This window comes from Microcaecilia unicolor, chromosome 1 (genome assembly GCF_901765095.1).
Source record: "Microcaecilia unicolor chromosome 1, aMicUni1.1, whole genome shotgun sequence".
NCBI classification, from domain to species: Eukaryota; Metazoa; Chordata; class Amphibia; order Gymnophiona; family Siphonopidae; genus Microcaecilia; species Microcaecilia unicolor.
The window spans coordinates 486,991,470-487,063,558 of NC_044031.1; the positions used below are offsets into that span (position 1 = coordinate 486,991,470).

Genomic DNA, 72,089 nt, shown 5'->3' on the forward strand with positions numbered 1-72,089 from the left:
GAATGTATGGGGCCCTTTTACTAAGGTGCATTAAGCAGTTAACGTATGATGTAGCACACAGTCACTACTACTGCACATGCAAATTCACGTGTTAAAAGCATTTTAGTGTTAGGGGACGATAAGTAGGTGAGCAGAGAGTGGACACGAAGAGCTAACTGGCAATTGTATAGTTAGCATGGATCCACTTAGTTCCTCCTACATAGGATTACTATACACTAACGGACATTTTATTAATTATTTATTTATTGGGATTTATTAACAGCCTTTATGAAGAGATTCACCCAAGGCGGTGTACAGCAGGTACAGTTTAACCTAAAACTTACAATTTTGTTAACAGCATAACAATAATAAAAATTAACAAATATAAACATGAAAACAACAAATGAGGTAAAATTGAAAACAGCACATTAAAACCTAATAATAAGGCTACCATGAAACAGTATCACAATATACACATTTAACAGCACTGAAATTCAAATAACAGAGATATAGTACAATGTCAGTATAATACTAATGAAACATCTAATAAGCACGCTTAAGAACATTCAGAGATATGATGTTAATGCTTTCCTATAACACAGCTTACCATGTGGCCAAGGGGCTAAGTACAAATATATAAATGGGGAACAGATCGTAGAAGTCTACCTGTCACTGGCCTCACTTCGTAAATACTGGAGTTGTTGTTGAAACATTACTCTTGCCCATCACAACACATCAATAGCCAGAAGGTCATTTTTGTTTTGATTTCATCCTATTTGTAAATAGGGATTCTCTGTGTTTATCCCAAGCATTTTTAAATTCTGTCACCCTTTTTATCTCCACCACCTCCACTGGAAGTGTATTCCAGACATCCCCACCTTCTCCGTTAAAAAGTATTTTCTGACATTACTCCTAAATCTACCACCCTATAACTTGAATTCATGTTCTCTAGTTCTACCACTTCTCCATGTTGGAAAAAGATTTGTTTGTATATTAATATCTTTTACATATTTAAATATCTGTAACATATCTCCCCATCCCTCCTCTCCTCTAGGTTATACATATTCACAATAAGGTCCACGGTAAAAACAACTTCTTTATTCTCCTCAGTTCTATCAAAATCGTGATCCCAGTGTGTTTCTAGGATAGCAATTTTATAGTGTTAGTTCAGGCAAAACCCTGAGAAATCATCGTACTCTTTAAAACTTTCAAGCAAAACTGAAAGCGATGTCTGCGGCTCAGTCAGGAAATCCAATAAATTGCCCACAAATGCAGCAATTTTAAACATATGTAGTCTAGCTGTAAAATCCTTAATATCAGTATTTGCAAAACTTTCCCGAATAAAGGAGTCCACACTGTTAGCACAAAAGAGGAGACAAAGGACATCCCTGCCGAGTTCTCCTCCTAATCTCAAAGAAATCCAAACTTTTCCCATTTGCACATACCTGGGCCCGTGGATGGCAATATGACATCTCCACCACTTTAAGGAAAAATTGCCCCAGACAATAGGATCTGATGGTCGCATACAGAAACCTCACAGCACTCTATCAAAGACTTTTTCAGCATCAAAACTGATGAGCAGTGCAGGGATATTCTCCAAGCGCATCAACTTCAAAGCCACCAATATCTTCCCCATATTTTTAGATATGGCCCGCCCACTCACAAACCCCACCTGTGGTTCTGCAATTAAAGACAGCAATACCTGAGAAAACCGATTAGCAAGGATTTTAGCCAACAACTTAGTCTCATAGTTTAACAAGGAGATCGGTCGGTAGGATTCCGGCTGGTCCAGATCCTTCCCAGGTTTCAATAAAATTAACAATTTGGGCCATATTAAGCATATCCAGAAATGAACACTGTTCTATATAAACATTGAAAACAGTAGTCAAGATGAGCACTATTTCATCATTTAGAAATTTGTAGAATTCACCCATCTGGGTCTGGGGCTTTACAGGCTCTGCCAGATTACAAACGCCACCTCCTCAGGGCTAATAACAGAATTAAGCATCTGGGCCTCAGAGGGAGACACCCGCGGCACGTCAAGACAACCAGATAGGTGTCACCATCCAGGGGGGCATCTATTGGTTCAGAATATAAAGAGGCATAAAACGAATGTAGAGTCAAAAGAATCCCCTCATCCGAGTGTGTTCACTTCCCCCCAGTGTTTCACAAAGTAAGAATGCGGCTAGGTCCTGCACTTTGCTGAATGAGCCGGGCTAACAGATTACTACTTTTATTTGCAAACCTGTACAATTTGTATTTCTAGTACCCCACTGATTTTTGAGCATACTGATGTAATATGGTGTTGAGAGCCTGCTGAGCCTCCAGCAGCTGTGCCTTGAAGGATAAAGTAGGATGACTATCATAGTACTGTCTCAAGTAACTTCTCTCCAACTGCAAAACCTCATGGAACCGAGCCTTTTTCTGATGGCTAGAATAGGCAACCAATTCACCTTTCATGACTGCTTTGGTGGCCTCCCAAAAAAGGATGGGATTATCCCTATGAGCCTGATTGGTTTCCACATACATTTTCCATCCAGAGAGTAAAACAGGCAAATATTTTTCATCTTCATATAATCCAATTGGGAATCTCCACTGAGGAGCCCCCCCCCCCCCAACTAGATCCCCAAGACACAGTTGCAGCTCCACCCAAGCGTGGTCAGATATAACAATCAGCCCTATAGTGGCACCCATCATAAGCAGAAACAACTCTCTTGAAACAAATAGTCAATTCTGGACATGGTGGAATGGGCATGAGAAACATGGGTGAAGTCTCTGTCAGTCAGATGTAAAGTGTGCCACCCGTCCATCACGTGCAGGACTCCGATCCAGGGTATGGTGTACACTACAACAATAACATCCCCATCCATAGTTGGAAAACTAGAGATAAAAGTTCAACATCCAGCAGAACAGTTATCAAATGCCCGGTTGAGTCTAAAGGTTGAATTGCACCTCCAAAAATAAGCACCAGGCAGTAGACTGGGAGACTGGGCGGCTAAATGGCAGATGACGTTTAATGTGAGGAAGTGCAAGGTGATGCATGTGGGAAAAAAGAACCCGAATTATAGCTGCGTCATGCAAGGTTCCACGTTAGGAGTTACGGACCAAGAAAGGGATCTGGGTGTCGTCGTCGATAATACACTGAAACCTTCCGCTCAGTGTGCTGCTGCGGCTAGGAAAGCGAATAGAATGTTGGGTACTATTAGGAAAGGTATGGAAAACAGGTGTGAGAATGTTATAATGCCGTTGTATCGCTCCATGGTGCGACCGCACCTTGAGTATTATGTTCAATTCTGGTCGCCACATCTCAAGAAAGATATAGTAGAATTGGAAAAGGTGCAGCGAAGGGTGACTAAAATGATAGCAGGGATAGGATGACTTCCCTATGAAGAAAGACTAAGGAGGCTAGGGCTTTTCAGTTTGGAGACGGCTGAGGGGAAACATGATAGAAGCATATAAAATAATGAGTGGAATGGAACAGGTGGATGTGAAGCGTCTGTTCACCTTTCCAAAAATACTAGGACTAGGGGGCATGCGATGAAACTACAGTGTAGTAAATTTAAAACAAATCGGAGAAAACCTTTCTTCACCCAACGCATAATTAAACTCTGGAATTCGTTGCCGGAGAACGTGGTGAAGGTTGTTAGCTTGGCAGAGTTTAAAAAGGGGTTAGATGGTTTCCTAAAGGACAAGTCCATAAACCACTACTAAATGGACTTGGGAAAAATCCACAATTCCAGGAATAACATGTATAGAATGTTTTTACGTTTGGGAAGCTTGCCAGGTGCCCTTGGCCTGGATTGGCCGCTGTTGTGGACAGTATGCTGGGCTCGATGGAGCCTTGGTCTTTTTCCAGTGTGGCATTACTTATGCACTTAAGTAGAGCTGGAAATGTGAATGTAAGCATGTGCAGGACCCTGATCCCGGGTACAATACAACAAAAACAACCCCATCTGTGGTGAGTAAACTAGAGATAAAGTGCAACATTCAGCAGAACAGTTATCTAATGTCCGGTCGATTCAAAAGTTTGAATTGCACCTCCAAAAATAAGCACCAGGCAGTAGAGCTGAAAATGTAAATATGTACATATGCAGGACTCTGATCCAAACCATCTTTATTTCTAATATACTGCCCACAAGCCTGAAAGCTATTGAAACAGCATACATTCTGATACAGTATTTACTTTTTCTATCTCTTGTATATAGCCAATTATCTTGTTCTGTAATTATCAATCTCGCAACTTTTAGTTCACCTCGTCTTTAAACATTCTTATGTCAAGATTTGATCTACTGATGGTTTATTCAGTAAATCTTTTCATTTTCCATTGTCCCCTGGATGCTACTAAAAATGGTGCCCAAATTTGAGTCCAAAATTGCAAGCAATCCTGAGATCTGCTTGCAAATAAATTAGTTATCAATAATTAGCTGTTAACAATTATTGACATTAATTGGCTCTAATTTGGATTTGTGCATGGACCTGGCTATGCGTGATTCTACAAGGATCTATACCCAAATCCTCTCGTGCACCTAAACGGGAGCATGGCTATGGGAAGCACATGGGTGTTCCAAAAAAATTATTGAGTGTTACAGAATTTGGGGGCAGTATGCATGTTGTGTGCCAGGATTTACATGTTTCAGTTGGTTTAAGTCCTCGCGCCCAAAGCTGGGCACTGGAATGCACGTAAGCACTTCTATAAAGAGCACACTGAGCGCATATTTTTTCCACTGCCCAATTTTCAACACCATTTACTGAATAGGTCTTGTATCTTAGCCATTTGTTTTTGTGGTCTATTAGTTTAAAGAGACTTTTACATAGTTTGTTACTTTCCATCCTGTGATGGAGAATTCCTACTCGTTCTCTCTCCTCATCTTAACATTTGTCCGTGTTTCAAGACAGAGACTCACTCTGATTTTTTTCTTTACACTTTACCACTTTTTGAGTATTTGGGTCTGTTGATGATGTTAAGAATTTCTGATGTCTTATGATGGCAACTATAATCTACCATATTAAACACATTGTGGCATACATTGCTCTTATATATTACCTGATAGGCATGGAGTTTTCTTGTTCCCACATTTAATTTTTCAGTTTTCAATTTCAAAGCTGTATGAGAGCATCAGGATTGCAAGTTGACAGCATGAATCTTTTTTATTTATTCATTTTATCATTACATTTATGTCAAATACATAAATTGGAATAAAAGAAAATGACAATATTTATTGAAATAAACAATCAGGTAAAGTATAATTTTTGTTAGTCCACATTAAATGATCCAAGAACTAGGTACTTGAAAATAAGTAAGCAAGGCTGAAGTGGAATCCCACTTCAGCCAACAAAAGTTCAAGAAAACTTAATAAATAGGGAAGGGCAAGAATTCAAGTCGGAGCAGCCGATTTAGCGTTCCATCAAGGCTAACAACACGTTACTCTTTACTAACAATACATTCTGTAAGCTTTCCGGGTTCAAAGAAAATATAATTAGTGGATTCTAAAGAAATATAACATTTACAAGGAAACTTAAGTATAAAGGTCCCCCCTAATTGTAGGACCCTTGCTTTCAGTGATAAAAAAATCTTTCCTTCTTCTTTGTGTCTCTCGAGAGAGATCAGGAAAAACCTGAATTTTTGAGCCCAGAAAAGGTGTAGAGATATGGCGAAAAAAAAGCCTGAATATGTTATTATGGTCCAGTTCTAGGGCAAACGACACCAGCAATGTCGTCCTTTCCGTGATAACTTCCATTGAACTTTCCAAAAACTGTGTTAGATTTAAATCAGACTGAAGAGGTTGTAAGCACTCTAGTCAATGGGGGAAAAGCTTCCGGGGGGAAACCTAGGACTTCAATAAAGTACTTTTTCAACATTTCCTTGGCTGGAATCAAAGGAGACTTGGAGAAATTCAAAAATCGAAGGTTGTTCCTCCTCAGTTGATTCTCCATATAATCAATTCTCTTCCTTTGAATATTATTATCTTTAATAACTGCTAGCAAAGAAATTTTATTGGATTTTACCTCTGTTTCAAGAAGTCCATCCTGGACGTCTGCTCAGTAACCTTACCCGAAAGCTCAGAGTGAGCCTGAGACAGTTTCCCCACATCTCCTCGCAAAGATTCTGCTACTTGTAGCCTAATAATAGACCTTGAATCGCCTCCCAGCTGGAGTCCATTGTGACAATCCTTGGTCTCACAATCTCCCAGATACAAACGGAGGGCTCATCCCAGCGTCGCTCAGGCTGAGAGGCTCGTGGCATCAAGCCCATTTGCGAAGATGTTTCATGAGGGGACGAGGTAGCTATGGGGTCTCCATTACTAACTGCAAGGGCTACACTTCCGGAAGCCCCCGTCAGTTGTCTCTCCGTACCCAGCAATTCTCCTTCGGGTCTCAGGGGTGTTGCCATCAGAGGGGGACTTAAAGTCACTCCCTCAACGCTGAGGTCCGAAGTCTCCGTCAGACCCCTCGAAGCACCAACTTGAGTCCTCTGTAGCAGCAGTCCTGATTCCTCCAGTGTCGTCTGTTGGGTGGAAAGGGAGTTTGCCCGACCTGTGGAGCAAGGTACACCGGGTTTACCCTTTCTCTTCCCCATAGCTAGATAGGGAAGATTCTCACTCGCGACTTTGCCATAGTGGGTCAGGAGCTGTTCATGCGTCCTTCCCATTTTCATCTACTCCATGATACTTAACATAGCTTCCTACTCAAACACTTTAATACTACAGTCTTCCCTCAGAGAAATGTTTTCAGTTTTTGTTTCCATAAATAAAACTTGCCTTTGTACATTTGTCTTGACCAAAGGTCATCCTAATGTCATCTGAGAAATACTTTACTACTCAGCATTATTCCATCAAACAGTACTCACAGGAACAACACAGCTTCAAATCATCCATATGTAGAAGGTGTGATGTTTTGTGAGTCATCAATGCCTCTGGGATTAAGGCTAAATCCATACTATGAGCTAATGAGTACTCAAGGAGTTTGGTGCTAGACAAAACAAGAACAGTGACAGGGAACCTCCCTTAAATATTCTTTGCCGAACATTGATGTATTATTACAAACTGCCCTTTTTTGATAATTTGGTACATTTTCATGGTGAATTTAATGCACTGGGTCAATCCAGAATTTACTCTGTACATTTTAAGGCAATTTATTTGGTTTTCTAATTCAAATAGATTTTTTTGTCCTCTTTTGTAAAATTTATTATTTATTTATTTGTTACATTTTTATCCCACATTTTCCCACCTATTTGCAGGCTCAATGTGGCTTACATTGTCCTGTAGAGGCGTTCGCCATCTCCAGTAGTGAAACAAATACAAGGAGTTAATGTGGTCGGATAAGGTTCGTGTGTTATAGACACACTAGCCATTGAGCCCGTTAAAACGGGCTGGTGGGTCACCGCCCCCGCCTCCCCATGAGTTTGCCACCCTTCCACCCGGCCCGTCTCTCCGCTATTCAACTTACATCTCCGCAGCAGGCAGAGATCAGCTGAGCTCCCGTCGGCCATCCTTCTCTGCCTGTGTCCCACCCTCGTGTGACGTAACGTCAGCGAAGGTGGGACACAGGCAGGGAAGGAAGGCCAACGGCAGCTCAACTGATCTGCCTGCTGCGGAGATGTAAGTTGAATAGCAAAGAGACAGCCAGGTGGAGGGGTGGTGGCAGCGGCGACTCCGGGAGGGGGGGGGTACCAGTGGCAGCGACCTCGGGGGGGGGGGGTTATCGGTGCCGACCTTGGCGGTTCCCTCCCCTTCGCAGTTTCCCTCTGTCCCGCCTCCCCCATCATCACGGATTGACGCGGGGGCGGGACAGGGAAGTCTCTACTGCGCATTTGCGAGTGAGTACGGTCACTCCCCGTTTATATGTTTGATTGGGAATCATAGAGAGGAAGAGTTATGAATAGTTTATTGCAAACTTTGGTATCAATGAGTTATGAATAGTCTATTACAAGCTTTGGTATCGTTGTGTTGCAGGGTTTAGGCACTTAAGTTGGGTCGATGGGGTACGCCTTTTTGAACAGGTTGGTTTTTAGTGATTTCCGGAAGTTTAGGTGGTCTGAATAAAGATAAACAAAATCCCCAAAATATATTCCAAAATACAATCATCATACAAGACATGTCAAATTAGTAAGTGGATAGTTGGCAAGTCTCTCAGGGGCTCATACGTTTTCAAACCTACATAAAATGTTGCTTTTCTTTGTAGCTACTCATTCATATTTAGCTATAAGACACACAGAGCCTGATATTGAGACAGTGGGAGGGAGCCCACATAAATTTGTCTGGATATTCAATGCCGGGCCATTTCTAGTGCACGGTGTTGAATATCTGGGTGTCTTTTGGCCAGTATAAATTTAACCGGCCAAGCCGATATTCAATGCTAGCTGGTTAAGTTTAAATCGGCCAAAGATATTCCAGCTATTTCAGCAGCCTAATTTGGTCACCAGACATAGCTGGTGATGCACCGAATATCAGTGGATAGCTGGTTATATTGTGTGATATAACTGGCTATCCGAAAAACAATAAAAGGCAATATTCAGTAGAGATAACCAGCTATCTCCTGCTGAATAGCCAGTTAAGTGCCATTTAAACAGCCAAGAGCAGTTCCTGGCCAGATGAATGGTTTTAAATATCGGGGGGGGGGGGGGGGGGGGGGGAACGGGACTGTGTTTCACTACATGTCAATATTCAACTCTCATTACATCTTTCCAGCAATGTAGGATAACATTAATTGCCAAGAATAGCAGTTTTTAAAGTAATTTTGCCTGCGGCTCTGGAATTTCTGAGCCTAGTAGAGCCAAGGATCAGAACAGAGTATGTCAATGGTTCTAAAATATCATAGTTGACACGTGGAGGGGCATAATCGAAAGGGCCGCCCAAGTGTTGCTGAGGATGTCCTCGCAAAACGTCCTGATGGCGGGGCGGGGAAACCAGTATTATGGAAACAAGATGGATGTCCATCTTTCGTTTTGATAATACGGTCGGGGACGTCCAAATCCTGAAATTTAGGTCGTCCTTAGAGATGGTTCTCCTTAGACTTGGTAGTTTCTGATTTTCAGCGATAATGGAAACCCATCTCAGAAACGACCAAATGCAAACCAGCATTCGTAATGCACTGGTCCCCCTCACATGCCAGGACACCAACCAGGCACCCTAGGGGGCACTGCAGTGAACTTCATAAATTGCTCCCAGGTACATAGCTCCCTTACATTGTGTGCTGAGTCCCTTAAATTTCACTACCCACAACTGTGTACCACTACCATAGCCCTTACGGGTGAAGGGGGGGCACCTAGATGTGGGTACAGTGGGTTTTGGAGGGCTCACATTTACCACCACAAGTGTAACAGGCAGCAGGGGATGGGCCTGGGTCCACCAGCCTTTAGTGCACTGCACCTACTAAAACTGCTTCAGGGACCTGCATACTGTTGTCATGGATCTGAGTATGACATTTGAGGCTGGTACAAAATATTTTGAAAGATTTTTTTTGAGGGTGGGAGGGGGTTAGTGACCACTGGGGGAGTAAGGGGAGGTCATCCCCGATTCTCTCCGGTGGTCATCTGGTCAGTTCAGGCACCTTTTTGTGCCTTGGTCGTAAGAAAAACAGGACCAGGTAAAGTCGTCCAAGTGCTCGTCAGGGACGCCTTTTTTTTTTTTTCCCATTATGGGTCGAGGACATCCATGTGTTAGGCATGCCCAAGTCCCGCCTTCACTATGCCTCCAACACGCCCCCGTGAAGTTTGGGACGCCCAAATCGGCTTTCGATTATACCGATTTGGGCGACCCTGTGAGGACGCCCATCTTCCAATTTGTGTCCAAAGATGGGCGTCCTTCTCTTTCGAAAATGAGCCTGATAGTGTGCCAGACATTATCCCAACAACATTTTTAATTAAACACAGTAATAAAACATATGTGCAAGAGTCCCAACATCCTTCCCATAGGACCAACAGTTGTTACTCTTGATTTGTATGGCGTCCATATCACTCTGTGCATAAGAAAACGAACAGGTTGGGTGATAGACACAGAGCATGTTACCTTTGAAAGCCTCATCCAGCATTCAGACCACTGGGCAGGAGTTCAGGTATCCGTATAGCTCTTTGTCACCAACTCCCATTCAGGCTCTTAGGCTTCAGAGAGGTAATAGATAAGGAAGTTCTCAAGCAATGTTGTAACCGCAGCCATCTGTAACCTCGATGCGGTGGGCTGGGGTATTTAGAGCAAAGGTCAGAGGACAAACATTGCGACTCTTCTGTCAGTTGCTCAATGCACCAGCTCCCTGCTTTCTGCCAGTCTTTCCAGTCTATGACCATATCTTGTATTTTCAATAGGGTGTTCCGCCATACTGGCAATGTTGTGGTAGTGCACCATTTGACCTACATACAATTCTTCACTCTGCGAAAGACCCTCTGAGGCATATTTTCAAAGCACTTTGGGAGGCTAAGTTCCATAGGTTTCTATGGAACTTTGGGAGGCTAAGTGCTTTGAAAATAAGCCTCTCTGTGTGCATAAAAGTGTGTCACCAGGCAATGTAAAGTGGAACACCATGGCAGGTAGTAGTCAGAAAAGAATATGCAAACACCACTCTTGCTTGCATCATAGCCATAAAGGGGTATTGAGGTCTCACTTGTCTGTTGTCCATAAGACACCATGCCTCATTAGAAAAACCACGATATTCATAAAAACTAAGAAAGTTCACCCCTCCCCCCCCCCCCCCCCCCCCATTTTCTTTAAAACATTTCAGTCTCTTCAGAGCAATATGGGGTGTTTTCTTTTTTTTTTTTTTTTTTTAATTCTTTATTTATAATTTTCTAAATTTACAATCACATAACATGACTGCAATAGCAGTAATTGAATTTTACATAAAACTGAAAAAGAAATATAAATCTAGAAGGTATAACCTCCTCTAGTAAATACTTTCATTTATTTAGTCCACTATTAAATGAGGCACAACACAATGCAAAAATTCAAAATAAGAAATACTATAAACACGCAAGCAGGCGAACTACTAAGCCCACAATCGAATTTAACAGCATTAGCCTACTGGATTGTTCTGATTAGAACGATTCTCTTCCTCCTTAAAGGCAATAAAACTTTGTATTTTCTTCGGATTGGTAAACATATAGTTAACAGAGTTAAGAGAAAGAAAACATCTGCAGGGAAATTTCAATAGGAATGTTCCTTTCAAAGTAAGAGTCCTCTGTTTTAAACCCAAAAACTCACGCCTTCGTTTCAAAGTCTCTCTGTTTAAATCTGGAAATATTTGTATTCTGGAACCGAGGAACAATGCTTTCATATATTTAAAGTATAAACGGGTGTTTTGTTTTTCCAAAGGAACGAGCAGAGCAACTTTTCTATACACCTTTCGGTCTAAGAGTATAGGTAATATTCTAAGCATATTAAGTTTGGGAGTGACCTTCATTTTAATAGAGTCCAGGTGCCCCCACAAAGACAAATGTAGCAGGTACCACTTGGACATCACATCTTTCGTTCAGTTGTATAGTTTTCTCAATGGTGGGGGCAAAAAGCAAACCTAAATACTTCAGCTTCATCAGGGACCACTTAAACTGCTCTTTCATCTTCGGGATATTAAGAGGCAAAATCTTAGTCTTTGCTATGTTCATCTTATACCCAGAGAGAACAGAGTACTGGGATATGGTTTCCAAGGTGGTCAGTATGCAGTCTGGAGTGGTACATATTTAATAATATGTTGTCTGCATATGCTGAGACCTTAGCAGTGACTTCGCCAAGGCAGACTCCAATGATATCATGTCAGCTACAGGGTTCTAGAATGTATTCAGTTTTATATGTTGTTTTTAATGCCCTTCTATCTTACTCTCATGTTATTTGAATATGTGATCACATTGCTTCTATCTGCATTTATTGAACTGAACAACTTGTATGTTTCACTCCTGAGTGAATTTTCTTGTGGACTGTGAGATTTGACTTCTGACTGAAGCTCTTACCACATTCACTACAGGTAAATGGCTTCATACCTGTGTGGATTCTTTGATGTACTGTGAGCTTTACTTTCTGACTGAAGCTTTTACCACATTCAGTACACATAAATGGTTTGAAGCCTGTATGGATACTTTGATGGACTGTAAGTTCATAACTCTGCTTGAAGCTTTTACCACACTCAGTACATGTAAATGGTTTGAATCCTGTGTGAATTCTATTGTGAACTGTTAGATTTGCCTTCTGAGTGAAACTCTTACCACATTCGCTACATGTAAATGGTTTGACACCTGTGTGGATTCTCATGTGGCTTGTGAGTTTTCCCTTCTGAATGAAGCTTTTACCACATTCAGTACATGTAAATGGCTTGATACCTGTGTGAATTCTCATATGCACTGTGAGTTTTGTCTTCTGAGTAAAGAATTTACCACACTCAGAACATGAAAATGGTTTGACACCTGTGTGAGTTCTCTGGTGGATTGTGAGTTTTGCTTTCTGACTGAAGCATTTACCACACTCAACACAAGTAAATGGTTTGACACCTGTGTGAGTTCTCTGGTGGACGTCAAGTTCATACTTCTGCTTGAAACGTTTGTCACACTCACTACATGTAAATGGTTTTAATCCTGTGTGAATTCTCTTGTGGACTGTAAGTTTTACTTTCTGTCTGAAACATTTACCACATTCATCACACATAAATGGTTTGACATCTGTATGGATTTTCTGGTGGACAGTGAGTTCATAACGCTGCTTGAAGCTTTTACTGCAGCCAATACATTTAAATGGTTTCTCACCTGTGTGAATTCTCTTATGGATTGTAAGTCTTCCTTTCTGACTAAAGCTTTTACCACACTCTGCACATACAAATGGTCTTATACCTGCGTGATTTCTTTCATGGATGGTGAGTTTTCCTTTCTGATTGAAGCTTTTACCACACTTTGCACATGTAAATGGTTTCACACCAGTATGAATTCGTTCATGGACGGCAAGTTTTGCTTTCTGTGTAAAGCTTTTGCCACACTCAGCACATGTAAACAGTTTTACACCTGTGTGAATTCTTTCGTGGATAGTAAGCTGTCCCTTCTGGTTAAAACTTTTACCACACTCAGTACAAATAAATGGTTTTACACCTGTGTGAATTCTTTCGTGGACAGTAAGCTGTCCCTTCTGGTAAAAGGTTTTACCACACTCAGTACATATAAATGGTTTTACACCTGTGTGAATTCTTTCATGGATGCTAAGTTTCCCCTTCTGGCTGAAGCTTTTACCACACTCAGAACATGTAAATGGTTTCACTCCTGTGTGAACTCTCTCGTGGATTGTAAGTTTTTCTTTCTGATGAAAGCTTTTACCACACTCAGAACACATAAATGGTTTCACCCCCATGTGCCATCTCTCATGGATTATGAGTTTTGCCTTCTGATTGAAGCCTTTACCACACTCAATACATGAAAATTTTTTATCTCCATATTGGGTGTTTTGGCATTCTGAGAGGTCTTTCTTCCTATAGAATTGTTTTTCACAATTAGTAGTATATGATCTCTCCTCAGTTTGAATTTGGTGTCTTGCAAATGCTTTTCTGTAAAAAAAGCTTTTCTTAGATTCGTTACTTGAAACTAGTTTGTCCACAGAGTCGAACTTTGCATTTCTTGTGAGGTTTTCTTCCTGACTAAAACTCTTGTCACAAAGGCATGATGATTCTCTCTCATCAGTAAGGATTTTCTGGCATTTTGTGAGGTTTGATTTATTAAAAATGCATTTTCCATATTCTGCACTTACACACATTCTGGTTTCTTCATTAATATTTTGACACTGTAGTAGTTCTTTCTTCATACTCAAACCTTTCCTGAACTCAGAACATGTGTATTTTTTCTGTTGTTGTTGCAGTTCTTCCTTCTGAGAGGAAGTTTTCCCATAGTCTATACATTGAGATGGTGTTTCCACAGTGTCAGATCTGTTCTCCGATTTCAGAAGTACATGATACCCAAAGAATATATTGCATACATCACATGTTTGCTCTCTTGCTTGGTTTATCTTCTCTTCACTTGTATGTGTAGCAGTACTGGCACTTTGATCACACAGAGCTGAGTATCCTGTTGAATTGATTTGCTTCTTTGTCAATATGCATGGATTCTTAAACTTTTTTCCCCAGTCATAAGAAGAAGCACTAGCCTTTTTCTCTGCTTCCGATAACATCTTGTTCTCTTCTGGATTTTCACCGAGCTTCCAGTGGTGTGTCTCTTTACTACTGTTTCTGAGATTATCGTTTTCTAAATTTAAAGAAAAAAAGAAAGCAAAAATTGGATTATTATTTTAGTATAATTCTTTCACTAACATTTGTGTTATCCTGATACGTTTCTGCTATGCTCCTGAAAAGTGCACAATCTGAAATGTTTAAAAAGCATCCTGTTTTACATGCCCAGCAACACTGTATCATATCCTCTGCATGTAAAGGAAAACATATACATGCATCCTTCCAGTACCATCTCTGGTGATTATGCAGAACTATTATCAAAGCCATTTAACCACATAAATAGTATTTTACTTATGAATTAGGGAGAAACAATGTTGGATACTTATTTATGTCAAGAGAGTATTCATGCATAACAGATCGCATTTCAAACATTTACTGTTTATAAATTTTCTGAACTTTACCTGTGAAAAGTGGTGCAAACTATGCGTATGTAGTACCTAGACACTTTGTTCTAGTGCAGGCAATTTGAAAATACACTCATTATGTCAGTGAAAGAGTCATGTTGGAGGAGTAGACATGGAATGCACAAGACAGGTTAACTTAGCACAGAACGGAACATTATAACTAAAGAGTGGTGGTAGATGACAATATAACAGGCACTGAAGGAAATTACTACAAAGAAATGCAAAAAATAATAAATATTAGCCCTATGGAGGGAAAATTATATCACCTAGGTTGAAAATCCATGTAGGCACCTATTTTGAGTCTATACCTACTCTAATCTAATCAGGATTCTTATATTCCACTAAATTCAGAAACAGTTCAAAGCAGATCAATTACATGCTATCTAGACATTATTAGATCATACCTTACAAGCTAATTAGATTAAACTTAAAAACCATCAAACTTCAACCGAATAAATCAACCCCAAATTACAAAGAAGTATCAAACAACATTTTAAGTGACATAGAAAGAAAGTCTTTTTGTAAACATAAACCTTGTAGAAACTTATTCCAAAAGGCAGCTGCCTAATAGAAGAAGTAACAATAATTTTTAAAAATTTTAAATGCCTAATATCCAGACAATGAAGTAGAAAGTGATCATGAGATCTTAATGATCTTACTTGTATGGGAAAATAAATCAAAGAAGCATATACAAAGGGGAAAAGCCTTTTAAAGATTTTAAAGACCAGGTATCCTGTATTAAAAGAATATCCAGGCATCAATAGGTAACCAATGAAGCAGCAGTAAAAGAGGTAACACTCTTATCAAATTTCTTAGATCTAAATAGAAGGCTAGCTGCCATATTCTGCAACAACTGGAGAAGTTGTAAACACTTCATTGGAAGTCTGGCATACATGGCATTACAGTAACCTATGGATCGTTATAAAATAACCTCACCAAACCTGCTCAATCACAGCTAAGATGCATGTGCCTACATTTAGACATTCTCAGAGGCAGATGCATGGTTACATGGGTAAAGTATATATGCAGGAGCATAATTTTGTAAACTACATGAGTACTTCACAACTCACCAATGCTCTTTCCAAACTGCATCCCAAATACACCTGCACAGTCAACTTGTACAAAAGTATATGCCATCTTATCATGTATACTTTTACACACGTATCCCCTGGGGGTAATTTTACAAGGCCTTTTATACATACAAAGAAAATTCTATTCCCCATAATGTTTTACTTGGGGATATTTAAAAATGATCTGGAAATCAGAATAAGTGAGGTGATTAAATTTCCAGATGACATAAAACTAACTACTCAAGGTTGTCAAAACACATGCAGACTGTGAAAAATTGCAGGAAGACCTTAGGAAACTGGAAGACTGGGCATCCAAATGGCAGATGAAATTTAATATGGACAAATGCAAAGTGATGCACATTGGGAAGAATAATCCAAGTCATAGATAGTGACCTGATGCTAGGGTCCCCCTTGGGAGTCAGCAACCAAGAAAAAGATCTAGGTTTCACTGTAGACAATACACTGAAATCTTTGTTCCAGTGTGTGGTGGCAGCCAAAAACAGCAAACCGGATGAAAGTAATTATTAGTAAAGAGATCGTAAATAAGGCCAAGAATATTATAATGCCTCTGTATCACTCCATGGTGTGACCACAACCTTTATCATTTTCGTTGCCCTTCTCTGCACCTTTTCTAATTCCACTGTATCTTTTTTGAGAAGTGGCGACCAGAACTGAACACAATATTCGAGGTACGGTCGCACCATGGAGTGATACAAAGGCATTATAACATCCTCATTTTTGTTTTCCATTCCTTTCCTAATAATACCTAACATTCTATTTGCTTTCTTTGTCGCAGCAGCACACTGAGCAGAAGGTTTCAACGTATCATCAACGACAACACCTAGATCCCTTTCTTGGTCCGTGACTCCTAACGTGGAACCTTGCATGACGTAGCTATAATTCGGGTTCCTCTTTCCCACATGCATCACTTTGCACTTGCTCACATTAAACATCATCTGCTATTTAGACGCCCAGTCTCCCAGTCTTGTAAGGTCCTCTTGTAATTTTTCACAATCCTCCCGCAATTTAACAACTTTGAATAACTTTGTGTCGTCAGCAAATTTAATTACCTCACTAGTTACTCCCATCTCTAGGTCATTTATAAATATGTTAAAAAGCAGCGGTCCTAGCACAGACCCCTGGGGAACCCCACTAACTACCCTTCTCCATTGAGAATACTGACCATTTAATCCTACTCTCTGTTTTCTATCTTTTAACCAGTTTTTAATCCACAATAGAATACTAACAGGACTTGGCTAGAACACTACTAGTACTTGGCTAAAGCTACACTTATGAAGTGTAGAGACTCGAGGGAAGTCACCAGATATTTGCAACAAGCTGGATTGCGCTATAGATGGCTTCACCCTTTTGGGCTGTGGATTACAATGGCAGGTCAATCACGTCTCATGCAAACAACTGTGGAAGCGTGGAAGGATTTGGCAGATCTAGGCTGCACGGATTTTCCAGTGAGGGTCTCTTCAGGAAGGCCCTCTCCAGAGAAACTGAAGAAGACTTCCTGGCAACAAGTGCGCTCCATTGCAGAGCACTTGGCTCCAGAGGTCACAGCTACATGACTTACATTGTGTTTATTTGATGCAGATCTTCTTTCTTTTACACACCCAGTATGGCCTTACTATTGGGGGTTTGTTTGCTGTGTGGTGTGAGTAATGTTTGAGTGAGTGTGTGTGTATGGGGGGGAGGGGGTCACATGTTTTGGGGTGCTGACTGTTGGTGTGCATGGAAAGGGATTAGGATTCTTCTTGGGGTTGGTGTCCTTTCCAGCGATGGCTTTCTTCCTCTATGGGATAGCTGGCTAGCAGGGGACCTGGTCAGTCAGAGTTGGGAGGTGCTGGGAGGGGAGGGGGACGGGTAAAGGTAAAGGGTGAGAGTCGAGACAGGAACAGGCATTTGGGTGGGATCTTGGAACGTTAATGGCCTGAATGACCCGGAAAGTGCAGTAGCCTTTCGAGAGTTAAAGTGCCTTCAGTGGGATGTTCTTTTGCTTCAAGAGACCCATATCAGGCAGCAGGATTCTCACCTGCTGCACCATCATGACTTTAGTGATTGTTTTGTACATTTTGGCTTCACAGAGGGGAAGGGGAGGGGTGATTTATACAGGTAAGAGTTAGCATCTTTAGGGATAAGACAGATAGATTTCTAGCAGTTTTTGGGCAACTTACTTTGATAAATCTTTATGCACCTAATATGGGTAAGGGGGCCTTTTTTAGTGCTGTGCAGCATAGCCTGTCTTAATTTGTATAGTGGGCAACAGCTATGGGCAGTGATTTTAATCTACCACCTATGGCTTCTGTGGATCACTCTAAGGGAGGTAGTGAAGTGAGCCATACCCATCACAAAAAAAAATAATCTTTTGCAGTTAGTCAATATTTGGATTTTTTTTATATGTCTGGCAGCTACAGCACCCTGAACAAAAAACTTTTTCTTTTTGTTCTCATGCTCAACACATAAATGTGTTGTGGTGCAGCCGTCAACTTTGGGATCAGGTAGGGGATTCCAATATAGAGAGTATTTAGATTTCCACCCATGCGCCTTTTTTGATTGCATTGAGGGGCTTGGAGGGAGAGAGGAGCCAAACCTTTTGGCGGTTGAATGAAGGACTCTTGGGGGATAAATGAGTTTGTAATGAGATTTAAGGGGTTATTCAAAGATATATGGAAAGTAACGATAATGGTGAGGTCTTTGTTGGAGATTTTTGAGATGCCCTCAAGGTGATAGTGTGAAGGCATTTGATTAAGTAGAGAGCTTGGAAAAAGCGTGATAGGGAGCGTGGGGAGTACAGAATAACACAGGAGCAGGTAATCACGGTAAACCGCAGTAATCCGCAGGAATCAGAAAAAATTTCAAAGTTTTATCACAGGTGCAAGAAGAGGTTATTTCCCCACTCCGCAGGAGCGGTAATAACCCCTGAACCTACGGTACAACAGACGCCTCCCTTTTTCCCGTTCTCTCTCCCTACCTTCAAAGTCCGGTGTCGCTCGCTCTCCCCCCCCCCACCCCCCGCCGCCACTGGGTCCAGTATCGCACTCTCCTTCCCCCCGCAAGCTCCGGTGTCACCCCCCACCTCCCTCCCTCCGTTCCCACAAGGTCTGGTGTTGCTCGCTCTCTGTAAAGGGGTCCAATGTTTTGGGTTTTTTTTTTTTAATAAAGAAATTTAAAAGAGCCACTTACCCAGGGCTCTTGTGGAGTCCTGGGCTGACAGGAGCCGGCATGTATGTTGGCAGACTCCAAATATCGCAACGGATTGTGATTTCTTATACATTAAATAATCTTTAAATTTTTCCGTTGTGGCCCATTTCAATGCAAGTAGTTCTAATTTAAAGATGCTATAGCATCACCTTTTGGTCATTACGCTCTGATTTTCGTAAGCCTCTGCTGGCGTAGGCTATTACTTTCTCGATATCATCTTGGTTTTGACTGAGGACAGCCCCAAGGCCTCGATGACTTGCATCAGTTGTTAATATAAAAGGTCAGTCAAACAAGGGGTAAGCCAACACCGGTGCAGTCAGTAGACTCTTTTTCATTTGTTCAAATGCCACCTGACACTCAGATGTCCCCATTGTATAGGGATGTTCTTAGCTTGACACTTGTTTTTGCCAGTTAATCTATGAAGTGGCATAGCTATCTTGGCAAAATTGGGAACAAATTTTCTATAGTAGCTGGCCATTCCCAGAAACTGTTTCACCTCCTTCATAGTCACCTTCCAATCTCGAACTGCAGCAACCTTTTCTCCATCCACAGCGACTCCTGCTGCAAACACCACATGCCCTAAATACTTTACTTCCTTAGATAGCAGAGTACACTTCTTGGGCTTCAGTTTTAAGCCACATTCAGTTAGACGTATAAACACCTTGTCCAGCCTTTCCAAGTGACTTCTGAAGTCAGAGGAGAAGATCAAAATGCCATCTAAATATAGTAAAAGGATGACAAAGACATAATCACTCAGGACTCCTTCCATGAGTCGTTGGAACGTTGCTGGGGGGTTACTTAAGCCAAAAGGCATTCGGGTCCATTGATACAATCCAAACGGGGTAGTCACTGCAGTTTTTTTGCTTGTCTCTGTCATCAATGGCAAATTGAAAATATCCTGATGTTAAATCAAGAGAGGAGAACAAAGTAGCACAACTTAAAGCATCCAAAGCTTCATCGATTCGCGGAAGTGGATATGCATCTTTCACAGTAACACTATTAAGTTTTCAATAATCCACACAGAATATAATTGATCAATCTTTCTTTCTAATGATTACAGCAGGTGAAGCCCAAGGGCTCATACTTGGCTCCAAAATACCCTGGGAAACGAAATCTTGCACGTTTCTTAAACTCCTCATACACGAGAGGTGAAACTCTTCTATAGGCTTAATTGGCGGATGGTTTCCAGTATATGCGATCTGTGTACCCTATGTCATCGTCATCTATTGAGAACACTCGGTGATGCTTGCACAGCAATTGTAGTTCACAACTTTGCTCTGTCGTCAGTTCAGCCCAGCCAATTTTTACTGCTAAACTTTGAATAAATTTCTCTAATTCCGAACTTCCTTCATGTTCCACCTGACACTTTCTTACTACCATGGTGTCCCCTTCCAGACAACACTGCACAGGTAAGAGTGCCGGGATCTCTCTTGGCTGGAATACTTCCGCCACCCGGATCCTCGGTGGTAGTCGGACTTTTCGCTGACTTGCATTCAATATTCGTATCATCACTTTATCGTATTTGTCACGCAGACTGTAGCCGGCAATATGGCTTTCTCCGTACCAGCTACCACCACACATTCTCGAAGCGCTACACAGCTCCCCAAAAGCATGGACTCCGTCAAAGGTGGAAGAATTACCCTTCTTCCCACCAACTTAACAAATCCGATTTTTTTCTCTCTTTTTATTCTGGACCTCTTTCCAGATTCAGTATACCTCACCCCTTCTGAGCCAATCCTCTGCCAGCAGGTCCCAATTTAGTTCCTTCAGAATATTCATGCCTACAATACCTGGCACCGGATTCACACGGTTGTAGGTGGCATCATGTCACACAAGTATTCCACAATGCTTCACATTTTGTCCTAGGCAGTTTACTTCAGTGTCAATACATCCGAGTACTGGGATATCAACTCCATTTACTGTGGATAACTTCACGAGTGTCACTTTCTTTAATTCCACACCATTTTGTAGATGCTCCCGGAAGAAACTAGCAGTTATTGTTGACACCTCGTAGCCAGTGTCCACGCAACATTGCACCTCCACCTCATCGATTCAAATTTCCAACACAGGACTTGCAACAAAGGTTTTGCTTTCCCTGTTTCCCAATTCACGAGCAAAGTTTTGTTGCAACCTAATCACAGAAGTAGTAGCTGTCCTGGAAGTGGAAGGAATAGCTTCTGACAACCCTGTTGATGTGTTAGGTTTTCAAGGCAGAAACTAAGTTCGTGAGCCCTTGGGCCACTGCTGAGGAGCAGCAGTGGCAGGCAAAACCACCCCCAAATCAGAGACAAGGCAGAACAGGACTGGAAACCCGGACTGGAGTTGCAGCTGAGGCAAACAAGCTGGAACAGGCAGGGCAGGAACTGGATGCCAACAGGATACACACAGGGTCTAGAATACACAAGGGAGGCTAGGCAGAATACTAGACTAGGACTCTCAGACAGACAATACCACACTAGGTAGAAAACAGACAGGCTCAAGAACAAGGACTGAAAGCTGCAAAGCAGCCACTAAGAAAGGAAAACTCAGACAGGTAAGAATCAGGACTGAAAGCTGCCAAGCAGTCACTTAAAAAAGACACACAGACAACCAAGAACTAGACAAGGAATACAGACCAGAAACAAGACTAGGAAATAAGCAATAAAACCAAAGCTAAACTACACACAGATTAACTAGAACCAGACAAGGAACTCTGACAAGAATCTGGACTAGGCAGAAGTGCACAAAGCACACCAGCATACCAGGGACCTTAGACGATGCAAAGGCAAACACAGATGTTTCCAGGTGATTAATAAAGCCCATCACAGCTGAAGTTCAAGCTGCAGGAATCACAAGGCAGCTACGGGTGCTGTTCAGGCACAAACAATAAAAGCAAGTCTGGCAGCCCGGAAGATCTGGACCGGACTGGGCTGAAGTCTGGAACATGTGATAGTCCATAGCAGCCACCAGTTCTGGCCACCAGAGGGCGAGGTGAACACAGAGAACGAAACAGTCACCATCGTGACATGATGTTTCTTTCAGTTCTCTCTGGGTCACAGCAGGTACACAGAACTTCACATTTGTTGGAGCGTTTGATGCAACATTGGATATTGTGTCATAAGTGGATCCGGCCCAATTCACACCCGGACCATTTGCATTCACTCTCTCACTTCTACATTCTCGTGCCACATGTCCTGGTTCTGCGCACCTGTAACAGACCAGCTGCCCCATTTCATTTCTCAAAGGTGCTCTTCTTTCTCTTACTCGTCTGTCAGGATCTCTGTTTCCCCCTCGGTTTGACTGCCAGTAACCACCAAACCAATGTAACCTGTGATCAGAATTCTCCCCGGGGCGTTTCCAATTGGAATATATCCCTGGAGATCGCTGCCGGTTCAACATCTCGGTCATCATCTGCCTCAGATCGCTCAATTCAGATTCTAGTTTTCCATTTAAATTTGTGCTTCTGAGAGAAGCTTCACTCTGGATACGAGTCAAAATTTTTGGAGGCCTCTCCTCCCAATCCAGAGGCACGTCTTCCTCTGCCCATTTTATGGCTTCCTGAAGCAGTTCTGCAAAAGTTAGCTCAGGTGCTCGCTCTATCCGCTTTTTCATTTCACGTCGCAGGCTTTCTTCTTTTATGCCCAGTACAAACCTCTCTTTAAGCATTTTTTGAGGATTACTGAAACAGTTGGCATCTATGACCTCTATTCGGGATAGCTTTTCTTGTAAACCATAGGCGTAGGTACGAATATCTTCACCACAGGCCTGCTTACGATCATAAAATTCTTTAACATGCACTGTTACTGGCACTTTACAGGTATTTCAAGTTTTTATTGCACTTAAACATTTTAAAAAATAAGTATCCTGAACATCTTTAAAATAATGAGCTAATATACCAGTAGCTAAAGTGCATTTTTACATTTTAAGTCATTTTAAAATTCTTAAAACTCAAAGAAATTTAAATACTTCAACTGAGCTTTCTAAAGTGCAGTATTTATTCAAATCAACTATTATTCTTTCTCTTGCAGGTCATTTGATCAACACATCAGGTAAGTACTTTTTAAAAATATTCTTTTAACCTTTTTCTAAGCTTGCAAGTATGTGTTACTAAAACTCTTCTTTTTCTTTACAGACCCTTAAACAGTTTTACTTCAACTGAAGTCTTCAAAATTAACTAGGCTTAAGAAGCCTCTGTGTTCCTGGCAGGAATGCGCTACTACATCTTTTCACTTGAGTACTGCTCTGCCCTGGCCCAATGTCCATGTAAAAATGCCACCAATACTGACATTTGCATTTAAAAAGAAAACTGAGTGTGCACACCAAAAAATATTTTAAAAACTTCACCGGCTCTGGCGCTTTCTTGCGGTGGGTACCTTAGATTCTCAGCAGCTGGACCAGTCTCCGGATCCCTTCATTGGAATTTCTTCTTTAGGGACCTACTAACCTTCTCAAAGAAATCAAAGAAGGAAGACCCTGACTCCCTGTGTGTGCAGCTGAATCGGTGTTTTCTTTGGCAGAAAAGCCATGTATACTAACTAATTCTGAAAACAAAATATAATTATTTTTCCCTGTCCTAATATCCCCAAAATCCCATAAGGTCTTTTAATGCACACTAAACAGTTCACTCTCAACAATGCAGCACCCAAACCTTTCTCACTTTAGAATCCATAAATTCTACAATATGTCAAGTCTCAGATTTTGTCAGTCACTAAGCAGCATCCAGCACTGCTCAGATTCCAAGCTGCCTCTTTAGTTCCAATGCAGCACTGAATATTCTATGCTGCTTGCAGATCCCAACATTTTAAAGCTGCCTCAAGCTTAAGGTCACTTCAGCTTCAATACAGCACTGGGCATTCTAAACTGTTTTTCAGCTCTGCTTTTCTCTTTCTCCCCAGAAACTCAGGAAAGCAATCAGAAATTACTTAAAAAAAAAACCCCCCACAGTATTCCCTGAAATTACTCTTCCCTGAATTACTCTTTCCGAGCCCATAAGCCAAGCCCCCTCCCTGCCCATCTTCAAATCCTTGCTCAAAGCCCACCTCTTCAATGTAGCTTTCGGCACATAACTATTTACCTCTATTCAGGAAACCTAGACTGCCCCAATTTGATTGACTGCATACTTTGTCCTTTAGATTGTAAGCTCCTTTGAGCAGGGACTGTCCTTTCTTGTTAAATTGTACAGCGCTGCGTGACCCTGGTAGCGCTTTAGAAATGTTAAGTAGTAGTAGTAGCAGTAGTAAAAGCGCTTTTTTCCCCCTTTAAAACCAGCCTCTCGAAACACCAGTACCCTTTTATAATGAAACTATGAAATTTTTTATTTATTTATGACATTTATATCCCACAGTATTCCCACCCATAGGCAGGCTCAATGTGGCGTACAATAATTAATAAGCAACAATAGTACAAAGTACAGTAGACAAGGTCACAGGAGAGAAGAGAAACAACGAAGGAGGAAGAGAGGGGAGGAGATAAATCAGCAAGGAAGGAGTCGTGGGCTAAAAGGGTACGGCACCTGTAGGGCTCTTAGCATATAGCATAGAGGAATAACTTTCTCTTTTAATCCCCTGTCATATCCCTTAAGAGAATATTGTTTCTCTGAAATCCCAGAGCTCTGACATCAACTAAAATAAATTTCTAGTTTGCAACGTTTTCCTGGTCCCCTGTAAACAGAAGTTTTCTTTCCCCTTTCTCACTGAAACAGTACCCTTACCTGCTTATAATCGAAAGAGAAAAACGCCTATATTGTGACCCAAATCGGGAGATAGACGTTTATCTCCCAAAAACGAATAAAGCGGTATAATCAAAAGCTGAATTTGGACGTTTTTCAACTGCACTCCGTCGCGGATGCGGACAACGTTGATGGGGGCGTGTCGAAGGCGTGGTGAAGGCGGAACTGGGGCGTGGTTATCTGCCGATCAGAGATGGGCGCCTTTCGCCGATAATGGAAAAAAAATATGCGTTTTTAGCGAGAATTTAGGGCACTTTTCCTGGACCCTGTTTTTCCACGAATAAGGCCCCAAAAAGTGCCCTAAATGACCAGATGACCACTGGAGGGAATCGGGGATGACCTCCCCTGACTCCCCCAGTGGTCACGAACCCCCTCCCACCACAAAATATGCCGTTTCACAACTTTTTATTTTCACCCTCAAATGTCATACCCACCTCCCTGGCAGCAGTATGCAGGTCACTGGAGCAGTGGACTTCAGGCAGGTGGACCCAGGCTCATCCCCCCCCCCCCCCCCCACCTGTTACACTTGTGCTGGTAAATGGGAGCCCTCCAAACCGCCCCCCAAACCCACTGTACCCACGTGTAGGTGCCCCCCTTCACCCCTTAGGGCTATAGTAATGGTGTAGACTTGTGGGCAGTGGGTTTTAAGGGGGATTTTGGGGGCTCAACACCCAAGGGAAGGGTGCTATGCACCTGGGAGCTGTTTTACCTTTTTTTTGTTTTTTGTAAAAGTGCCCCCTAGGGTGCCCGGTTGGTGTCCTGGCATGTGAGGTGGACCGGTGCAGTACGAATCCTGGCCCCTCCCACGAATAAATTTCTTGGAGTTATTCGTTTTTGAGCTGGGCGTTTTCGGTTTCCATTATCGCTGAAAAACAAAAACGCCCAGCTCAAAAAAAGATAAACGTCCATGTTTTTTCGAAAATACGATTTGGTCCGCCCCTTCACGGACCCGTTCTCGGAGATAAACGCCCATGGAGATAGGCGTTTCTGTTCGATTATGCCCCTCCATATCTCCCAGACTACTAAAAATCCTGAAACTAGAGACTTATAACCTTTTTTTATCTCTAAATTCTGCCTAAAACTCAGACTGCAGCCACACTTGCTTCTGTCTCTCTTCAGGTTTTCCAACTGACTCCTACAACTGAATTTTTCCTGGTGACATCACTTATTCTACCAGGCTCATGCACGTCAAGGTTCCAAACCCTGCACATGCCACATCTTCAAACATTGCAAATATAATCTTATTCTCTTTTAAAAAACACAGACTTCTAGTCCTTTATTTAAAACCAAGAATATAATAATAATCAACCTCTTACACCACAACCATTCTGATCCATGTACACAACACCTTTCCTGCAGCTAAAACTGTATAGTTCTCCAATTCAGCCACACCAGTTCCCAGCACACAGATCACTGAAGGATAAATCTCTTGATCCCCAGCATTAACACTGTCATTGCTCACCTCTCACTACAGCAGCCACTCTGCCCTGCAGCATCTCAAACAGCTACAGACTGCTCCTGACTGCCCCTGAGCCTGAAAAAGCCTCAGAGGCCTAAATATTCAGCCACACCTGAGCCTGACTGCGTTAAACAACCTTTCCCCTGCTACTGAGCTCTGGCTTCGTACACGCAATTTCCTGACACTCTCTCCAACCCCCCCTTGCTGCTGGGTGCCTCTGCACCAATCAAAGCAGTTCCTCGCGCCCTTGACATCCGGGGACTTTCTCTTTCCCCGACTCTGTTACTGGGCATGTGTGAACCAATCGGACCAGCGCTCTTCATGCCATTAACATATGGGGACTTGAGCTCGCTCCACTGCTCCTCACACCCTCCCCTCACGGGGACCTCACTTCTCTCCCTCTGTGCATGCATGCTGATCGCGCATGCACCATAAATATGCCTCCCGCGGCCCTGGCACCCAGCCAGCCCGAAGCACAAAAATGCAGCTTCCCCCCAAGCTCTCCCTGCTTCTAGGCACCAGGACTCAGCCTCCCTTTTACGAAGCCCGGGTCCTGCAAGTCTGGAGTGTCTCTCTTCACCGGCACGGAAGCACTTCCGGTTCGAGGGGAACCCGCAACTCCGCCCCCATGCCGGCTCCTGTCAGCCTGGGACTCCACAACAGCCCCGGGTAAGTGGCTCTTTTAAATTTCTTTATTTAAAAAAAACCCAAAACATTGGACCCCTGTACATCTCCAACACCCTCCGCCACCGAGTCCTGTGTCGCACTTTCCCTCCCACCTCTGCAAGCTACGGTGCCACTCCTCCACCTCTCCGCTATGCTTCCCTGCAGCCTTTCCATCTTCTGGGCTGCCAGCAGCGTTAGCAATGTAAACATGCTGCCTTTGTGAGGCCCAGAAGCCTTCTCTCTATTGCGACTTCCTGTTTTTATGTAGGTAGGTAGGTCGCTCGCTGCAGAGAGAAGGCTTCCCAGCGTGCTTACATTGCTAACGCTGAAGATGGAAAGGCTGCAGGGAAGCATAGCAGAGAGGTGGAGAAGTGACAACGGAGCTTGCAGGGGGGTGGAGGAGTGAGCAACACCGACCTTGTGGGAATGGAGGGAGGGAGAGTGACAACAACCCTGTGGGGTGGGGGGACAGGAAGATTGGGAGAGCGACACCGAACTTGGGAGGGGGAGGGAAAGCGACACCAGACTTTGTGGTGGGGGGGGGGCAGGGTGGTATGGAGAGAAAGCAACACCAGACTTTGTGGAGGGAGAGAGGGAGGGAAAGCGACACCGAACCTTGGAGGGAAGAAAGAAGGGAGAATGACAGGACCTTGCAAGGGAGAAGAGGAAGGAAGGGCATGGGGTATAGGGCCTTGGAAGCAAGGGAATGAAAGAGAGAAACGGATGGCGCTGGGGACTGATAGGGTGATGAGATCCAGTGGAGGGTAGATGAGGGCTAATAGGATGGGAATGGGGCTAAGGAAGTCGGTGAAAGATGGGGAAAGATAGGGGTTTAGGAAACTGGATATTAAGTGAGAGACAGAAAGAGCAACGGTAAAAGCTAGTAGGTAGATAAGAAGTGAAACAGAGACTATGGTGAGAGAAAGGGGGATAAACACAAATAAGGGAGGGGACGGACATATGAAATGAAAGGTCACTGCCAGACAGATATAGAGAAGGAAAGGAAGAAGCCAAGAGAAGAAATGGAAACGCCAACATGGAAAAGAATTTAGAGAAGACTGAAACGTGGAAAGTGGAAAAGAGACTGGGACCAGCCCAACTAGAAAGATAAAGTGCTCGGACAACAAAGGTAGAAAAGAAAATTTTTTATTTAATACTTTTTAATGACTGAGATGTGCCTGCTTTGTGAAATGTATGTCTTTTCTATTTTTGTATTTTGCAGACTGCAGAAGAAAATACATTTCTGTTTCTCTTTTACCAGTGTTTACCTGGTTTTCTTGAGGGAGATCTCTCTATTTCAGTTTTTCTCTGGTTCCCTGTTTTGTATAGTGAGAAAAGAATTAAATTTGCTTGGAGTTGTAGAATGATTTGAAAAATTAGTGTTCATTATTGTTTATGTGAATGAATATTCCATCACTGTTTCATTATTGCTTGCCAGACAAGTTGAGTATTATTACATTTTAAGGGCATTTGTTTTAATTCGTTTATGCAGTCCTTACATGCACATGATTTTGCTTTTTAAATCCAAAGGCAAATCTTAAGGGTGGTTAAACAGTGAGGCTTCTGTGGATAGGGACAGAGTTTGCAGGGACGGGGACAAACTTTGTCCCCGCATCATTCTGTAGTCAGGAGTTAGAGCTCCGGACTTGTTTGGTGCACCTAGAAAGTCTCCACCAAAAGGGGGCCACCCCTGAACTCATACAGCAGTTGCAACAGAGCAGGAATGAGTTGCATAGTCTACAGGTAGAGCAGGCTGAGTTCCTGAGGCAGCTGGTTCAACAAAAATATTTCGAGTTTGGTAATAAATAGGGGAGGTTGCTGGCGCGACATCTACGGCATATCTCACATACTATCACAAAACTCAAAGAGGTGGGAGCTGTTTTGTATTTTAAAGATGGCGAGATTAGGGATATTTTTGTGAAATTTTATCCGAGGCTTTACAGTAGTGATGACCTCGCTATTAGGCAGTATTAATCTCAAGTGGATCTACTTAGCCTTACCAGTGTGGAGCATGCTCAGCTGGATGCTTCTTTTTTTTTGGCTGAGACAGCATAGGTGATTAAAGGCCTTAAGGGGGGTAAGGCTCCAGGATTAAATATTTTCTATGCTAAATTTTATGGTTTGTTTTTTTTCTGGGGAGGATAGTCCCCTTCTTTTTCGGGTAAGTAATGCTTATTTTCAGGGAGTCTCTTTGTCAGAAAGTATGCGGGAGGCAGGGATTTCTGCTCTTTTGAAACCAGGGAGACAATCTGAAATTTGTGGTTCCTACCAACCTATCTCCCTGCTGAATTTAGACATCAAAAAGGTCCTTCCCCGGTTGATTCATTCCAATCAGATGGAATTTGTCTCTAAGCGCCAGGTGGCCGACAATATCCAGTGCACTTTGAACATTGTGTGGGAGGCACAGTGTTGTGGAGATTCTGTGGCCTTTCTGGCTACCGATGCAGAGAAAGCTTTTGGTAAGGTTGCGTGGCTCTTTCTTTGGCAGGTGTTGCAAACCATAGGGTTTGGTTCTAATTTTCTTGGGTAGCTTATGAAAGTATATGAGAGACCAATGACCAGTCTTAAAATCAATTGCATTTACACGGCATCATTCCCCATAGTGCGTGGAACCAGATTTGGATGCCCTCTTTCGCCTCTTCTCTTTGCGTAATCCACTGAGCCCTAGGCGCAGAGAATCCACTCACTGGTAGATGTGTAGGTGATTTTGAACATAAATTGGCTCTTTTTGCGAATGATCTTTTTTGTATGTGCACGCTAAACAAAACATTTTACAGAGGATTTACTGCGGGTCCCCGTGTCATTCTCTACTTGGGAGCACACTTACTCATCACCTGCTCTAGAAGGGGAATTAGTCCTCAAGACTGTTGCCCCAGAAGCTGGGAATCCTGCTCAACTGAGGGAATCGGCCTGCCATCTGCAACCCTGGGTATCTGATAGGGATTCTGCTCTGCCAGAGGAGAATGCTTCTAAGACCACTGCCCTGCAGCTTAGCAATCCTTTTGCACCAAACATCTGCTGGAGAGATAGAAATACTGAAGAATGGAAGGCAGCACCTAGATCCCTATAAAGAGAGTGAAACCAGGTCTGATCTTTTTTTCTCTGTCTCCTTTTGTTGGGAGGGGTACATAACCCATTCGTTTGGACTGGTCTGGCAGGATTCAAGGAAAGGAATACAACATTGCCAAGCTATTCACTCCAATAGATGCAGATACTGTAGAATATATGATCTCAGTAACAGAATCAAAAGACAACAAAAGAAAAGTGTATGGAACCAAAGACCAATTAGTGCTGAGTAAAGCTATCACAGCCAAGGCTATGAAAAATCATATCGTCGGTCTATCATGGACTGACTATAAGAAAGCATTCAATGCTCACATAATTGGATAATAACATTGACTAGAAATGTACAGAGTAAAAACGTGATTGATTGAGTACAGGTGAAGGCATGTTTTCAAAGTACTTAGACTTACAATGTTCCATAGGTTACTATAGTGCTTATTTTCAAAAGCACTTAGACTTACAAAGTTCCACGTAGTCTGTTTTGAAAACGAAACCCCTAGTTTAATGTGAAAATATGACAGAGTATACTTCATCTGATCACGAGCATATGGTTCAGTGTGAAGTGTCTTTGAAGGATACTATCAAAACAGGAAAGTTACGTAATCCTAACAGATGTTGCAACAAAGGTGAAAGAAAGCCAGGAGCCCTTAAGGGAGAGCAAAGCAAAGACTGCAAATTAACCTAGTCAACTGATGTCCCTGTTTACTAAGCAGCACTAAGGGTGCATTATGTCAAACAGTAGGAGATCAGGACACTCTTTTCCTCAGCCCCAGCAAAGAACCCCCAGAAAGGATGAAAACCCAGCATAGCCCCGGGAGAGAAGGGTGCCCAGTCCTACAGTCACTTCCCGGAAGCCTAGGAGCCAATCCTTAGGGGTGGGCCAGGATGCAGATTTAGCTCAATATCCCTGGCTCACTAAACAATACAACATGGATTCACAACGAGGCTGGAGAGAAGAGGGGCCATCTCAGCCTTACAAGAAGAATGCTGAGACAAGAGAAAGAGTAGCCTCAATGGAGTTTGTGGAGCAGGGAGAGCTCCAGTCTGTGTCAGTTACCCCTCCTTTTACAAGTGGAAGAAATGGAAATTGTAGCAGAATGAACTAAGCAAGCAGGTCAGTGTGTAAACAACTGGGTGCTGCTATTAACCCATAAGCCCCAGCAGGAAAAAACGGGAGTTTGCCAGTTATCGGTATGAGGGAGGAGGGGCAGGACCCAGCTGCAAGATGCTGGGTCTGTCAGAAAATGTGTGATATTTATCAAGTAATTTGAAGTCCAAGTGAACTTTAAACTGGCAGTTTTATTTGCCTGTTTTTCCCCAGTGTTGCAGAGTGGTGCTTTGTGGAGGGAAACATTTAAACCATTCGTGTTTTTCTTTTCTGATCAACGTGGAGACGGGAACTGGTGAGCTTGAAAATCTTTACCTGAGGAGGAGGGGTGGTTCACACTTTTTTGAGGGTTTTGTAGACTGAGATATAGGCAAGCTCTATGGATTATAACAGAATTGCATATATCAGCGAAGCGAATGCTACATACCTGTAGAAGGTATTCTCCGAGGACAGCAGGCTGATTGTTCTCACTGATGGGTGACGTCCACGGCAGCCCCTCCAATCGGAATCTTCACTAGCAAAAGCCTTTGCTAGCCCTCGTGCGCCGATGCACACCGCGCATGCGCGGCCGTCTTCCCGCCCGAAACCGGCTCGTGCCGGCCAGTCTCATATGTAGCAAGACAAAGAGAAGGGAAGACACAACTCCAAAGGGGAGGCGGGCGGGTTTGTGAGAACAATCAGCCTGCTGTCCTCGGAGAATACCTTCTACAGGTATGTAGCATTCGCTTTCTCAGAGGACAAGCAGGCTGCTTGTTCTCACTGATGGGGTATCCCTAGCCCCCAGGCTCACTCAAAACAACAACCATGGTCAATTGGGCCTCGCAACGGCGAGGACATAACTGAGATTGACCTAAAAAATTTACCAACTAACTGAGAGTGCAGCCTGGAACAGAACAAACATGGGCCTAGGGGGGTGGAGTTGGATTCTAAACCCCGAACAGATTCTGAAGCACTGACTGCCCGAACCGACTGTCGCGTCGGGTATCCTGCTGCAGGCAGTAATGAGATGTGAATGTGTGGACAGATGACCACGTCGCAGCTTTGCAAATCTCTTCAATAGTGGCTGACTTCAAGTGGGCTACCGACGCTGCCATGGCTCTAACATTATGAGCCGTGACATGACCCTCAAGAGCCAGCCCAGCCTGGGCATAAGTGAAGGAAATGCAATCTGCTAGCCAATTGGATATGGTGCGTTTTCCTACAGCCACTCCCCTCCTGTTGGGATCAAAAGAAACAAACAATTGGGCGACTGTCTGTTGGGCTGTGTCCGCTCCAGATAGAAGGCCAATGCTCTCTTGCAGTCCAATGTGTGCAGCTGACGTTCAGCAGGGCAGGAATGAGGACGGGGAAAGAATGTTGGCAAGACAATTGACTGGTTCAGATGGAACTCCGACACAACCTTTGGCAAGAACTTAGGGTGAGTGCGGAGGACTACTCTGTTATGATGAAATTTGGTGTAAGGGGCCTGAGCTACCAGGGCCTGAAGCTCACTGACTCTACGAGCTGAAGTAACTGCCACCAAGAAAATGACCTTCCAGGTCAAGTACTTCAGATGGCAGGAATTCAGCGGCTCAAAAGGAGGTTTCATCAGCTGGGTGAGAACGACATTGAGATCCCATGACACTGTAGGAGGCTTGACAGGGGGCTTTGACAAAAGCAAACCTCTCATGAAGCGAACAACTAAAGGCTGTCCTGAGATCGGCTTACCTTCCACACGGTAATGGTATGCACTGATTGCACTAAGGTGAACCCTTACAGAGTTGGTCTTGAGACCAGACTCAGACAAGTGCAGAAGGTATTCAAGCAGGGTCTGTGTAGGACAAGAGCGAGGATCTAGGGCCTTGCTGTCACACCAGACGGCAAACCTCCTCCATAGAAAGAAGTAACTCCTCTTAGTGGAATCTTTCCTGGAAGCAAGCAAGCAAGATGCGGGAGACACCCTCTGACAGACCCAAAGAGGCAAAGTCTACGCTCTCAACATCCAGGCCGTGAGAGCCAGGGACCGGAGGTTGGGATGCAGAAGCGCCCCTTCGTCCTGCGTGATGAGGGTCGGAAAACACTCCAATCTCCACGGTTCTTCGGAGGACAACTCCAGAAGAAGAGGGAACCAGATCTGACGCGGCCAAAAAGGAGCAATCAGAATCATGGTGCCTCGGTCTTGCTTGAGTTTCAACAAAGTCTTCTCCACCAGAGGTATGGGAGGATAAGCATACAGCAGACCCTCCCCCCAGTCCAGGAGGAAGGCATCCGATGCCAGTCTGCCGTGGGCCTGAAGCCTGGAACAGAACTGAGGGACTTTGTGGTTGGCTCGAGATGCGAAGAGATCTACCAAGGGGGTGCCCCACACCTGGAAGATCTGTCGCACTACACGGGAATTGAGCGACCACTCGTGAGGTTGCATAATTCTGCTCAACCTGTCGGCCAGACTGTTGTTTACGCCTGCCAGATATGTGGCTTGGAGCACCATGCCGTGACGGCGAGCCCAGAGCCACATGCTGACGGCTTCCTGACACAGGGGGCGAGATCCGGTGCCCCCCTGCTTGTTGACGTAGTACATGGCAACCTGGTTGTCTGTCTGAATTTGGATAATTTGGTGGGACAGCCGATCTCTGAAAGCCTTCAGAGCGTTCCAGATCGCTCGCAACTCCAGAAGATTGATCTGCAGATCGCGTTCCTGGAGGGACCAGCTTCCTTGGGTGTGAAGCCCATCGACATGAGCTCCCCCATCCCAGGAGAGACGCATCCGTGGTCAGCACTTTTTATGGCTGAGGAATTTGGAAAGGACATCCCAGAGTCAGATTGGACCAAATTGTCCACCAATACAGGGATTCGAGAAAACTCGTGGACAGGTGGATCACGTCTTCTAGATCCCCAGCAGCCTGAAACCACTGGGAAGCTAGGGTCCATTGAACAGATCTCATGTGAAGGCGGGCCATGGGAGTCACATGAACTGTGGAGGCCATGTGGCCCAGCAATCTCAACATCTGCCGAGCTGTGATCTGCTGGGACGCTCGCACCCGCGAGACGAGGGACAACAAGTTGTTGGCTCTCGACTCTGGGAGATAGGCGCGAGCCGTCCGAGAATCCAGCAGAGCTCCTATGAATTCGAGTTTCTGCACTGGGAGAAGATGGGACTTTGGGTAATTTATCACAAACCCCAGTAGCTCCAGGAGGCGAATAGTCATCTGCATGGACTGCAGGGCTCCTGCCTCGGATGTGTTCTTCACCAGCCAATCGTCGAGATATGGGAACACGTGTACCCCCAGTCTGTGAAGTGCCGCTGCCACTACAGCCAAGCACTTGGTGAACACTCTGGGTGCAGAGGCGAGCCCAAAGGGTAGCACACAGTACTGGAAGTGACGTGTGCCCAGCTGAAATCGCAGATACTGTATGTGAGCTGGCAGTATCGGGATGTGCGTGTAGGCGTCCTTCAAGGCCAGAGAGCATAGCCAATCGTTTTCCTGAATCATGGGGAGAAGGGTGCCCAGGGAAAGCATCCTGAACTTTTCTTTGACCAGATATTTGTTCAGGGCCCTTAGGTCTAGGATGGGACGCATCCCCCGTTTTCTTTTCCACAAGGAAGTACCTGGAATAGAATCCCAGCCCTTCTTGCCCGGATGGCACGGGCTCGACCGCATTGGCGCTGAGAAGGGCGGAGAGTTCCTCTGCAAGTACCTGCTTGTGCTGGAAGCTGTAGGACTGAGCTCCCGGTGGGCAATTTGGAGGTTTTGAGGCCAAATTGAGGGTGTATCCTTGCCGGACTATTTGGAGAACCCACTGATCGGAGGTTATGAGAGGCCACCTTTGGTGAAAAGCTTTCAACCTCCCTCCGACTGGCAGGTCGCCCGGCACTGACACTTGGATGGCGGCTATGCTCTGCTGGAGCCAGTCAAAAGCTCGTCCCTTGCTTTTGCTGGGGAGCCGAGGGGCCTTGCTGAGGCGCACGCTGCTGACGAGAGCGAGCGCGCTGGGGCTTAGCCTGCGCCGCAGGCTGTCAAGGAGGATTGTACCTACGCTTGCCAGAAGAGTAGGGAACAGTCTTCCTTCCCCCAAAAAATCTTCTACCTGTAGAGGTAGAGGCTGAAGGCTGCCGGCGGGAGAACTTGTCGAAAGCGGTGTCCCTCTGGTGGAGCTGCTCTACCACCTGCTCGACTTTCTCTCCAAAAATATTATCCGCACGGCAAGGCGAGTCCGCAATCCGCTGCTGGATTCTATTCTCCAGGTCGGAGGCACGCAGCCATGAGAGTCTGCGCATCACCACACCTTGAGCAGCGGCCCTGGACGCAACATCAAAGGTGTCATACACCCCTCTGGCCAGGAATTTTCTGCACGCCTTCAGCTGCCTGACCACCTCCTGAAAAGGCTTGGCTTGCTCAGGGGGGAGCTTATCCACCAAGCCCGCCAACTGCCGCACATTGTTCCGCATGTGGATGCTCGTGTAGAGCTGGTAGGACTGAATTTTGGCCACGAGCATAGAAGAATGGTAGGCCTTCCTCTCAAAGGAGTCCAAGGTTCTAGAGTCCTTGCCCGGGGGCACCGAAGCATGCTCCCTAGAACTCTTGGCCTTCTTTAGGGCCAAATCCACAACTCCAGAGTCGTGAGGCAACTGAGTGCGCATCAGCTCTGGGTCCCCATGGATCCGGTACTGGGACTCGATCTTCTTGGGAATGTGGGGATTAGTTAATGGTTTGGTCCAGTTCACCAGCAATGTCTTTTTTAGGACATGGTGCATGGGTACTGTGGACGCTTCCTTAGGTGGAGAAGGATAGTCCAGGAGCTCAAACATTTCAGCCCTGGGCTCGTCCTCCACAACCACCGGGAAGGGGATGGCCGTAGACATCTCCCGGACAAAGGAAGCGAAAGACAGACTCTCGGGAGGAGAAAGCTGTCTTTCAGGAGAGGGAGTGGGATCAGAAGGAAGACCCTCAGACTCCTCGTCAGAGAAATATCTGATGTCTTCCTCTTCTTCCCACGAGGCCTCACCATCGGTGTCAGACACAAGTTCACGGACCTGTGTCTGCAACCTTGCCCGGCTCGACTCCGTGGAACCACGGCCACGGTGGAAGCGTCGAGAGGTAGACTCCCTCGCCCGCACCGGCGAAGCTCCCTCCGCCGACGTAGTCGGGGAGCATTCCTGGGAGGCGGCCGCAGTCGGTACCGCGTGCCGGAGTCCTCACCCCGGGCAATGGGCCAGCCGGCGCCTCACTCAACAGTACCGGTGGCGCAAGCACCCCCGGTACCGGAGGGGTAGGGCGCAACAGCTCTCCCAGAATCTCTGGGAGAACGGCCCGGAGACTCTCGTTCAGAGTGGCTGCAGAAAAAGGCATGGAAGTCGATGCAGGCGTCGATGTCAGAGTCTGTTCCGGGCGTGGAGGCTGTTCCGGGCTGTCCAGAGTGGAGCGCATCGACACCTCTTGGACAGAGGGTGAGCGGTCCTCTCGGTGCCGATGCCTGCTGGGTGCCGACTCCCTCAGCGACCCAGAGCTCTCGGTGCCGACGCGGGAAGGGGACCGGTGTCGATGCTTCTTCGATTTTTTGGAGCGAAGCACGTCACCGGCGCTTCCCGGCACCGACGAGGAGGACGTAGAATCCAGCCGTCTCTTCCTCGGGGCCGAGACCGAAGAGGGCCGGTCTCGGGGGGGGCTGTACCGCAGGAGCCCTCAGGGTAGGGGGAGACCCACCCGAAGGCTCACCGCCACCAGCAGGGGAATGGACAGCCCTCACCTGCACTCCAGACGAAGCACCACCGTCCGACGACATCAGCAGACGAGGAGGTCTCGACACCACCGACGCCGACGCAGCCTTCCGATGTCGCCCCGATGCAGAGGGCCGATGCCTCGATGCACTCGATGCAATCAGGGGCGAGGATGAAGGTCCGGGCGCTGACGACGTCGATGCACTCGATACCCCCGGTGCCGATGCCGACGAAGAGCCCGAGAACAAGATGTTCCACTGGGCTAACCTCGCTACCTGAGTCCGCTTTTGTAAAAGGGAACACAGACTACAGGCCTGAGGGCGGTGCCCAGCCCCCAGACATGAAGACACGACGCGTGCCTGTCAGTGAGCGAGATTACCCGGGCGCACTGGGTGCACTTCTTGAAGCCGCTGGGAGACTTCGATGTCATGGGCGGAAAAATCACACCGGCGAGATCAAAAGTCAAAATGGCGAAAATGGCACCACAAAAATAGGGAGAAGAAAACTTCGACCGAGGCCTAACTAGGGCCTACACCGACGACGAAAGAAAACTTACCGGGGCGAAAAGCTCGAAATACGGGAAAGGAAAAAAAACCAAAAGGTCTCCTCCCAAAACACTTCTCTTAATTTTTTTCTCTCAAAGAACGAGTCGAAAACGACGCGCGAGGTCAACTTTCCGGGGCACGAACGGCGAAACACGACCGTACCGAGCGCGGACAAAAGAAGACTGGCCGGCACGAGCCGGTTTCGGGCGGGAAGACGGCCGCGCATGCGCGAGGGCAGTGAGAACAAGCAGCCTGCTTGTCCTCGGAGAAATATAATTATGAGGCTTCCCCTATTTAAACACATTACAGCTAGAGGTGTGGAACTTTGATCGATGCTGGCTTTATTTGGAACTTTACATTTTTTCTGCCATTGGAAATATTCAGCTTGGAAGCCAAGAAATCCCAAACTGGGTTGGGATCATTTTGTTTGGGTTTTTTTTTTCCTCTTTTTGTTGCTGTTTCCTGTACCTGAGCTACTGGAGGAAACCAGTGTTCTGACGAGGTTCCCGAACGGTGTCACACCCCAAGCGGCTCATTACTGCAGCCATGGAGCTCTCAGACAGTTTTGAGCAACTTGAGGTTCATGAAGAACCTGTTGACTTTACAGCTTCCAATCTCGTGAGGCAGCAAAATCAACAAGCTCTCTGAAGGTGGGAGAGGAACGAGAAGATATGTGCGTGAGAGAGACGCAGCGTCACAAACTGGCTATGGGGAAGTGGGATATGAGAGAGAGAGAGAGAGAGAGGGTGACAGATGGACTGCAGGCCTCTATTTATTTATTTGTTGCATTTGTATCCCACATTTTCCCACCTGTTTGCAGGCTCAATGTGGCTTACAATGCGCCATCATGGCATCCACCATTCCAGAGTAAAAGATACAATTGGTATTAGATAAAGAACATGAATAGCATTATAGAATTAAGCAATCAGGTATAGAGAGAAAACATTCAGAAAATCAGGTAAGTGGTGATGTGTTACAGTTCCTATTATGGATCATTGTGGTATGTCTTGTTGAAGAGATAGGTCTTCAGCGATTTACTTAAGTTGATTAGGTCGCCTTCCGAAGGGACACCACCTTGTAAGTGGTGGAGAGGCTTCCGTGTTTCAATGACTTAGAGGGCTATGCTGAAGGGTTACCCATATCAGACAGGCCTCTGAGGAGAAACCATACAAAGAGTGTCCCAAACTGGAGGATCCAAGATGGCGTCGAGGGAGGACGTACGTTAGTTGAGTTCACGTTTTACACCAGAATACCTGAAGAAGTAGGCGCGCTCCCCAGAGAATGGGGAAGAAAAAAAGGCAAAGCCGTGGTGTTGTCCTCCTCGAACACGGCTAGGGTTCCCACCACTTCTCAGTCTACTTTGGAGAGATTCAGGGTCATAACGTCGGGGATATCGGTTCCTGCTTCGGGGAACAGCAAGGCTTTATTGCCGAATCTCAGTGGAGAGGGAGTGACTTTGAGTCCCCCTGTTCGCATGACCTCTCCAAGACCCGGAAACAGTAACGCTTCGCTATGGAGGTCGACAGTGGAAACGCCCGAAGTGGGTTAGGATTCTCACGCGATCCGAGGAGGTCCTGGCGCAGCATTGACTCCGGATAATAAACCAACTGGGGGATTGGAGAGTGAGCTCTTCCCCCCAAAGATATCTGGAGCGGTTTCTGTGGAGAAATTGGACCTGGTGAAGCCAAAAAATGTCATAATGGACACACTATGGGAAGTGCTGCAGAGTGTGAATAATTCTCTTCTTCAGATGTCAAAAATTTTTCAGGAATAAATATGTGATTATATCAATACTTATCTAACAAAGTGGAAGTCCAAGATATAAAAATAGAGACTTTGATTACGGAAATGGTTTCTCTACGAAAATCAGTTAATCTGGTAATGAAAGACAGTCATGTTCCTTGTAAAAAAGTGCAACTTCTGGAGAACCAATTAAGGAAAAATAACTTGAGAATGATAAATCTTCCTAAAATACCCTATATAGAGAGTTATATTATTAGTGACTTTTGCCTTTGATTTAGATAGGAACAATGTTTTGAAATTGTATTTACGATACATGGCTGATAGTTTTTTGGGTTCAAAGATAAATATATTTCCTGATATATCAAGGGAATCGCAGACTAGGAGGTGTGAACTCTTGGCTTTTAAGCCAAGAATCATTGCCCTAGGTGGGACCATCCTAGAGCGATTCCTTTGTAATTGTTTTATTTCCTTATTACTTATTTGTTGAACTCAAGAAATTACAAGAGTTTGTGGAGTTAAAAGAACAGATGAAGAACCCTCTGTAGCAACTTCCTTTAGTTACCACTGTACCGGCTGCAATTACTGATTAACCTTCCTCCCTCAGAAAATATGAATTTGTAAGATTAACCACTTGGTGTTTTTCTTATTTTCTTTGAGATTGTTTTCCTGATCTTGGATCCCCCAATTGTGGACAATTATATATATTGTTGTGAGAAAATGTTTTTTTTTTCCTTATATTATTTTCTGTTTTTCCTTACATTTACGTGATAAATGTGAATGTAATTAAGTAAAATGATTTAAAAAAAAAAAAAAGTTGATTAGGTCGTATATTGCTTTCAGGTTAAGTGGCAATGCATTCCACAACTGCGTGCTCATACAGGAAAAGCCGGACGCATGTGTTAATCTGTATTTTAGGCCTTTACACCTGGGGAAGTGACGAGGTGTAGGCATCATCTGCTGACACTTTTTTTAAATATCCACTTTAATTCAATTGCCTAAGAGACCTATATATATATATCTACTGAAGCTTGAACTGTTTAATTTTCTTTGCCACTTTATTCTCTGACATTTGATATGTATCTTAATATCTAAATTTAATAAAAGGTATTATCTACCATTATTTTGCTGACCATTCTGTATGTTTTCAGACAATTAAGGACTCAGGCCTGGCCCCACCCATTTTAGCCTCCCCAAACAGCTCAGCCATCGACCGCCTATGCTTCACTCTGATATTGGCTTGATGGTGCTCACCATGTCCAGGAGACTACAGGGCACCCTCTACTCTTAATTTCAGACTGAAGCCAGAGAAAAACATGGTTGTAGATGGAGCACAATATTCTGTCCTTCGCCTGCTAATGTGAAGGGGAGAGAGAAGAGCACCTAGCCAGGGCTGCAGCTATTTTAACACATTTGATGGCTTCCCAGTAGTACACTGGTAAGAAGCACTATCCTGTGTGTCTATTTCCTGTAAGAGAAACCATGCAAGTGATTAAAGAGATCTCCAGAGGAGCTGCCCATTTCACTTTTCATATCTGCAATTTTAGATCAGTCCCTCTTCTTACCTGAGCAACTGCTTTTCCCAGTTTTCCTCTCTTCTGATCCCAGCTCATGCCTGATGTACGGCGCTTCTCCTCGTTCAATGTGGGATATAATATCAGGCGTGACAGTCACCGAGTCTGTTTCTGAGATAAGAACAGCACATTAGGTTTCCCATAATCACTCGCCTCTGATGTCTTCTCAGAATAATGTTCTGGGGAGTCCAGCCCCAGCTAGAATCAGCCTTAAACAGAATCAAAGGCTGTTATAGCACCATTCTTTTGAAATTCTCTGCTCACCAAACTAAGACTTAAAAATTCCTACCCCTAGTTTTAAAACCTGGCTGTCCTCACTGGACTTAAGGAAAGTAGATTCATACAGAATCTGACAAATCACTTGTCTCCGTAGGCTGCAATTCTATAAGGTGGCACCTAGCACGTTAGTTAGACAGCGTAAAGGTACACATGTTGTTCACATAGGCTGTGTTTTGATGGTAGGCATGTGCATGAGGAGAATGCAAAAATACACGTGTACAACAGTTCAGCAGTCAGTGGTTTTTTGGCTTCCAGCAGTGTTATGCTCAAATATTCACAAACCATTGGCGTCTTGCCAGTTTGAACTGTGTGTTGATTTGCTGCATTGGAGTGTGATTATCTGTTGCTGGAGTATTATCCTATAATCTGTTTCCCTTATGCATTATTGCATACCCTGAAGGAGGCTTCACGCCGAAAAACAGGTCGTGTAGGGTCAGGACCGTATTTGCATTTGGTGTGTCAAGTCTGTACCTACTTTTAATACACTGTTGGAGAATAAAGAACTAAAAAGGCTTTTCAGAAGCTTTGGACTTCTGTTTTTAAGACTGATACCCTGAATCACTACTCTTCCAGTCTTTTTGGTATTTTTTCCCCCAAATATTCAATGCCAAGCCATGTCTGGGCACCGTAACTGAATATCCAGGTATGTGCGGGTGGATACCACTTACGTGGTTAAGTGAGTGTTTTATGCAGTTCTATTTGTCTGGGTCAGTTATGTGGTTAACTGCTGAATATCCAGTTAAGTGCTGCTGAATATCAGTGGACAGCCCCGCATAAGTGATTTAACTGGACAGGGGCCTACTTTGAATATCCACCGCTACTATGACTTACCTATGTTCTTGATAACATCTAGCCCTAATGCTGCTGTAAGTGACTGAGCCTTAAATCTAAGTGTGTTTTTGTCCATCTATTCTAGTATTTTATAAAGAAAAGTTGGCACTTACTTTTCTTTACAAAATTGGTTTAATATAGGTACTTAAATAGCATTTCTAGTAGATGCACTGACATAAAACTACCCTCCACATGTATATTGCTTTTTTGCTTTTCATCCTCCATTGTTTACTTATGTGTTATGTTCTTCTCTTATTTCAAATGTATTTATTTGGATTTCTTTGCCAACTTTTTGAAGAAATTTACCCAATATGTTGCTGTATAAATCTATGGGCATCACTTTCCTCTTTAGCGTGCTGTTTTAGGCTATGATTTTATTACAATTCACTTTAATATCAGATGAAGGATGGTATACCTGGCAAATAAAGTAAACTAAACCAAACTCTGGATGTGGTTCATGCAAATTCAGGTTTCAGAATCATTTCCTGCAAAAAGAATTTCATTAAATTTCAGTGAACAACCCCCCCCCTCGAACGATTAATAAAGAAGGAAGGATTTATGATCTTACATGACACAGAAAATTCATATAGACTCTGTATACACACATTTGTCACATATTTCTCAGTACAAATACTGCAACATGCTATCAGTTATTTTCAACATGGATAAGACTTGTTATCCTGAATACATTTGAGTTTCTTTCATGACATCTAGGACAAGGAAGAAAAGAAAACTCACACTTCCCTCTCCATATGAAACTTTCCAATTTCTCTCAGACCTTAACTCTAGAGGAATTATCAGAAAATGGAAAACAAAAAGGAAGTGAGTCATTCTTTTACCTGAAAATTTTCAGAATAGATGCTGTGTTAGACATAGGGGCTCATTTTCAAAGCACCATAGTAACCTATGGTATTTTGTGTGTCTAAGAGCTTTGAAAATTAACCTCTTAATTAAGATAAGCAATTCTGAGTCAGACTATGGTCCATTGGCCCCAGCATCATATCTCCAACAATGGCCAGTCTGCATCACAAGTACCCATGAGATTCCAAAATGCAGATCCATTTCTTTATAGAAAGAGATTTGTGTAAATTGATGCATTCTATGAATTAATTTTCTTAAAAGTATTACCTTGCTAAAATTACCTTAAAAGAAATAAACTAAGGTTACCTGTATATCTTTTTTCCCTGCCACCTCATAACGCCTTCCCATTTTAAGCACATTCTTTCATTTATAGCCCTTAGCAACAGATTTACTGCTATCCCTCTGCAGATCATTAATAAATGAACATACGCTAAACCAAATATATTTGAAACACTTTAAATTAAATAAGCAACCATAACATCTAACTATATAAATGAGAGGTGACCGACTCACTTGCAAATGCGCAGTAGAGACTTTCCTCTCTGTCCCGCCCTCGCGTCAAGACGCGATGACGTCAGAGGACGGAACAGAGAGGGAAAGGAACGCTGCGCTGGAGGCAAGCTGACAAGAGGATTCACAGGAGGTAACGAAAGCAGAGGAGAGTTGATGGACACGGGGGCAAGCTGACGAGAGAACTCACAGGAGGAAAAGGAATGCTGCGCTGGAGGTGAGCTGACGAGAGGACTCACAGGAGGTAACAAATGCAGAGGAGAGTTGATCGACATGGGGGCAAGTGGGGGGAGAGGAGGGTTGCTGGACATGGGTGGGTGGATGGAGGGGAGGGAAGGGGAGAGAGGACGGTTGTTGGACATGGGGGGAGTGCAGTGGAGAGAGGACGGTTGCTGGACATGGGGGGAGGGTAGAGGAGGCCAGGGGAGAGAAGAGGGTTGCTGGACATGGATGGATGGAGGGGAGGGCAGGGAGAGAGGAGAATTGTTGAATATGGATGGAGGGGAGGGAAGGGAAGACAGGAAGGAGATGCACATGAATGGAGGGGAGACAGAAGAAATTCTGGACATGGATGGATGGGAAGGGAGAGAGAAGAAATGCTGGACATCCAACTCTCATTTTTCTTCTTCGGCTTTTCCACTACATTGTTAAAAACAAAAATCTTGCCCTTTTTAACAGGCTTAACGGCTAGTCTTTAAATAAATCAACAATATTACGGTGCAGTTAGGAGACCAGCAGTGAGCTGGGGCCTATTCAGTGTTTTGAACTTTGCATGATTATCTGCCAGTTGCTGAGGGGACGTATGCGTGCACTTGGTACAAAGAGCTCCTGGCTCTCAGAGAATGAGTCTAATCTCTGGAAGCTAGAGTGACAGATCAGACGAGACAGACAGAACCGTATACAGAGGAGACCTTCAGGGACATAGTAGAGCATGCCCACCTCCAGTCTCACATTTTCTGTGCTGCCTTGGAAGAGGAAGTCCACCTGGAAGGAGAAAATCACCCTGATGTGGCAGAAACTGATGTTGGAGCTAGGACCGGTCATCCACATTAGTAGCATCCTTCCACAACGAAGATGTATCTCTAGGGCCATGTGTCTGGGAGAGAAGGTGACTGGATAATTAGCAATGCAAATAGCTAGCTGGCTGGTGGGCATAAGGTTTCCTTGGCAATTTATCTGCCATGTGCAAAAGTGGCAGACCTCATGAATCACCTAAATAAAATTTTAGATAGTGCTGAGGAGGACGTGGCTGTCTTAGCATGGGTGGGCACTAACAACATAGAAAGGTGCAGGAGACAGGTTCCAGAAGCTAAACATAAACTTTTAGGTAGAAAGTTAAAACTCAGAATATACAAGGTAGCATTCTCAGAAATGATCCTCATTTCATGCGCATCCTGGAGGAGGTGAAGAGACTGTTGCTGCTGGTAACTTTAGGAGGGGTGGGAGGGTGGACCAGAATGTCTGGCATAATGAGGGCAATTTTATAAGAGTTTTTCCATGACTATGCTTTATGTGTGGAAAAGGATTTTTATAAAGCTTTGTGACTGCATACATGTATAAAATGACATGTGGTTAACAAGGCAGCTTGTAGCTGTGATCAAGGTATAATCTGGGTACAGTCTGAGCAAAGCTACAGGTGCACTTTATAAAAATACATGCTTATGTGCATATCTCACGTTTGAACATTTACACCTGCTCTTGAACTGGTATAAATTCAAGTGGGTGTATTTCAACTGTGATTTTTGTTGCATCTTTTAAACTTTATTTTTAAATAAAAACAAATTTCAAGAACACCAATACAAGCCCGAACATACATATGCTTCTTATACCCCAGCAGAAGAAAATAAATGATAACAGAAATAAAGTCAGTGTATGCAGTGGAGAAAAACAAGAAGCAATAAAAACAGGAGATGAAGAAAATAAAGCAAAAAATTAAAACAATGAGGTAAACTTGGAGATAAGCAAAATAAATCCTAATAATAGCAATGATAATGACGAAGTACCATTTATATATTAAAACTGCACAGTACAACATTCACATAAATAAATGTCATCAAGAATAGAAATGACACGAGTGGGAAAATGTGGGATATAAGTGAACAATAAATAAATAATACATCCTTTATTATTTGGTTTTGATAAAACCATCAAAGGTAGTGTACATCATAATAGACAACATGGAAGAACATTCATGTAACAGATACAATGGCAGTTTTATGGAAAATTGGCTGTTGGGGCTTTCTCTGCATTGGATACAGGTGCTCTATAAATACCCTTTGGATGTGCTCAAGCTCATTGGTGCCTTCACCAATTCCTTCGAACTCTTACACGGCACTAGGCAGGGCTGTACATTATCCCCTTAGCTTTTTGCTTCATCTATGGAGCCCCTGACACACTTAATGAGGGCTCCCTTAGTTAATATGAATTAAGGTACGATCTAGGTTTTTTGCCAGCAGACACTATCATATTTATACACCTATTCAGTATGCATTCTTTTCCCCCTGGGCTGATGGACAGGGCTTATAAACACTGGGCTGTCCTATCTCTGCAAACTCTGGGACAGATTTGGGAGAAGGGAGCATTGATCCCTTTTTCTGATCTCCAGGATGAATATGGCTCAACTCTGATTTCTTTCATTATATACAGCTTAGGGATTTCATACTATGTAGGGCCCAGTATGATTTATCTTTAGCGGAATCTTCTATAGAATTAGCACTGAACTTGGGCACGGGGAGGGGGGGGGGGGGGGGGTGTCTCTAGGTTATATAAAGTTTTAGTGAAAGATGATGCTCCAGTTCAGAAATATATTACTAAATGGGAAACACTTTTTTCTGGTACTTAGGAACCTAAGCAATTTGTTCGAGGTCTCTATCGCTACCCCTATGATTGAGAATGGTTTTAAGATTTTTTACCAGTGGTATTATACTCCAGTGATACTGTTCCAGATTTACATAAATGGCTTGCCACTTTGTTGGCGTAATTGCGGTGAGCAAGGTTCTTTTTTCCACATTAGGTGAACCTGCTCAATGGTACGAATCTTTTGGATGGCGCTGCTTCAAAAACTTAATGCATTCCTTCCAGTTATTTACCCACTTTGTGCTGACTGTTGCCTCTTGCATCATAAGGTTGCTGGCATCCCAAGGGAAGTCCATTCTCTGGTGACACGTCTTTACGGCAGCTAAGACAGTATTGGCTCAACTCTGGAAGCAACCTGCCATTCCACCACCTGAGACTATCTTTAAAAAAGTTGATTACTACTGTTTGATGTCCCAACTTATGAATTACTAGTAGAAAAGGCCCGTTTCAGGCACAAATGAAATGGGCGCTAGAAAGGTTTTCCTCAGAGTGTGTATGTTTGAGAGTGTGTGCGAGAGTGACTGTGTGAGAGAGAGTGAATTTGCGAGTGAGTGAGACTGTGTGCGAGTGTGTGTCTGTGAGAGAGAGTGTGTGTGCCTGGGGTCCCTCCCTCCCACCCAGTTCCAGTGTCCCCCCTTCCTCCGTGTTCCAGGGTTGTCGTCCTCCCTTCCTCCGTGATCCAGGATTGTCGTCGTCCACCCCCCCTCTAAGTTCCAGAGTCTTCCTCTCTTTTTTTTTAGTTTTTGTACAGGTGGTGCATTCCCCCCTCCTCCCCTCCTCCGAAGTCCAGACCCCATCCCTCCCCCTCCGCATTCCAGACCCCCCTCCCTCCCTCCGAATTCCAGACCCCCCCTCTGAGTTCCAGACCCCTCCCTCCCGCTGTCCGAGTTCCAGACCCCACCTCCCTGCCTCCCTCCCTCCGATTTGCAGATCCCACCTCCCTGCCTTCCTCCCTCCGATTAGCAGACCCCCATCCCTCCGATTTCCAAACACCCCCCTCGGAGTTCCTGACCCCTGCACCCCCGTCGCGACCCTCTCGAGACCCCCTTCCCGCCGCCAAACCTCCCCCGCCACCGTCGCGTACCTCCCCCGCCAGCCGAAGTCCTGTTCTCGGCCACGCAGCGTGGAGTCGTGGAAGAATGATAAAGTTGGAATCAGTTTGTGTTCGTGCGTCTGATGTTTGACGCACGCACACAAACAGATTCCAACTTGATCACATCCAGTGACGTCAGCTGGGGCTTCTGAGCCCAAAGTTACTGACACAGGCAGCCAGGTTCATAGTGAGTATTATTATATAAGATAAGTATAATCATTTTACATCTTATCATAATATCTGGGACATTTATCTGACCTGGAGGGCAGGATATTTATATCCCGCCTTTATCCAAGGTGGGTAACAAGTCACATATAGTCTGTTATGGTTGGGGAAGGGAGACATTTGTTTTGTTGTATTTCTACAGTAGGCATATATAAAATATGTTCTGTCTGATATCTGGCAAGTTTATTGCAATTGAATAAATAAAGCATTAAAAAAAAAAAAAGCATCTGATACCAGACTGTTGTTCGTGGGGGACTCAGGATCAAAACTGTTTGCATTAGTATTGAAGTCCGTAGCAAATAGGTCGATAATTGCAGTGGCCCACTGTTGGAAAATCTGTTGAGGAAGCAAGAAGTAGGAAGGGTAGGCTCTTCTGAAAAACCGGAGGAGACGTCTGTTGAGAATCAATTCTTTATTGCAAGAAAAACAAGAAAGATGCGATTCAACACAGCTGTGTTTCGGCACTATCACGCGCCTTCCTCAGTAGTCTTATGGTGTATAGCTGATTGTATATAGTGTAAAGAGTATGTAGGCAGCCCTGGGGAACAGAAAGAAAAGAGGAGAGAAAGGGACTACAAATTTCAGCATGCCCCAAAGGAACCCTGGGGTAAGCAAGAATACCCCAGGTACAGGCAGGCAATCCCCAGGGAAGAACCCAAAATAGGAAACTACAACTCCCAGCATGCCCCAAGGGAACCTGGGGATAAGAGAAACTATGTACATTCCCGGGAGTCACCAGAGGAGGGCCGCAGGGGAAGGAGTAAGGCTGATTCTCCAACCTGGTGGAAGAGGTGGTGGAACAGGTGGGTGGAGAAAGAAGAGAGAGCAAAGAACTTTAATGAAGGAAAGGGTGAGCAGCTGGGGGAGGGGCGAGGTGAAGAAAATATGGATTGGGCTCCTGAGGAGAGAGAGGAGGAGGGAGGGCCTTGCCCTATGGAGCTGACGGAACCGGAGAACGCCCAGGAAGAGCCGATGGATTTTTCAGCTCTGGCTCAGAGGAGGCCAGAAAAGGAGCGGAGCCAAGCCGGGTCGAGCGGGAGGAGGTCAGGTAAGAGAGAGTGACTGACCAAGAGGGTGGGACCCTAGGCTTTGAGCCCGCGCAGAGCAATATTGTGTTTTAAAGCTGGAATTGAAAGTGAACGGTGTTTTGAAAGCCTGGCTAACCTGAACTGTGTTTTGAAAGCCTGGCTAACCTGAACTGTGTTTTGAAAGCCTGGCTAGCCTGAACTGTGTTTTGAAGGCCAGGCTGGGGTTTTAAAGCCTGGCTAAACTGAACGGTATTTTGGTAAGCCTAGCTAAACTGAACCGGGTGGGTTTTTTTTGCTTTTTGCTGCTCCTCTCTAGGAGAGGAAGAGAGAGGAAGCAGCTGCTGAAGCCTGGCCTGTGTACCAAACCGGCTTGAGTAAGGTAAATGGTAACAGGGATTTGTTTTGTGTTTTGGATCTGTACTTGAGAGAAGGAGGGACGCCCTTCCTATGCAATAAACAGCTTTATTTTGAGTTGGAGGTGAGCACGGCTGGAGAGTGTTCTTTTGTTTGGGGAGCTGCAACCTCGGAGTGAAGGGGAGCAACTTAACAATAGTTGATGGTTTGTTTAAACAAAATACTTTCACATAAGGTATAAATATCATCCGCTATCGGAGCAGGGAAGTACACCGTAGTATCAAAATCACTTCAATGACACCGAAAAGGTTTCTGACCAGGTTAGCTGGCCTTACTTATTTCAAGTTTTGCAATTTGTGGGCCTAGAGGGTTAGTTTTGGCAGCTTTGTACCATGTCCTGTGGCGGCCCTGCTTGTGAACGGTGTCCATACCTCTCCTTTTCCTGTCCAGAGAGGCACATGTTAGGATTGCCCTCTTTTCCACCTCCTTTTTTTTGTTGTATCTGGAACCCCTTTTACGCACCATTCATTGCGACCTGGAGGACATAGGAATGAAGCTGCCATTCTGTCAAGGCTCTCACCATTGCAGATGATCTTTTATTTACCCTTACTTGTTCGCAGCTGGCTCTTCCACATTTACTAAGTGTTCTGGATGAAATATAGTTTTTTCCCCTCGGGATTCCGCTTGAATTACCAAAAGTCCATGGCCCTTCTCATTCAGGCATCTATTATGGAGACATGGATGGGTACTTCCCCCCCTGCAATGGGTCCCGGGTACACTGAAATACGTAGGGATTTATCCTACCCCTAATCTTTCCCACTTGAACTGCCTTAACATTGGGCCTCTAAGTTATCACTACCCAGCAGGTCCTGCAGAGATGGAGGGCACTCCCGGTCTCTTTAATTGGCAGAATGGCACTTTACAACATGATTTTGGTTCCAAAGTGGACCTTGTCTTTCAAACTTTGTCTCTTTTTTTTTTCATTACAAAGATGTAATTTTTTATTGAGGAATTTGTCTACTTTCTTTGGCAGGGAAAGAAGGCACGCTACTCTATTTCCTGCCTCATGCTTCCCCTGTAAAGAGGGGATAACGGGATGTATTTGGGGGAATTGCATTAACCTGCACTGTATAAGATTTAAGAACATAAGGACCAGATTTTTACCAATAATGTTTAAAATACAAGTAATGAAATGTTACAAAGTCTGAATTACTAATTATGTTGGATAAATAGTAACTCACTTTGATTGAGGCTCAGGTGAATTCTTTCAGCTGCTGGTTGGAGTAGTGAAGGACGTCTTTTGGCTGGAGTGGTGAAAGAGATCTTTTCTCTGTAGTTGGGTAGTCTTTGGTTTAGATTCAGATGAATTCCTTCTGCTGCTGGCTGGAGTGGTGAATGAGCTCTTTGCTGGAAAATAAGTCTTTTTGGCAGATTTGTTGAGAATGGAATCTGGCTTGTCCGAGAGAGATTTCAGAGAGGTGCAGATTGTCCAGCAGGTAGGGTCCAAGGAAGAGAGAAGAGAGGGAGGCGGACTGTGTTCCAGGTTTCATAACTTCTTGTTGGGCCAATAGGCTCCAGTCAGGTGAGATGTATTGATCCAATGAGAACTCAGAGGTAGATTCTCTTCTGGTTTTTGAAAATGGAGCAGGGTAGATGGTCACATGTTTAAAAGACATCATAAGGATTCCTGGCTGGCCATCTGCTGTATTACACACCCATACGTGACAGGATTAAAAGAGTCAATGTCTGGGAGAAGATGGGCTTTCTTTTGTCAGATTGGGTGGGTTATTGCCTATGAGTGTCAGGTAAATGGACTTTCCAATCTTTTTGATTGCCGTCAACATGCAGACTTTGTTCTTTGGAGACGTGGTGATTGTATCCATCCAGATAAGTTCTATTGTTGCAAGCTATCAGTGGCCTTCAGGGAGAGGGTGAAGGTCACACCTGTATTTCTGATACTGCTCCAAGAGTGATTCCAGCAAAATCAATAACTCTGACAATTAAACTCATATAATGCTACACCCTGAGCGCAAAGGGGGCTGGGCCTTCTCAATGTTAAACTTTTACATAAGTACATAAGTATTGTCACACTGGGACAGGCCAAAGGTCCATCAAGCCCAGCATCCTGTTTCCAACAGTGGCCAATCCAGGTCACAAACACCTGGCAAGATCCAGAAAACGTTCAATACATTTTATGCTGCTTATCCCAGAAATAGCAGTGGGTTTTTCCCAAGTCAATTTAATAATGGTCTATGGACTTTTCCTTTAGGAAGCCATCTAGGGCTTTTTAAAACCCTTTACCATATTCTCTGGCAACGAATTCCAGAGTTTAATTACATGTTGAGTGAAGAAACTTTTTCTGCGATTCGTATTGAATTTACTACTTTGTAGCTTCATCACATGCCCCCTAGTCCTAGTATTTTTGGAAAGAGTAAACAAATGATTCATGTCTACCTGTTCCACTCCACTCATTATTTTATAGACCTCTATCATATCTCCCCTCACCCATCTTTCCTTCAAACTGAAAAGCCCTAGACGCTTCAGCCTTTCCTCATAGGGAATTCGTCCCATCCCCTTTATCATTTTTGTCACCCTTCTCTGTACCTTTTCTAATTCCACTAAATCTTTTTTGAGATGCGGCGACCAGAATTGAACACAATATTCGAGGTGCGGTCGCACCATGGACTGATACAAAGGCATTATATAACATTCTCACTTTTGTTTTCCATTCCTTTCTTAATAATATCTAACATTCTATTTTGCTTTCTTAGCCGCCGAGGTTTCAACGTATTATCACAGGGCATGGTTTCAACATATCATCAGCAATGACACCGAGATCTCTTTCTTGGTCGGTGACTCCTAACGTGGAACCTTGCATTACGAAGATATAGTTCAGGTTCCTCTTTCCCACATACATCACTTTGCACTTGCTCACATTAAACTTCATCTGCCATTTAGATGCCCAGTCTCGTAAGGTCCTCTTGTAATTTTTCACAATCCTCCCGCGATTTAACTACTTTGAATAACTTTGTGTTGTCAGCAAATTTAATTACCTCACTAGTTACTCCCATCTCTAGATCATTTATAAATATGTTAAAAAGCAGCGGTCCCACTACAGACCTCTGGGGAACCCCACTATCTACTCTTTTCCATTGAGAATACTGACCATTTAACCCTACTCTCTGTTTTCTATCTTTTAACCAGTTTTTAATCTACAATAGGACACTACCTCCTATCCCATGACTCTCCAATTTCTTCTGGAGTCTTTATGAGGTACTTTGTCAAATGCCTTTTGAAAATCCAAACGCCTGTTACCTGCTGTATGCGTCACCGTATGAACTGGTTTTGCGGGGCACATTTTATTTTTCTCTTGTACCGGCACAGAACTTTCCTTTTTGCGGCACCATCATTTTGGCTATTGGCTCCAGGTGCCAGTGGGTAAATTTGCTTTTCTTTTTGCCCCCCTTGGTGGTGGCTCTGCAGGTTTCATGGTTTGTCTGGGGAGGTGTCCCCCTTGATGCCCCTCACCAGAAATACAGCTTTTCCTATGGGAGGTTCCTCTGCTGTTTTTCAGCAATGGGTAGAAAGTGGTACCCAATACTTATATGCCATCTTGTGACCCAGGATTTCTCTGCAGGTAGAGGGGTCAACAGGAGCTTGTAACTACTTTAAGGTCATAGCTATGTTTTACTCCAGATCATAATACTGCATTCTTTGCAATATGGGATGCAGTAAACTGCAGTTTAGTACACAACTCACTCCACAAGAATCACTGCAAAATGCTCATGTTTTTTTTTTTTTTTTTTTTGCCAAAACCACATTAGGAAATCCTATCAGAACTGTCTTTCACATGACGTCCAAGGCTGCTAATAAAAACATTACATTATTTCTTACCCAATGAGATCAAGGTCTGATAATTCACCATCATCACATCCTCATACAGTTCCTTCTGTGTTTCTTCTAAATCCTCCCATTCTTCCTGGGAGAAATAGATGGCTATGTCCTCAAAGGTTACTGGAATCTGAAAAACAAATCCTTCCACACTAAACACCTTCCATATCACATCCACCACAGAATTAGGATCAGTGGAGCAGGGGAACAGACTTGTGTGTGTATATAATGTGAAGCCCCATTTTGCATAGGATATCTAGGTAAGAATTGTGATATCCAACTTGTGCTCAGTTCACTCAGCATTTTACAAAAGGTTCTGCTCAGCATGGATCCTTTTGTAAAGCACATATAAGGACGCTGGCAAATACACACGATTATGCCATCATGTACAAGAGCAATAGCCACTTTACACAAACCACATTCAAAACAAGATTGTCATCACTGAGGGGTCGATGCTCAAAGGTTCATGGTACTCTACTACAAACAGTGCAAAAATAGAGCAGTAGCTTGCTGAAACTAACCAGCAGGCAAATAACTGCCGTGTTAAAAATCATGGTAGTAACCTGCGGCTTAGCGTTAAATGTTTCCTGTCAGTAAACTGTGATTGACTCAGGTAGTGACAGGAAAGCTGACATTAAAATAAATAAAATGCTGCAAATCGGTGGGCCCAGATCCCCCTCACCCACACAAATCCCTGTTAGCATAGTGGTCTTCTCCCTCCCCCCCCACCAATCCAAAAAAAACCCTCCCTGGTAGTCTAGTCATTCTCTCTACCCCACAAACTCAACCCAAGGCCCCCCAGACCCCATACATGGAAGGAATCAGAAGCGATGCTCATTCACTCCTGTCTCTGGGTCAACATCTGCAAACTGATGGTGCCCTTCCCCATACAGTACATCCTGGGATGCACTGGGCGGGACCTGTTTACCATATAAGGGAGGGGGGCCTGGCGGCCAGTAGGCCAACTGAGAATCTTTTTTTTACTTAATATCGGGGACGGCAGGAACCAGTCCAGGGTAGGGTAGTCTGATTGGAGGGAGAGAAGGGGTGCCACCAGACACCAGATCCTCTCAACCAACCCTGGCGTAAAGGTTCCTTTGCTAAACTTTTTTTTTTAGCATAGCTGCAGGATGGGTAGGGACCACATTACCATGCTTTTAAGTGTGGTCTGTAGTAAAGCTTTCTGCACGAGGTAAAACCTGCGCTAAAACCATTTGAGCATTCAGCACACAATAATATGCATACAAACCCGTTAACCCCATGTTAACGCCAGTGGTATTTTTAAGCAATGGCCCCTCAGGGTTTTACACATGTAAGCACCAGTAACTACATGGTAATTCGTGAACTTTAGCATACATATTTGTTACCACTTGCATGTAAAAATTAAATCCAGCACTTAACACAAAGCTCCAAGTAAAATGAGAATCAAATTAAAGGATCAGGTGAAATAACTTTTTTTTGTGGCAATGTTAGACACCACTGAGGTAAGTACAACTGCCCCCCCCTCCCCCTCCCCCCAATCACTGGTTCAGGCAGTTGTACGAACAGTTAACATATGCCTCAGAGACTGTACATTTTTAAAAGCATATAAAATGGAAGCATATTTCCTTGGCCTGCCTAAACCACACCCTCTTTAAATCTATGCATCTCACAGCATCTATATGTGCAGAAGGCATGTAAATAATTTTACAAAAAGCCACTATATACACTACTATACTACCCTTTTACAGTGACCTCCATAGTCACATAATACACAGCTCCAGAACACAATTACTAAAAATCAGTTACACACAAATGCGAGAATCCTGATCGCTGTCCTTACACTCAGAAGGCTGCCGAAGAGCCTTCAGCCCCAGGTCTCCACTCAAGGTGCTATTCAAAGTCAGACTCACTGTGATGAATCCGATCCCAAGATTTTAAAAAAAAACTGCAGCAATTTATATAGAGAATACAGAACATTGGGAGCAGTCTCCTACCTGAGCAGAAGCTCCTGCAGGCATTTTCTATGCCTTTGCAGCTTTCTGCGCTTCCTTCCTTTGCAGAATTAGAAATGAAGGGTGGGGACTTGTTGGGAGGCGCAGGCGATCTTTGACTACCGGGGAAGCGGCAAGAGCTGGTGATGTTCGGAGGCTGTTACAGAGGCAGGAGAGGAGGGCAAAATCTGTTATTTAGGGCTGCAGGTTTCAGCAGCATTAACCTGCAAATTACAAGATGAAAAGAGAAAAAAAAGGCTCATTGTTTACGTCTTTCACAACATCTTCAGCACAGATGAACCCCTCTTCCTGATGAGCGCAGAATGATGATTTCATTGGGAGGGGCTGAAACCAAGGAGGTTAGATTGAGAACAGAAGATAGTATGAGGGCTATCTAGCCAATTCTTTGGTTTGAAGCCAGTAGGCGGAGTCACAAGTACACCCAAAACAATAGCAAACGCTATTGAAAGCAAGCAATAGTAAAAGATTAGTAGAAAATGGACTGCCTAATTGTGGTCTATCTGTAAAAAGTCAACAGCTGTTCCAGTTGTTTAGGCAGTGCCTTAAAAGGTGAAGGACAAAAGTTTTTTGGGGTTTTTTTTTTAACAGCTTTTCGCTTTACAGCTTTTTTAAAACTTATTTGAAAGGCTCCCATATGTAGATATAAATATCACGAAATAAAAACTGAAGAGCACTAAAACAGCTTCAAATATTATTGTAGCTGGTGGAAACAGCACTAATGAAGGCTGTACGTTGTGCTCATTTTTCTACACTGTTCTACACAATATACGGAACTACATGGCCAAATTTCAGCGAGGATATCCTGTTTACTGATGGGTTCATCTTAACTGTTGTTCTAATCTGCCTTGGGAAGCATGGTGTTATAAAGATTGGAAGGAAAATTAAACTCTCCTTTCATTGGGGCACACAGAATCACATCTTCATCTCATCTCTTTTGTACAAATGAATTATTTCTTTTGAGCATGTTTCAGGGACAATTGGTTTTCATAAGTCAAAATAGTAAAAACATAACTAAATGGGCTATAAGCTCCTAATGCAGTCCACACAGGTGTTCTTATATTTTATCCTTGTGATAACTTATACTGTGCTCAAACTGGAAATATGGTGAGACAGAATAATAGAATTCAGTTTTAATCATCTTTATTCAAAGTACAACATGTTAGTTGATAAGCTTCATACAGAACAAGAAAAAACAGTGAACCGTCCTGCATGGCACAATTAAAAACTTTTACAGAGAACATACCCGCAAGAACCCTTCCCCTCCTTTCCTATGAACCCACCCGTTTCCATGCACCAAAATAACAAAACAAATGTACAGATCAGTAGGACCCAAGCAATACAAAACAAGTAAAGTCATAAACAACAGTGCATGTACAGCCTAGATAAATTAATTTAAACAATCTTTGTTTAAGGCATATGTCCTAAATATGTAATACTTAGTAGCAATAATGAAAGATTGGTAGAATATTCACATAGCAGGCTGCCAACAGATTTAATTTCCACTGAAAATAATTAACTTTGTATGAACTTGGTGGCTAATACTGTGCTTCTTGCTATTTTGTATTTTGGTGGTGTATTGTTTGCCTGCATAATAAAATCTTGGCAATCTGTCTTTTTAAGCAAATTTCCAATACCATCACCATAGTTTTCAAGTTTTTGCAGACTGGAGAACATATCATGCTTCTTAAGATAAGGCTGCTTTCTTCTGTGAGCGATGTTTGGTCTGTAGCAGTAATTTAATTATCTTATTGCTGAAGAAAGTTCTATTTCTGCATGTTCAAGTTTCCGTTTTAGAGCTTGTAAGTGTATTTCTTTATCAGGATTTAGTATGGGTTGTGTATTAGATGAATGGGACGCATCTGAATTACTTAACAGAACTGTCTCTAATGGCAGGTTCAGGAAGTGGCAAGTGTATTTTTTTTATCAGGATTTAGTTTTGGTAGAATATCAGATGAGCGTGACTTTAGAAGTTAGGACCAAGCTTCAAAAAAGTGTCCCAATTGACCAGATGACCACCGGAGGGAATCGGGGATCACTTCCCCTTACTCCCCCAGTGGTCACCAACCCCTTCCCACCCCCAAAAAATATATATATTTTTGCCAGCCTCTATGCCAGCCTGAAATGTCATACCCAGCTCCCTGACATCAGTATGCAAGTCCCTGGAGCAGTTTTTTGTGGGTGCAGTGCACTTCAGGCAGGTGGACCCAGGCCCACCCCCCCTACCTGTTACACTTGTGGTGGTAAATGGGAGCCCTCCAACCCCCCACCCCCAAACCCACTGTACCCACATGTAGGTGCTCCCCTTCATCCCTTAGGGCTATGGTAGTAGTGTACAGTTGTGGAGAGTGGGTTTTGGGGGGGATTTGGGGGGCTCAGCACCCAAGGTAAGGGAGCTATGTACCTGGGAGCAATTTTTGAAGTCCACTGCAGTGCCCCCAGGGTGCCCGGTTGGTGTCCTGGCATGTGAGGGGACCAGTGCACTACGAATGCTGGCTCCTCCCATGACCAAAGGGCTTGCCTTTGGCCGGGTTTGAGATCGCCGGCATTAGTTTCCATTATCGCCGAAAACCGATGCCGGCCATTGCTAAAGTCGGCGAAAATGTTGAGATTTGGCTGGCTCCAACCATATTATTGAAACGAAAGATAGCTGGCCTAATTTCGATTATAGGTTGGGAACTATGGGCGGCCCCAGCTGCTCTGTGTTTTGGGTGTCCTCACTTGGTTTAAGGGTGATAATGATAAACATCCGCAGCTGCTCTTCCCATTTGGAAGCTTGCATTTGCTTTATTGGCGCCTCTTTAAAACAGCTTACTCTGTGCTTGCACTTCAGAGGTATTTTTTTACATTATGGGGTGGTATTTGAAAGCGTCTTAGCTCCAGTTATAGTAAACCTTGTTTTTCCCACTGTATGCTTGTGTACACATGTTTGTTTGTGGTTTTGGTTTTTTATTTTTTATTTTTTTTTTTTTGGGGGGGGGGGACTTTTTTTGCCAATTCTTGAACGATAACTGCTGTGAGGGTTTTGTTTCAGACTGGGTGTTAGCTGGTAGCTTAGCATATACTCTGCATTTTCTATATGTGACCAACTTTCCATTCTCTACCCTCCAGGAGTTCCTTGTTGTGTGTGATGTGCTCCCTCACTGTCCCCCATTCTCTCTCTCCTTTGTTGAAGCAGGCAGCCTCTGGTCCCTTGGAGCCAACAGATTCTTGTACCACAAGTTCAAGGTAAGCTCATACCTCTCAGCCACCTCTTCCCTTTCTGCTATATAGGTGCTAAACAAACACTTCTTGCATCTTGCAGGACAGCTGGTCAAGAGGATTGCAAGAGACAGCAGTGAACTGTAATACACTGGACTCTTGAGAGCCATGATTGTTTCTACCCCATTCACTGTACAGATGTCTTGTTCTCTATTGGACACACTCAGTTGTGGCTGCCAGTGGGGTGGGGTGGGGAAGAGGCCCTGAGAATGGATGTGTGCATCCCTCATGGTCAAGGATTCCCCAATCTCTCTCTGTTCTCTGCATTCAAATCTTACCTCTATTTTCACCAGGTTCATGGGTATCCACAGCTGGTAGTTTTTCTCCTGCTTTGCACCTCATGTGTCTCCCCGCTAGGTTCCATCCTTCTTTATGTGGTGAACCCCAGTCCCCTGTTATGAAGTGCCCACCCATTCTCAGGGTTGCTGGGGGTGGGGAGGGGGGGAAGCATATATGCCCTGACTGTCTTTTCCACATTATTCAACACAGTCCTACAATCCTCCATAGGTTTGGAACGACATTTCTATATTCTATCCTGCATACTATTTTCAAGGTGGCCACAGCTGCGTGCCTTATAAAAGCCTTGAGCCCTTAAGTCATGGTGAGGGAGAGGGGTTCTGGTTACAGTTCCTATTCTAAATTACCTGCAGGTGGCTACAGCCCAGTGCCTATATAATTCCCCTAGCCTGTGCCCTTCTGTACCTGATGTATTATATTGCAATTTTGATGAAGTAAACATTCATCTAATGCTTTTACCCTTGGTTTTCCTTTTCCCCTCAGCACTATATACCATTGCTGATAAATTCAATGTGAAAAGATGACCCAGCTGTTTGTAGCTCCTTCCTGGCCCTCACCAATGAGGTTTGTTTGTGGGTAAGGGTGTCTGGCGATCAGAGAGCAAACATCGTCTATGCGCTACCTATGGTTATCTGCAAGTTTCTACTTGGCAGATCACTAGTGCTAGATAACAAACCTATTATTTACACAACTCTGTGCTGTGGGGCTGTATGGTAAGGGGGGAGAGGCTGGATGGGCATTTGTGTTCCTCAACAGAAATGCCCACTCAGCCTCCCCCCACCCTTACCATACAGCCATGTAGTTTGAAAGGAACAGGTGGCCTTCTGTATGGCCACACTTATCACACATATGCACCAGGGGCGTAGCTAGACTTCGGCAGGAGGGGGGGCCAAAGCCCGAGGTGAGGGGGCACATTTTAGCCCTCCCCCCCAGCGCCACTGACCCCTCCCCCCGCTATTGCCGCCCCCCCCCCCCCCCGCCAACTTTGACAACCCCTGCCGATGACCCTCTCGACCCCCCCTCCCGCCGCCAACCCACTGTCGCCGTGGGCTACCTTTGCTGGCAGGGGACCCCAACCCCCACCAGCCGAGGAGATCCTCTTGTTCCTCCAAAGGCTTTGTTCTGCATCTGACGTCCTGCACGCTGATCTGCAAGGCTTCGTTCTGTTTCTGTGAGTCTGACATCCTGCACGTACAACGTGCAGGACGTCAGAAACAGAATGAAGCTTTCAGAGGAAGAAGAGGACCTCCTCGGCTGGCGGGGATTGGGGTCCACCGCCAGCAAAAGTAGCCCACGGCGATGGTAGAGGAGGGTTGTTGGCGGGAGGGGGGTCGAGAGTGTTGTCGGCAGGGGGATACAGGGCCAAATCTACGGGGGCCCAGGCCCCCCTGGCCCCACGTAGCTACGCCACTGATATGTACCAAAGTTTCTCTGTCACAGTTCACCTGTCATGCAACCCAGATTGCTGACTCCTCTCACATCAACCCCAGCATTTGATAATACCACATATGTAGTGCACAAAGTACACACACTGACCCTGGTCAGTGCCAAAAGTGTAAAACTTTATTTAAACTATATACAAAAACAAACTATTTACAATTCCCCCCCCCCCCCCCAAAAAAAAAAATCATTCTCCCCTCTCCTGTCCCTCCAATTGCTGTCGCAGTAGCTCTGTCACCAGCAGCATGAGTCGGCTATGAGTCTGCTGGTGGTCCTCGACAGAGTGCCGCAGTGCTGCCACCTCTGCAGCAACTGGTTGACTACAGCAACCAGTTGCTACAGGAGTTGCAGTACTGCGGCACTGTTGTCTAGAGCTGGTGGAGCTGGTGGTGTTGGTGGAGCTGGTGATGTTGGTGGGGCTGGTGGGTGCTCCTCCTCCTACCCCTCCAGAGGAGGCATATCTGCCCATTGGTCCGCCTCTGACTCCTCCTCCTCCACCTCCACCTCCTCCTCCTCCTGTGTCACTAGTGCAGTGACCTCCTCCTCTGCCTCCGCCTCCGCCTCCTCCTCCTGCTGCTGCTGCCGCCCTGTGTTTGTAAAGGATTGTCTTTGAGATCAGCTCATCGAACATGGCTTACATAGTGCAGGAGCTGGCTGGCCTGAGGCAGGGAATGGGGAAAGGTGTGGTGAGCCCTGGGCTATACCCATGGGGTGTGAGATGCATGAGATGACATGACAGGGAACCCTGGAAGCTGGTCTGACAAACAGTACACAGGATATGTTGGCAGACCACACTCATTGGTCAGCAGCATGTTTGCATTATGATTTGTGACTATTGTTGGCTGGCCAGTTTTTTTTTTTTGGGGGGGGGGGAGCACATAACATTAATATGAGGCAATGACATCCACTAAGAGTAGGTCCTCAGGCAGGAATACCATGAAACAGTATTCACCCCAGAAAGGGGGATACAGAAGTGAGGCATGTCATCTCATTCATCTCAGAGGAGGTTAGTTGGAAGTTGCAGCCACACTCATGGGAGGGTAACTGCAACCTCAGGCTTAGATCTTGGACAGAGGTGTTGTGACTTACTATTTGCCTATTAGCCACATGGAAACTGAACATGAAATTTGCAGGAGCCTTGTTTATAATACATACGTTGAGCCCTGAGGTGCCGTCGGACACTCCTGATGAGCCAAGGGTTGTCTCTCAGTATCCGACGGTACCTCCTTTGCAGGGACTCAAGGTCCCTGTGTATACCAAAATGTCTGCAAGATACAATTTTGTACACCAGGGGTCAGGGGATGGTCCTTCTTGCCTTCACAACACACATTCCTTTGGCAGCCAAATTGTAGGGATGTGGGAATGGTTTTCCTTTCTAGTACATTGATTCTATTAATTAATGTGCGTGTGCACATACTGATTACCCTTGAATGCAGACTACAGTTAGTACTTACATTGCTGAGGGAGCTCTTATATGTGTAGCTACAGGAAGGGGACCTGATCGGTCTCCTATATGAGCCAAGGCTCTAGGTTTTCAGTGATGCTGAAATTTGGCTCATGGCACAGAGACCTATTTCTCAGTCAATAACTGTTGGAAAACGTGCATCTCCTTATATGGACGTCCATGCAACATGTCCACGTGCTGACGTCAGCACGTGCACATGTTGCATGAACGTCCATCACGTGCATGACCACCTTCACACGCTTGGTGCCTTATAGTGTGAACATCTTCATATACACAATAAAATATCCTATAACTAAAAATTCATAGTGAAGGATGTCCATCTAACAGGACCGCCGGGCCTCTAAGATGCACGTCCTTCGACAGTGTTTCAAGAAACACGTCCTTGTTACTGTACTTTGCACAGTACATCACAGAGGTCCAAAGTATAGTAATAAGGATGTCTTTCTTGTAGAACATTGCTGAGGGAATTCTACATGAGAGTGACCTGATAACCCAAGACCAGTGTGTGTGTGTGTGTGTGGTGGGGGGGCAACAGTTACATTTCCAATCTGTCTCTTATTTCAGTCCAGGCTTCAATAGAGACAGTCCTGAGGAGCAGGTGGTGGTTGTGCATAAAGAGGGAGCCACGGTGCCTGAGGCACAGCTGGACGACCATCAGGTTTTCAGCGAGGCTGAAATTTGGGTCTCTGTGCACAGACATATTTCTCAGTGAATAACAGTTGGAAAACGTGCACCGCCTTATATAGACGGCCATGCGTGATGGATGTCCTTACATGCACAGGTCCATATATTTTATTTATTTATTGCATTTGTACCCCACATTTTCCCACCTATTCGCAGGTTCAATGTGGCTAACATAGTACCGTCAAAGGCGCTTGCCCAGTTGGTTGATAACAGATACAAGGTTGTATAGTGATCGTATAAGTTATAATTGGAGGGTCGGAAGGGATGAAGATTGCGTGTTGTCCAGTATGATTATAGTCTTGTTGTGTTGCTGGGTGGGAGGTTTACATGGGGTCGTTTGGGTAGGCCATTTTGAAGAGGTTGGTTTTTAGTGATTTCCTGAATTCAGGTGGTCGTGTATTGTTTTCACAGATTTGGGGAGGCCATTCCATAGTTTTGCGCTTATGTAGGAGAAGCCGGAAGCGTAAGTTGTTTTGTATTTCAGTCGTTTGCAATTTGGGTAGTGTAGGTTTAGGTGGGATCTTGACGATTTGACTTTGTTACTTATTGGCAGATCTATAAGGTCTGTCATGTATCCTGGACGACCATCCCATATATTGACGGGTCTGCACGTGGATGACCATGACACATGGACGTCCATGACATGCACTATACTTGCGGAACAACCAGGTACATCAGAGAAGTCCAAAGTATAGTAATAGACTTGCTGAACTAAACATGTATACTCTGGAGGAAAAGAGAAACAAGGGTGATACAGACATTCAAATATTTGAAAGGTATTAATCCGCAAACGAACCTTTTCCGGAGATGCGAAGGCGGTAGAACGAGAGGACATGAAATGAGATTGAAGGGGGGCAGACTCAAGAAAAATGTCAGGAAGTATTTTTTCACGGAGAGAGTAATGGATGTTTGGAATGCCCTCCCACGGGAGGTGGTGGAAATGAAAACGGTAACGGAATTCAAACATGCGTGGGATAAGCATAAAGGAATCCTGTGCAGAAGAAATGGATCCTCAGGAGTTTAGTCGAGATCGGGTGGCAGAGCCGGTGGTGGGAGGCGGAGCTGGTGGTTGGGAGGCAGGGATAGTGCTGGGTAGACTTATATGGTCTGTGCTATCTTGTTGGGCAGACTGGATGGATCGTGCAGGTCTTTTTCTGCCGTCATGTACTATGTTACTATGTAATAAGGACGTCTTTCTCGTAGAACTGGTGAAGGACGTTCATATGACAAATTGGCAAGTACAGTGAATGTTTTAGGGACGTCCTTTCAAGGTTCTGGAAGATGAGCATCCTTTTTACGATACTTTGGGCGTCCCTAATTTGAGCGTTTTGCACTGCAATAATGAAATGTCTAAGGACGTCCATACTATTTTTTCGATTATAACTACCTGATTTTGGCCAACTTTGCGAGGGCGTCCTCATTCATACTTGGATGACCTTTCAAAAATGCCCCTCTTTGTGTGCTGAAAATTTTTAATTATGGAAATTACATATTAGCAGAGAAATGGCTCTGAGTTTAATATAAGCAATTTATGCCCAGTAGTTTCCTAAGTGAAAGAGCAATCAGACGTATCCAGCAGATTGAGAGCAAGTTCCTCAAAATGATTCATAATGTTCTCGTGAGCTGCAAAACTTATGTCAGCAAACCCATGTTTTACGTAGCTGCAATTTATTAAATTGCTAAGGGGATACTCTTTTATGAATATAAATTTCGGGATGATGTTCAGAAAGCATATGTATTTTCAACTGATTATACTAATGCAGAAACCAGCATATTTTTCTCTTTTCAGCCTACGCTGGCAAGCTGTTTGTTAGGCAGCTGTGACCTTTATCCTAGTTTCTGCAAAGGGCTATAAAAAGCCAGCTGTGCATGCAGACGGGTTCCTGCTTTCCATTTACTGTTCACGTGTGCTGAAGCAAGTTAGTACCAGTTGTGGAAAGGGAAAGCTGGATTAAGTTGGAACTGGTGTATGGAAATAGTTGTTGCCTCATTCCATCAGCATTAAATACTTGGCATGTTCCAGTCCTAGACGGTGAAATATAGTACCTTTGAATCTGAGTTCCACTCTAGGCTGTTGTAACTTTTAACTTACAATCCCTCCATTGACCTTAGCTAGAGGTGGTCTATTTAATATGACACTAAGATATGTAGTGCATGAAAGATAAACTTTCAACTCAGTCATTTCTGCATAGAGAAATTGAATTCTCACTGCCTGTAACAGTTTAGAAACATAGGGTATCCAGTTGAGCAAGATATGAGGGGAGTAATTTTGTTAAGCATTTGAAGTACCTAAAGCGTGTTTTAGGTGAGGGGAATGGGTTTTATAAAGTAGCACTAGTGTATATGCTTGTATAGCAGGGCCCGTGCAAGAGTATTGGACACCCTAGGGCAAGCCTTTCATCCTATGCCCTCCTAAAATAGTTTTCAGGTCCTAGCTCATCATCTCTCCTGTCCAAGATTTGGCAAACTCATGTTGGTCCTTCAACAATTTTGTGAAATGAATTGTTGGATATATTTTTACATATTATAATATTTTGCAGGTTGAAGTAGATGCTGATGGTTCCTTCAGTTGTCATAAAAGGGCCTCCAAAACTGGAATAATGGTATAATCCTTAATGGAATGGACCCGACACAGACCATGTTTTAGCCCAGAAAAGCGCCTGCCTCAGGGGTCAAACCAATATTCTTTTTTTAGTAGAAAATAAATATCCCAAATTGTCCTTCTAATAACACGTCTGAATCAGCATCAGATTGTACCAGATGCATCCAGGTGCAATAGTGGTTTCCAACAGGCAGATGTAGAAATGTTATCAGAAATTATGGAGACTAACAAACTGGGGAACACAATAATAATAGATATTTCAATTACCCCAATATTGACTGGGTAAATGTAACATCAGGGCATGCTAGGGAAGTAAACTTTCTTGACAAAATCATGGACTGCTTTATGCAGCAGCTGATACAAGAGCCAACAAGAGGAGGAAACATTCTAGACCTAGTCTTTAGTGGAACTCATGATCAGATGCAGGAGGTAATGGTGCTGGGGTCACTTGATAACAGTGATCATAATATACTCAGATTTGATACCAGCTTTGGAGTAAGTAGACACAGGAAATCCAATACGTTAGCATTTAACTTTCAAAAAGGAGACTATGATAAAATGAGATTAACGGTAATAAAAAACTTAGAGGAGCAGCTGCAAAGGAAAAAAAATTACATCAGGCGTGGATGCTGTTCAAAAATACCATCCTGGAAGCCCAGACCAAATATATTCCATGTATTAAAAAAGGAGGAAGAAAGACCAAATGTCAGCCGGCATAGTTAAAAAGTGAGGTTAAGGAAGCTACTAGAGCTAAAAGAAAATCCTTCAGAAAATAGAAGAAGGATCCGACTGAAAATAATAAGGAATAGCAAGTCAAAAGTCTTTCAATAAAGCTCCTGGTTAAAAATTAAAAAAAAACATATAGTAACATATTTTTTTTAGGTATATTAAAAGCAAGAAGCCAGCAAAAGAATTAGTTGGACTGTTAGATGGCTGAGGAGTAAAAGGGGCAACCAGGGATGACAAAGACATAGCAGAGAGATTAAATTAATTCTTTGCTTCAGAGTCACCGAGGAAGATTTGGAAGAGATACCAGTGCCAGAAATGGTATTCAAAGCTGACGAGTCAGAGAAACTGAATGAAATCTCTACAAACCTGGAAGATGTAATGGTACAATTTGACAAATTGAAGAGTAGCAAATTGCCTGGACTGGATGGTATTCATCCCAGAGTACTGATAGATTTGAAAAATGAACTTGTAGAACAATTGTTAGTAATAGGTAATTTATCCTTAAATTCAAGTATGGTACCAGAAGATTGGAGGATGACCAATGGAACACCGTGTTTTTAAAAAGGTTCCAGAGGTGATCCGGGAAATTATAAACTGGTGAGCCTGACGTCAGTGCAAGGCAAAATGCTAGAGACTATTATATAGCACAAAATTGCAGAATACATTCAAAAACATGGTCTAATGAGACAAAGAGGGGCATTTTCAAAAGAAACGTCTAAATCAGAATTTGGACGTTTTACAAAAAAGATGGACATCTATCTTCTGTGTTAGAAATACTGTGCATGTCTTGTGATTTGGACGTCCTTTTTTGGTCCATTCTTGAACAAAAGATGTCAAAAACAGAGGATGAATGGCTTAATGGTTAGTGCAGCGGGCTTTGATCCTGGCAACCTGGGTTTAATTCCCACTGCTGCTCCTTGGATTTGGACGTCTTTGATTTTTGGCCATCGAAACCAAAAACGTCCAAGTCTAAAACGTGCAAATTCAAGACATTTGGACGTGGGAGGAGCCAGCATTTGTAGTACACTGGTCCCCCTGGCATTACAGGACAGCAATCGGGCACCCTAGGGGGCACTGCAGTGTACTTCATAAAATGCTCCCAGGTACACAGCTTCCTTACCTTGTGTGTTGAGCCCCCCAAAACTCACTACCCCCAACTGTACACCACTACCATAGTCCTTACGGGTAAAGGGGGGCATCTATATGTGGGTACAGAGGAAATCTGGTGGGTTTTGGAGGGCTCGCTATTTCCTCCACAAATGTAACAGGTGGGTGGGTATGGGCCTGGGTCCACCTGCCTGAAGTGTACTGCACCTACTACTAAACTACTCCAGGGACCTGCATGCGCTGTCATGGACCTGCGTATGACATCTGAGGCTGGCATAGAGGCTGGCAAGTAATATTTTTAATCATGTATTTTGGGTGTGGGAGGGGGTTAGTGACCACTGGGGGAGTAACAGGAGGTCATCCCCAATTCCCTCCAGTGGTCATCTGGTCATTTTGGACACCTTTTTGTGCCTTATTTATGATAAACACAGGTCTGGGTGAAAACGTCCAAGTTTTAGTGCTGGACGACTTTGCTTTTTTCCATTATGGCTCAAAGACGTCCAAGTCTTAGGAACACCCAAGTCCTGCCTCAAACACGCCTCTGATATGTCCCCTTGAGATTTGGACGTCCAAGTGCTAATTTATGTTACTTTTTGGATGTCCATCTCTTTCGAAAATGAACCTGATAGTATTCCCCAGGGATCTCTCCTCTCCCCCTCTCCCAGCTTTTAAAAGTTCAGTACTTTTCATATGCTAATGATAGTGTTCTTTTGTTTCCTATGCATTTGGATTTATCTGCACTTTATAATGTGATGAACAATGTTTATCATTCTATTTATGTTTGGATGTCCATGAATCATCTTAAGATTAACCCTGCCAAAACAAGTATTTTATGGGCGGGGAATTCTCGACAGACGATGCCTCAAATAAATCTAAAATTAGTAGGGGTTGAAGTTTTGCTGAACTCAAATATCAAATTGTTAGGAGTTATTTTTGACTCCAGGTTATCTATGTATACTACCCCCCCCCCCCCCCCCCCCCCCCCGGTTTACTAAAGCTTAGCTCGAGTTATCTGCAGCAGGGCCCATTTTATTCCTTTGTGCCCTGCTGCAGATAGCTCGAGCTAAGCTTTAGTAAACAATCCTCTAATTGTGTTGTTCAGATTTTTTTTTTTTTTAAGTGAAATTGCTGAGGAAACTTAAGCGGTATTTTGGAGAATGTCAGTTCAAATGGATTGTTCAGCCTTTGGTTCTTATTACATTGGATTATTGTAATGTGTTTTTTTATGGATCTTCCACAAATACAAATAGGCAGACTCCAAGCAATTCAAAATGCTGCAGCAAAATTAGTTTTTGGTGGTAAAAGATTTGACCATCAGGCTTATTTTCGAAAGAGAAGGATGCCCATCTTTCGACACAAATCGCAAGATGGGCGTCCTTCTCACAGGGTCACCCAAATCGGCATAATCGAAAACCGATTTTGGGTGTCCTCAACTGCTTTCTGTCGCGGGGACGACCAAAGTTCACGAGGGCGTGTCAGAGGTAGCAAAGGCGGGATTGGGGCATGCTTAATACATGGGCGTCCTTGACCGATAATGGAAAAAAGAAGGGCGCCCTGAAGAACATTTGGACAACTTTATTTGTTCCTTTTTTTCTTACAACCAAGCCTCAAAAAGGTGCACAAACTGACCAGATGATCACCGGAGGGAATCAGGGATGGCCTCCCCTTTCTCCCCCAGTGTAGCTGCACCTACACTACCGCAAGCCATTTTTCAGCGCAGTTAAGCAGGTATTTGCAGAATAGCATTTAGGCAGCATGCTAGAATGTAAGTGTGCACATATGCATGAATATGCTAATATTCTAAACATTTATATGCATAACTCACGTGTAAATGTTAGTGTCTGTGTTATCAACTTTGCTGTCTTAGTGCTGCTGAAAATCCATGTATAGAGCTATCTAGTGCACTTATTTGGATATTGGTTGTCGTAATCTGGAGAAGTACCTTTGAATATTGACCCGTTAATAAATTCTAATGCTTTTCATTGGAAACAATAATGCAAGAACAGAGCCACAATTAGAAGCCATGAGGTTGGATGGCTTCTGGTTACTGGAAGTATGAACATGCTGGAGTTGCTCAAAGGCAGGCGCTACCTTCATTCACATGGAAAAGACAGCAACAGTACCAGGCACTGGTATAAATTTAGGCACTTGGCCCTATTACATTTTCAAAGAGGCAAATGTAGGATTATAACTCTCAACATTAGGAGTACAAATCCTTTGATACTTAACATGGCCAAGATTGAACTTCTTCTCTTTCCCTGTAAACCCACCTCTCCTCTTCCCCATTCTCTATTTCTGTGTTTTCAGCTTGTAACCTTGGGGTCATATTTGACTCCTTTTTCTCTATGCACATATCCAAGACTGCTACAACCCGTTTTTCTTTATAACATCACCTAAATTTGTCCCTTCCTTTATGAGCACACTACCTTATCCATACTCTCATTACCTCCTGCTTAGATTACTGCAACTTCATCCTCACAGGTCTCCCTCTAAACCATCTCTCTTCTCTTCGATCTGTTCAAAATTGTGCCGCACACCTTATCTTCCATCAGTGTCCCTACACTCATATAACCCCTCTCTTCCAGTCACTTATGGATCCTTATACTAAGGTGCGCTGAAAAATGGCCTGCGGTAGTGTAGACGTGTGCTTTGGGCGCATGCAGAATTATTTGTTAGCAATGCTACAAAAAATGTCCTTTTTTTGCTGAAAACGGATGTGTGGCCAAATGAAAATTGCCACGCGTCCATTTTGGGTCTGAGTCCTTACTGCAAGCCATTGACCTAGCAGTAAGGTCTCATGCAGTAACCGGGCGGTAATGGTCTATGTGCGTCAAATGCCACTTGACATGTGTAGCTGCAGCGCGCCAGAAAATAGAAAAAACTTTTTTAGACGCACGTAGTGGACGCGCACCAACATTGAAATTACCGCAAGGGCTATGCAGTAACTGGGCAGTAACTCCAATTTGGCATGCATTGGGCGCATGTAGGCGCCTACGCGGCTTAGTAAAAGGGCCTCTTAATTAGCTCCCTATTCTTTTCTGTATACAGTTCAAACTCATTCCTTCTGCAGCTCCTCGGTATCTCTCCTTTCTTTTCTCTCCCTACACCTTTCCCGAGAACTCTGTCAGGTAAGTCACTCTTATGTGCACTGTTCTCCTCCACTGCCAACTCCAGACTCTGTTCCTTCTATCTTGCTGTGCTGTATATCCGGAATAGAATTCTTAAGTCAGTACATCATTCTGTGTCTGGATTTATTCAAATCCAGATTAAAAGCCCACGTTTTTGAGGCAGTTTTAATTCTTTACCCTTAATTCAGGTCTTCAATACCCATGTTTTAATCATTCCCATAATAAACGTAACTCCCTAATCCCTTGTTTGTCCTGTTTGTTCATCTTAAATAAATTGTACGCTCTGTCGAACAGGGACTCTCTCCTACATGCTTATGTATAGCACTGTGTATGTCTAGTAATACTTTGGAAGTGATAAGTATTAGTAATAGTAATAGGAGTCCCTTCTTACATTTCTGTAATGATGCTTCTGATTGGATATACAAACGAGAGCATTTCACAAGGAAGGGGCTAGAACTGCAAAAGCCGAGTGCAAGGTAACATCAAGTCTGGTTCTTGAGAGAAATGGAATATTAAGCACTGCAGCCTGAAATGAGTTCAAATTGTGAGACAGATCACAGTGAAGATGAGTTTGTCAAAAAAATGGTTATTCAATTGTAAGGTCTGAAGGGCTAAACACAGGATCTTGAACTTAATATGGTATGTGACAAGAAATCACTGCTGGGCTGCTAGAAATAGGGGCACGATCAAATTACTTGCTACAGTCCAGTATAATCACAGTGCTTCTGTCACTTCCTTCCAGCACTACAAAAAAGAAAAAGTAAAGTTGGAAGCAGTGCTGGACTTTTTGAAGGGTAAGGAGAGAAGACCATACCCGCCCACAGCAAGAGGAGGCAAAATAATGGGTGGGCATCATCTCTCATTTGCACTCTGCCTGGGATTCTCATGGCCTCTAAACAGCTGTGGAATCCTGTCACAGCCCTTCTTTAGTGATGACAGTGGGAGCATAATAAGAGCACTTCTGCCTGTCTCCATTGCCCCAATATTGTTTCTGCCATGGACCCCAGTTGCAAACATCAATAGATTCAAATTGTTACATAAGAACATATGAGTGGCCATACTGGGTCAGAACAATGGTCCATCTAGCCCAGTATCCTTTTTCCAACAGTTGCCAAACCAGGGCACAAGTACTTGGCAGAAACCCATTCATGGAAACATTCCATACTACAAATCCCAGGGCAAGCAGTTGCTTCCCCATGTCTGTCTCAATAGCAGACTATGGACTTTTCCTCCAGGAACGTGTCCAAACCTTTTTAAAACCCAGATACATTAACCGCTGCTACCACATCCTCCGGCAAAGAGTTCCAGAGCTTAACTATTTGTTGAGTGAAAAACGATTTCCTCTTATTTGATTTAAAAGTATTTCCATGTAACAAGTGTCCCCTAGTCTTTGTACTTTTGGAACGAGTAAAAAAATCAATTTACTTCTATTCATTCTACAGCATTCAGGATTTTGTAGACCTCAATCATATCTCCCCTCTACTGTCTCTTTTCCAAGCTGAATAGCCCTAGCCACTTTAGCCTTTCCTCTTACAAAAGGAGTTCCATCCCCTTTACCGTGTTGGTCACTCTTCTTTGAACCTTTTCTAATTCCACTATTTCTTTTTTGCGATACGGCGACCAGAACTGAATGCAATACTCAAGATGTGGTTGCACCATGGAGTGATACAGAGGCATTATAGTATTTTAGGTCTTATTCATCATCCCTTTCCTAATAATTCCTAGAATCCTGTTTGCTTTTTTGGCCATGGTTGCACACTGAGCAGAAGATTTCAGCGTATTATCCATAACAGCTAGATCTTTTTCATCAGTGCTGACCCTAACATCAGGTAACTATGATTTGGATTATTCTTTCCAATGTGCATCACCTTGCTTTTGTCCACATTAAATTTCATCTGCCATTTGGATGCCCAGTCTTCCAATTTCCTAAGGTCTTCCTGCAATATTTCACAGTCCGCATATGTTTTAACAACCTTGAATATTTTTGTGTCATCTGCAAATTTAATCACCTCACTTGTCATTCTGATTTCCAGATCATTTATAAATATGTTAGATAGCACCAGTCCCAGTACTGATCTATTCTGTTGTGGACTTGGAATTGGTTATTGGACAGAAAACAGAGGGTAGGGTTAAATGGCCATTTCTCTCAACGGAGGAGGATGAATAGTGGAATGCTACAGGGATCTGTACTGGGACCGGTGCTATTTAACATATTTATAAATGATCAGCAAATCAGAATGACGAGCGAGGTGATTACATTGGAAGATGACACAACACTATTCAAGGTTGTTAAAACATATGAAGACTGTGAAAAATTGCAGGAAGACTTTAGGAAATTGGAAGACTGGGCATTCAAATGGCAGATGAAATTTAATGTAGACAAATGCACGTTGGAAGTGATGCATGTTGGAAGGAATAATCCAAATCATAGTTACTTATGCTAGGGTCCACCTTGGAGGTCAGCACCCAAGAAAAAGATCTAGATGTCAATGTAGACAGTACACTAAAATTTTCTGCTCAGTGTGTGGCAGGAACCAAAAAAGCAAACAGGATGCTAGGAATTTTTAGGAAAGGGATGGTAAACAAGACCAAGAATACTATAATGCCTCTGTATCCACTCCATGGTGCGACCTCATCTTAAATATTGTGTTCAGTTCTGGTCGCTGTATCTCAAAAAAGATATAGCAGAATTAGAAAAGGTTCAAAGAAGAGCAATCAAAATGATAAAGGGGATGGAACTCCTTTCACTTGAGGAAAGGCTAAAGAGGTTAGGGCTCTTCAACTTGGAAAAAAGACGGCTGATTGAAGTCTATAAAATCCTGAGTGTAGAACGAGTAGAAGTGAATCAATTTTTTACTTTTTAAAAAAGTACAAAGACTAGGAGATACTCAATGAAGTTACATGGAAACACTTTTAAAACAAACAGGAGGAAATATTTTTTCAGTTAACAAATAGTTAAGCTCTGGAACTCTTTACTGGAGGCCTCCCACTTAACCATCTATCCCCCCTTCAATCCGTTCAGAACTCTGCTGCCCGTCTTATCTTCCGCCTAGACCGAT

General features: G+C 43.9%; 1 protein-coding gene across 3 annotated transcripts; it reads right to left on the reverse strand.

Annotated features, from left to right (window-relative positions):
* Positions 1 to 10,799: 10,799 nt before the first annotated feature.
* On the reverse strand, positions 10,800 to 54,641 carry LOC115477388 (gastrula zinc finger protein XlCGF58.1-like). Of its 3 annotated transcripts, XM_030214240.1 has the most exons (5): positions 54,570 to 54,641; positions 54,303 to 54,456; positions 52,330 to 52,456; positions 40,390 to 40,509; positions 10,800 to 14,176 (listed from the first exon to the last, which is right to left on the reverse strand). In XM_030214240.1, exons 2-5 carry the CDS (start codon positions 54,324 to 54,326, stop codon positions 11,829 to 11,831), a joined length of 2,619 nt encoding a protein of 872 aa, XP_030070100.1. In that variant the 5' UTR covers positions 54,327 to 54,456; positions 54,570 to 54,641; the 3' UTR covers positions 10,800 to 11,828. The 3 variants fall into 3 exon arrangements, with proteins under 3 accessions (XP_030070100.1, XP_030070109.1, XP_030070115.1); XM_030214249.1 differs by having other exon boundaries at positions 54,303 to 54,622; XM_030214255.1 differs by lacking the exons at positions 54,303 to 54,456; positions 54,570 to 54,641 and adding an exon at positions 54,149 to 54,224.
* Positions 54,642 to 72,089: the final 17,448 nt, after the last annotated feature.

Excerpts from the sequence above, each read along its gene's own strand:
- LOC115477388 (XM_030214240.1), bottom strand. The coding sequence starts at position 54,326 with ATGCCTGCAGGAGCTTCTGCTCAG. Across the intron at positions 52,457-54,302 it reads CTGCAGGAGCTTCTGCTCAG|ATTCCAGTAACCTTTGAGGA; the intron begins GTAGGAGACTGC and ends TTTGTTTTTCAG. Across the intron at positions 14,177-40,389 it reads TGGGAAAAGCAGTTGCTCAG|AAAACGATAATCTCAGAAAC; the intron begins GTAAGAAGAGGG and ends CTTTAAATTTAG.